This window comes from Phoenix dactylifera, chromosome 5 (genome assembly GCF_009389715.1).
Source record: "Phoenix dactylifera cultivar Barhee BC4 chromosome 5, palm_55x_up_171113_PBpolish2nd_filt_p, whole genome shotgun sequence".
Lineage (NCBI taxonomy): Eukaryota > Viridiplantae > Streptophyta > Magnoliopsida > Arecales > Arecaceae > Phoenix > Phoenix dactylifera.
In genome coordinates this window covers 7,853,951-7,924,041 of record NC_052396.1, presented here as the reverse complement: position 1 = coordinate 7,924,041, position 70,091 = coordinate 7,853,951, and the positions used below count along the sequence as shown (strand labels likewise).

The 70,091-nt window shown below is 44.4% G+C and overlaps 6 protein-coding genes and 1 long non-coding RNA gene across 11 annotated transcripts; all 7 read left to right on the top strand.

Moving 5' to 3' along the window:
* The first annotated feature begins 19,756 nt into the window (after positions 1-19,756).
* LOC103702789 lies at positions 19,757-30,658 on the top strand. Of its 2 annotated transcripts, XM_008785354.4 has the most exons (4): positions 20,804-22,774; positions 22,857-24,290; positions 27,225-27,345; positions 29,968-30,658. In XM_008785354.4, exons 1-4 carry the CDS (start codon positions 21,755-21,757, stop codon positions 30,180-30,182), a joined length of 2,790 nt encoding a protein of 929 aa, XP_008783576.2. In that variant the 5' UTR covers positions 20,804-21,754; the 3' UTR covers positions 30,183-30,658. The 2 variants fall into 2 exon arrangements, with proteins under 2 accessions (XP_038982627.1, XP_008783576.2); XM_039126699.1 differs by lacking the exon at positions 29,968-30,658 and having other exon boundaries at positions 19,757-22,774; positions 27,134-27,267.
* A 2,193-nt stretch (positions 30,659-32,851) lies between these two features.
* On the top strand, positions 32,852-34,588 carry LOC120110848. Its single transcript, XR_005511967.1, has 2 exons — positions 32,852-32,923; positions 34,013-34,588. It is a non-coding gene; the product is annotated as an uncharacterized LOC120110848 (long non-coding RNA).
* A 951-nt stretch (positions 34,589-35,539) lies between these two features.
* Positions 35,540-44,514, top strand: LOC103702788. Its single transcript, XM_008785353.4, is given in 4 exon segments — positions 35,540-36,786; positions 36,788-37,339; positions 37,416-37,605; positions 44,149-44,514. Coding segments are annotated over 4 exon segments (2,031 nt in total). The 5' UTR covers positions 35,540-35,625; the 3' UTR covers positions 44,277-44,514.
* Positions 44,515-45,269: 755 nt separating this feature from the next.
* On the top strand, positions 45,270-47,366 carry LOC103702899 (pentatricopeptide repeat-containing protein At4g25270, chloroplastic). The gene has a single exon (XM_008785537.3). It carries the CDS (start codon positions 45,285-45,287, stop codon positions 46,881-46,883), a length of 1,599 nt encoding a protein of 532 aa, XP_008783759.3. The 5' UTR covers positions 45,270-45,284; the 3' UTR covers positions 46,884-47,366.
* A 1,965-nt stretch (positions 47,367-49,331) lies between these two features.
* LOC103702787 (cytochrome P450 94A1-like) lies at positions 49,332-51,193 on the top strand. The gene is made up of 2 exons (XM_026802919.2): positions 49,332-50,916; positions 50,949-51,193. The coding sequence occupies exon 1, from the start codon at positions 49,406-49,408 to the stop codon at positions 50,903-50,905; it is 1,500 nt and encodes a 499-aa protein (XP_026658720.2). The 5' UTR covers positions 49,332-49,405; the 3' UTR covers positions 50,906-50,916; positions 50,949-51,193.
* Positions 51,194-53,931: 2,738 nt separating this feature from the next.
* LOC103702786 (protein GRAVITROPIC IN THE LIGHT 1-like) lies at positions 53,932-62,667 on the top strand. Of its 4 annotated transcripts, XM_026802874.2 has the most exons (6): positions 53,932-54,205; positions 58,712-58,776; positions 58,942-58,989; positions 59,067-59,194; positions 59,269-59,364; positions 60,993-62,667. In XM_026802874.2, the coding sequence occupies exons 5-6, from the start codon at positions 59,292-59,294 to the stop codon at positions 62,297-62,299; spliced, it is 1,380 nt and encodes a 459-aa protein (XP_026658675.2). In that variant the 5' UTR covers positions 53,932-54,205; positions 58,712-58,776; positions 58,942-58,989; positions 59,067-59,194; positions 59,269-59,291; the 3' UTR covers positions 62,300-62,667. The 4 variants fall into 4 exon arrangements, with proteins under 4 accessions (XP_026658675.2, XP_008783568.2, XP_008783571.2 ...); XM_008785346.4 differs by lacking the exon at positions 58,712-58,776; XM_008785349.4 differs by lacking the exons at positions 58,712-58,776; positions 58,942-58,989; positions 59,067-59,194; positions 59,269-59,364.
* A 4,857-nt stretch (positions 62,668-67,524) lies between these two features.
* LOC103702785 (pectinesterase inhibitor 9-like) lies at positions 67,525-68,403 on the top strand. Its single transcript, XM_008785345.3, has one exon. It carries the CDS (start codon positions 67,571-67,573, stop codon positions 68,183-68,185), a length of 615 nt encoding a protein of 204 aa, XP_008783567.1. The 5' UTR covers positions 67,525-67,570; the 3' UTR covers positions 68,186-68,403.
* Positions 68,404-70,091: the final 1,688 nt, after the last annotated feature.

The window sequence follows — 70,091 nt, the reverse complement described above, 5'->3', positions numbered from 1 at the left end:
AGATCGTGGGCAGCATCGGGTACAGCCGTTGCAGGGAGTAGTGGAGCAGGAGGCCGCGGCGTGCCTCTGGAGAATAGCCTGTCGTTATCAAAAGATCTCCGATTCGGGGTCGGAATGCTGGATCATAGGGCAGCCGACCCGGGGTCGGGCTGCGGAGCCGAGGAGGTCCGACTCGGGGTCGGAGTGCTGGATCATAGGGCAGCCGACCCGGGGTCGGGCTGCGGAGCCGAGGAGGTCCGACTCGGGGTCGGAGTGCTGGATCATAGGGCAGCTGTAGCTTTCCTGGATACGCGTGCCGATCACGTGGGGCATGGCGGCTCAATTCCCCCATAACAGTAGCCCCCCACTTCCGAGCCTGGAACCAGAAGGGGAACAGGTGAAGGGAGTGATGTTTCGAGATTGCCGCCATCCTTCGGAGAGGCGCGCGCGCTTCAAGCTTCCCGCCTTCTTTATGGCGTATGGCGGTTGCTGCTGACCTGGCAACCTGAGGATTTCGGCGGACATCCTTCCTTAATGGTGTCGATTCGCCTTTGGGGTGCGAGCGACCCTTCGGCGGCCAGGCGTCTTCTGGCGTCATCGAGGTGTCACTTGCCCTTTCGCCTATTTAATCGGGGGCCCTCCCCCGTCCGTCTTCTTCTTTACGGACATTTTCGAGTTTCTCCTTTGCGCTACCGTTGTTGCCCGCCGAAACGTTCGCTTGCTTTTCCTTTGACGCTCTCGGAGCCGTTCTTCCTCCTCTTCAAGTGAGTTTCCCACTCTTCTACTTTGAGCTCTTCATACTTTTTCTTTTTGTACTAGTGCACCCCAGTCGTTCCGGCCTTTCCCTCCTTCTTGACCCCGTCCTGACCGTAGATTGGCCATTAGGGATGGGCGAAGTGGGAGCAGATAGCATCAAATCAAAAACTGGTCGCCGAGGACTTAGACGGATTTGTGGCTCGGTACCACCTTCCCGAGGCCTGCAATGTCACGCTCCCAGGGCCTGAGGAGAGGATGTCTCATCCTCCCCGAGGGAAGATCGCCATCAATGAGGGCATCCTCCAAGCCGGGTTCCGCTTTCCCCCTTCAGACCTAGTCTTACAGGTGCTCCGGGGTTTAGGAATGGCACCGACGCAACTGGTGCCGAACTCGTGGCGTGCTCTGACGGTCTTCCAGGTTCTCTGTCGCTTGCATGCGATTCCCGCCACCTTGAACGTTTTCTGGGAGCTCTACGGCCTGAGCGGCCACCCCCAGGACAAAGGGTGGTGGTGCTTCGCAGCGCGGCGAGGGTGCGGCCTTGTCAAGGAGGGTCCTACCTCCATTCACCACTGGAAGGAGCGCTTCTTTTTCGTTGATGCAGACCCCTCCTGGGAAATCAGGGCAATCTGGGGGACGCTGGTGAAGTCCCCAATTGGCCTGTCGAAGTTGTCGAGGGAGGAATCCGAGGGCGTCGCCGCCTTGAAGGGGTTGGTCGCCGAGGGCCAGCTTCCCCCGGTGGGCCGCCTCATTTCTGAGGATACCTTGGTGAACGTCGGTTTGAGCTCGGTCCCCACCGACCGTGAGTCCGCCATCGTTTCTTTAGCTCTTTTCTTCTCTTTCGTTCCTTTTTCCTTTCGGTTTCTCAGTCCTGACCATCCCGTCCTTCTTGCAGAGGTCGACGACGTCATGCGGTCGGTGAAGTCGAAGGCTGTTGGTAGGGCGTCCCTGCTGGAAGCAGTCCGGAGGAGGAAACGAGCTCTTCCGAGCGGGGCCCCACCGGCGAAGAAGTCCCGTAAGGAGATACCTCCGATGCCGACCGACGAGTCCGGGCCCACCGGTCAGGGAGATGTCGTGGGCACCGACCGGCAGCTGACGCTGTACCAGCCCTCCGGTGGTAAGGTTGCCGCTACTCCGGAGGTGCCACCTGAGCCTGCTCAAGACGGACGGGTCGGACGTGATCGGTCCCCGACCGGCCTTCGACTCGGTCGGCTCCTGATGACTCGAGGAGGGACGCGCCGAGGCCCCGGCCGAGCGGGACCCTATCAATTCCTGGGGCGACCCCCGCCCCGAGCGCGATCAGTCGGACTCTTCCCCAGGCGATGGATAAGGGTAAGGCTGCAGAACCACCATCCGGCTCCGGGGAGAAATCGGGGTCTGCCTTCACTACCGATGGCGCCCGAAATCTCATCGAAACAGTGTTGCTGGAGAAGGACCGTCGGCGGGTCCGGGAGTTGGATGTCTCTGACGTTGGGGCCGCCAGCTGCGTCTGTCTCATGTCGGTGAGTGTTCTTCTGGCCGTCTTTCACCATTTATTGGCTCTGTTGTTCTCCGCCTGACTCCCTTATCTTTCCTATTTCTTAGCTCGCCCAGTACATGATCCGTCTGGAGGAGTGCTACAAGGAACAGGCGGGGCTTTTGGCGAAGGCCGAGGACCGGCTGAAAGCAATGGAAGAGGGAGGCCGGGCTGCGGCAGGCAGGACGACCGGGGACCTCGAGGCGAGGCTCCGGGAGGCCGAAGAGCGGGCACTCGGCTTCGCCGCCCTGGAGGAGCAACTGTCAGAGGCTCGGGAGCAACTCAAAGCCGCCTCGGGCCTCGAAAGCAGGGTCAAGAAGGCGGAGGAACGGGCTGAAAAGCAGTCCCGGAAGATCGCGGACTATCGAGAGCGGTGGGAGAAGGCCAGCGGTCCTGCCGACAACGCCTGCGACCGAATCCGCTCTTTTGAAGCCAAACTAGGCGAACTGGAGTCGGCCCTGGAGAAGTCATGCACGGACGTCCAAGAGCTCCGTTCGCGCCTGAAGGAAGCCGAGGCCGCTCGGGTTGCTACCGAGGCGAAGCATAAAGAGGCTCAGGCTGATCTGCTGAGGGTCTCCTCTGAGGCCGAAGGCCGGATTGTGGCGAAGGTCTTGGAGGCCAAGGCTCAGATTATGGAGCGAGCTGAGGCGGAGCTGGCCGAGAAGAGGGCGGAAATCGGGCGTCAGGCGGTAGAGGCTTATCGCCAGTCCGCCGAGTTCGCCCATGATATGTCGGAGGCAGTGCGGACCTATCGCCAGTCTGACGAGTTTGTCCATGACGCGTCGGACGCGGGGGCCGAAGCCTTCACCTTGGGCTTCGAGGAGGGCCTGGCAAGGGTGTCGGCTAAGTATCCCGAAGTTGACCTGAGCGAGATCTCCCTCCTGGACTCCTCTCCGGCGCCATCGCCTGCTGGTTCTCCTGCTGCTTCCCTACCTCCCGCGGACGAGCCCGGCGTTCCCGACCCGGGAGTTCCTCCAAGCTGACCTCTTGTACCTTCCATTGTCTTTTTTATTTTTGTATGTCGGCGTTTTGCCCAATTGTATGGGCCTCGGCCCTGAAAATTAATGCACGTTGAATATTTCTTCATCTCGCCCTCGTCCTCTTTTTTTTTTTTAGCTCTTGGTTGCTTCTTGCTGACTTTTGATTCCCGAAGTTCTTCCGGCGCTAGGCCAGGCATCCGAGGGTTAAACCTCAGGAAACTCTTCCGGCGTTAAGCCAGGCATCCGAGGGTTAGGCCTCAGGAAATTCTTCCGGCGCTAAGCCAGGCATCCGAGGGTTAGGCCTCAGGAAATTCTTCCGGCGCTAAGCCAGGCATCCGAGGGTTAGGCCTCAGGAAATTCTTCCGGCGCTAAGCCAGGCATCCGAGGGTTAGGCCTCAGGAAATTCTTCCGGCGCTGAGCCAGGCATCCGAGGGTTAGGCCTCAGGAAACTCTTCCGGCGCTAAGCCAGGCATCCGAGGGTTAGGCCTCAGGAAACTCTTCCGGCGCTGAGCCAGGCATCCGAGGGTTAGGCCTCAGGAAATTCTTCCGGCGCTAAGCCAGGCATCCGAGGGTTAGGCCTCAGGAAATTCTTCCGGCGCTAAGCCAGGCATCCGAGGGTTAGGCCTCAGGAAACTCTTCCGGCGCTAAGCCAGGCATCCGAGGGTTAGGCCTCAGGAAACTCTTCCGGCGCTGAGCCAGGCGTCCGAGGCCCGAGCCTCGGGAGATTCCACTCGTTGGTCGGCCTAGGCTGGCGCAAGCCGAGGCGACCGGTCGGGGCTTCCGGCTAGTCTGCTCCCGGGATGATCATCGGGTTAGCCAGGCATCTGAGGGTTGTCAAGCCTCAGGGAAATTCCGCTCGTTGGTCGGCCAAGGCTGGCGCAAGCCGAGGCGACCGGTCGGGCTTCCGGCTAGTCTGCTCCCGGGATGATCATCGGGTTAGCCAGGCATCTGAGGGTTGTCAAGCCTCAGGAAAATTCCGCTCGTTGGTCGGCCAAGGCTGGCGCAAGCCGAGGCGACCGGTCGGGGCTTCCGGCTAGTCTGCTCCCGGGATGATCATCGGGTTAGCCAGGCATCTGAGGGTTGTCAAGCCTCAGGAAAATTCCACTCGTTGGTCGGCCTAGGCTGGCGCAAGCCGAGGCGACCGGTCGGGGCTTCCGGCTAGTCTGCTCCCGGGATGATCATCGGGTTAGCCAGGCATCTGAGGGTTGTCAAGCCTCAGGGAAATTCCGCTCGTTGGTCGGCCAAGGCTGGCGCAAGCCGAGGCGACCGGTCGGGGCTTCCGGCTAGTCTGCTCCCGGGATGATCATCGGGTTAGCCAGGCATCCGAGGGCCGAGCCTCGGGAGATTCCACTCGTTGGTCGGCCTAGGCTGGCGCAAGCCGAGGCGACCGGTCGGGGCTTCCGGCTAGTCTGCTCCCGGGATGATCATCGGGTTAGCCAGGCATCTGAGGGTTGTCAAGCCTCAGGGAAATTCCACTCGTTGGTCGGCCTAGGCTGGCGCAAGCCGAGGCGACCGGTCGGGGCTTCCGGCTAGTCTGCTCCCGGGATGATCATCGGGTTAGCCAGGCATCTGAGGGTTGTCAAGCCTCAGGGAAATTCCGCTCGTTGGTCGGCCAAGGCTGGCGCAAGCCGAAGCGACCGGTCGGGGCTTCCGGCTAGTCTGCTCCCGGGATGATCATCGGGTTAGCCAGGCATCCGAGGGCCGAGCCTCGGGAGATTCCACTCGTTGGTCGGCCTAGGCTGGCGCAAGCCGAGGCGACCGGTCGGGGCTTCCGGCTAGTCTGCTCCCGGGATGATCATCGGGTTAGCCAGGCATCCGAGGGCCGAGCCTCGGGAGATTCCACTCGTTGGTCGGCCACTTGTCGCTCGCCGCCCATCGGGGTTTCTCTGTGCCCAGCCGCGACCGTGTTTCTCCTCTCCTCCAAGCGTTGCCTGGGGGGAACACGAGAAGGGTATTAAACGCTAATTAATGCGTTACCTGGAAAATCGGATCGCCAGTTGCTGCTGGTGAGGAGTGTTAGTTGAGCGGCCGCGATACGCGGGTTCTTCGAGGAGGATGCGGCCTGGGCGCGAGCGGAGACACGTGGACCTAGGGGTATACGTCACCCGGATCGTCCTGCACAAAGAATGCGATTTAAGGAGAATGACGCTTAGGAAATCGCGGGGAGATACGCCTCGGGAGCCGGAACGGCTCCGGATTCAGTGCGCCTGCATTTATTGGAACCACCCGTATCGGAACTACCAGGGGGCCGCAGCTTGGCTATAAATACAGGTGCAGGTACGATGGAATTTGCTAAGCCGGAGCTGCAGGTTGCCATGGATCGCGGACCTCCTCCTTGGCATATGACTGAGAGACTCCTGTCGAAGGAAAGGGGAGGCGCTCCCCTTACAACTTCAGCCAACTAGCCGTTTCATCTGGGATCAACAAGGAGGGTCTCCCCGGCGGAACTCCGCTCTAGGCGTTTCATCCGGGATCACATCTCCCCTCCTTGAAGTTCAGCCTCCCGGTTGAGCTCTGCGCCGGACGCTCAATCCGGGACCGCGCCTCCATATACTCTTCCCCCTCGAATCCCTTCTCTTTCCTACCACTGGGGAAGATGGGAATATCCTTTGGAGGCGGCGTTCCCCTGGGGGCAGCGGGAGCTTCTTCTGCGGCGGCTCCTCCTCTTTTTGGTGAGGTGCTGGACGGCGCCTCCGGTTAGAAGCACCCACTTCTGGTGGGACTGCAGCCGCCCTGGGTTGAGGGTTTGGGTCCCCACCTCTTCTTTACTTTCTTTACTCCCTAATTCCCCTCTGGGAATTCCTTGTAATCACACGAGCACGCCACTGTAACCAGAAATTATTGAAATGAAAAGTATTGCACCTTTTTAAATTGTCTTTCTGGCCTTGTTGTTCTACTGGTAATACATCCGCAGGTTAGCGGAATTCCAGCCCCTTGGAATTTCTCGGCCATCTAGGGCTTCCAACTGGTAGGAGCCAGGTCGGTTTACCCAACGAACTTTATACGGGCCTTCCCAATTTGGCGCTAGCTTCCCACCTTCCGTAGGTTGAGATGCCTTAGCTCGCCTCAGCACCAGATCTCCAATTCTGAAAAGCTTCGGTCGGACTTTGGAGTTGTAATATCGGGCCACCCTCTGCTGATACATTGCCATCCGTACCTGAGCCATTTCCCTTGCCTCTTCCAAGAGATCCAAGTTCCCTCGGAGTTGCTCTGAATTGGCCTCGGGTCGGTGCGCGGCCACCCGAGGCGAGGGGAGTCCGAGCTCCACGGGGGCAACGGCTTCCGTGCCATAGGTTAGGCTGAAAGGCGTCTCTCCAGTAGGAGTCCGTTGTGTGGTCCGATACGCCCAAAGGACATTCTCGAGTTCCTCGACCCAAGCTTGCCCCGTCCGGCCGATCCGCGCTTTGATACCTTGGAGGATTGTCCGATTTGTGACCTCGGCCTCGCCGTTGGTTTGGGGATGCGACACGGATGTGAACCGATGCTCGATCCCGAATTCCTCGCAGAAGTCCCGGAAGTGCTTGTTATCAAACTGTCGACCGTTATCCGAGATGAGGACCCGAGGTACTCCAAATCGGACAATGATGTTCTTCTTCACGAACTTCCGGACTTGTGCCTCCGTGATGGTGGCCAGTGGCTCTGCCTCCACCCACTTGGTGAAGTAGTCGATGGCGACAATCAAAAATTTCCGCTGGGCCGAAGCGACGGGGAATGGTCCGAGGATATCCATTCCCCATTGTGCGAAGGGCCAGGGCGCGGTGATTGGCGCCAAGGGGACAGAGGGGACTCTCTGGACGTTGGCGTGGCGCTGGCAGGCGTCGCATTTCCGCACGTGGTCCTTCGAGTCCTCCATCAAGGTCGGCCAATAGTAGCCTTGCCTCATGATCTTATGCGCCAAGGACCTAGCCCCCAAGTGCGATCCGCAGATGCCTTCGTGGACTTCGCCGAGGGCGTAGGCCGCTTCCGCGGGGCGGAGGCACCTTAAGAGGGGGGCGGTAAACGAGGTCCGATACAGCCTCCCTTCATAAAGTACGTAGTGGGCGGACTTCTTTACAAGCCGCCGGGCCTGATCTTCGTCTTCAGGGAGGATTCCTTCGGCGAGGTAGGCGACGAGCGGGTCCATCCAAGACGGCTCCGGATCAATTGCCATCACCGCTCCAGCCCCGTCAATGCTCGGGGCATCCAGGGTCTCCAGGTAGATTGCCCTCGACAAGTTGTGCGCGTCTGCGTCCACTAGGCGGGACAACCTATCGGCCCTGGCATTTTCGCTCCTCGGGACCTGCTGAATGTCAACACTGCCGAGGTCGGGAATGAGTGTTTGCACCTTCCGGACGTAGCTCTGCATGGTCGGGCTCCGCGCCTCGAACTCCCCTCGAACCTGCCCGACCACCAGCTGGGAGTCGGTGAAGACTTTCAGACGCCGGATGCCGAGCTCCTTGGCGAGTTTGAGTCCCGCGACTAGGGCCTCGTACTCCGCCTCATTGTTGGTCACTGGAAATCCGAACCTCAAGGCATACTCGGCTATCACTCCATCGGGATTGGTGAGGACCAGCCCAGCCCCTCCACCTTCAGGGTTCGACGACCCGTCAATGTGGAGCGTCCAGATCGGGAGATCGAGGCTGGGTGTCTCCGGCGGCTTAGGTTCCGCCTCCTGCACAGTGCACTCAGCGAGAAAGTCCGCGAGTACCTGGGCCTTGATGGCTGGTCGGGGCTGGTAGCGGATGTCGAACTCACCAAGTTCTACTGCCCACTTCACCAGCCGTCCCGCATTCTCTGGATTGCTGAGAATCTGCCGCAGTGGTTGATCGGTCAAAAGGGTGACAGAATGAGCCTGGAAATAGGGGCGAAGCCTCCTGGTCGCAGTCAGCAGCGCGAAGGCGATCTTCTCAGCCTTCGTGTACCGCGTCTCGGCATCCCGGAGGACTCGGCTGATGTAGTATACAGGCTTCTGAAGTCTTGCCTCTTCCCGAACCAGTACTGCGCTGACTGCGGTTGGGGAGACCGCCAGGTAAAGGTAGAGCATCTCCCCCTCTTGCGGCTTGGACAGCAGGGGAGGAGACGCCATGTACTCCTTGAGCTGGTCGAACGCCGCATGGCATTCGGCCGTCCAGAGGAAGTCTTTTGGGCGCTTCAACACCTTGAAGAATGGTTGGCAGCGTTCGGCCGACTTTGCCACAAATCGTCCGAGCGCGGCGACCCTTCCAGCGAGCTCCTGAACCTCCTTCACTTTGGTCGGAGGGGACATATCTTGGATGGCTTTGATCTTGTCCGGGTTGGCCTCGATCCCGCGCTGGTTGACAATGAAACCGAGGAACCTCCCGGCCGAAGCACCAAAAGCGCACTTCGCTGGGTTTAGCTTCATGCGAAACTTTCGCAAGGTGGTGAAAGTCTCCTCCAGATCTGCAATGTGCTGGTCTGCATGGCGGCTTTTTACCAGCATATCGTCCACGTACACCTCCATATTCCGGCCGATCTGCTCCTTGAAGATTTTATTGACGAGGCGCTGGTAAGTGGCGCCAGCGTTCTTCAGACCGAAGGGCATTACCTTGTAACAGTACAGCCCCCGGTCTGTTATGAAGGCAGTTTTCTCCTCGTCCTGTGGAGCCATCATTATTTGGTTGTAGCCGGAGAAGGCGTCCATAAAAGACAGTAGCTGATATCCGGAAGTCGCGTCGACCAGTTGGTCTATCCGTGGAAGCGGAAAGCTATCCTTGGGGCACGCCTTGTTCAGGTCGGTGTAGTCGACGCACATCCTCCACTTCCCGCTCGCCTTCCGGACAAGTACGACGTTTGCCAGCCACTCGGGGTAGCTCACCTCTCTTATGAAACCTGCCTCCAAGAGTTTGTCTACCTCCTGGTCGACCACCCGGATCCGATCCGGGGCACAGTGTCTCTTCTTTTGCTTTACCGGTCGGTGGGTCGGGTCGACGTTGAGGGCGTGAGAAACGACCTCCGGGTCGATCCCAGGTACATCGGCCGCCGACCAGGCAAACACATCTGCATTGGCTCGGAGGAATTCCACTAACCGGAGCCGAGCTTCCAAGTCGAGATTGGCACCGACCCGGACCGTGCGGTCCGGGCGGCCTTCTTCGAGGGGAACTTCGATTACGCCCTCGGCCGGCTCCCCGTGCCGCAAGGCCACTTCGTCTCTGGCGTCAAGTGACTCGACGCTTAGGGCCTCCATGGGCTTCTTCCCTTTGAGAGTTGCTAGGAAACACTGCCGTGCGGTCGGCTGGTCACCTCGGACCTCTCCAATCCCGGCCGCTGTGGGGAACCGCATGAGCAAATGGTAGGTAGAAACCACCGCGCGAAGGGCGTTCAGTCCGGGTCGTCCGAGGATAGCGTTGTAGGCCGAGGGGACACGGACGACCAAGAACCCGAGCCGCACCGTGGCTTCTGCGGGTGCAATGCCCGCAGTCACAGGCAGCTCGATGACACCTTCGGCCGAGATAGCGTCTCCAGTGAATCCTATGAGGGGGGTGGATGTTTTGTGCAACAATTGTCGGGAAAAGCCCATCTTTTGGAAGGCCTCGTAATACAAAATATCAGCTGAGCTTCCACTATCCACAAGAACACGCCTTACATCATAGTCCGCCATAGTGAGAGAGATCACCATGGCGTCATCGTGGGGAGTCTGAACCCCCTTTACATCTTCATCACAAAAAGTGATTACATTTCCGACCCGCTGCCTCTTCGCGACGGCCACTCCTGATACTTCCGCCGAGCCCCCTGCATTCCTCACGGGCCGAGAGCAGCCCCCAGTGATGGTGTGGATCACTCCCGCAACGGGTCGATTCTGCTCCCGAGGCTCCTGAGGGGCCGGGTTGGCTGGACGCGGGTCTGCGGGGGGACGTCGGTCGTTTACATATCGACCGAGACGTCCTCGGCGAATGAGAGCCTCGATCTCGTCCCGAAGCTGGAAGCAGTCTTCGGTATCGTGGCCGTGGTCTCGGTGGTACTCACAGTACGCCCGAGAAGGCTTCCTCCCAGGGATCTTCTTCATCTGCCTCGGGACCGGGAGGTCCTCCCGCCCCTTGACCTCCATGAGGATCTGGGCCCGGGGGGCCAGGAGTGGGGTGTACCGGTTGAAGCGTCGGTGCGGAGAACGAGGGCGTGTGGCGCCGTGGTTCCTTGCTGGTGACGGGCTTCTGCGCCGGCGTTGAGGCGTCGGGCTCCTCCTCTGGGGTGCCTCTTTTCGCCTTTTCTTCCCGGGCTTTAGAGGGGCTTCGGCGGCCTCCTTGTTCCGGTGGGAGGCTGCCTCCTCGGCGTCTGCATACTGGTTTGCCCGAGACAACAGCTCCGGGAAGCTCCGCGGCAGACGTTTGTCCAGGGAGAAGGTGAGTCTGCCCTTCCGGAAGCCTCGCTTCAGGGCTGAGAGAGCCACCTCCTGGCTCAAATTCCGGACCTCCAGTGTTGCCTTGTTGAAGCGGGTGAGATAATCCCGCAGGTTCTCTCCCTCGTTCTGCCGGACATCGAAGAGGGAGTCGGAGACCAGTCTTCGCCGGCTACTGACGGCGAAATGGCTAATGAAGAGACGGGTGAACTGGTGGAAGGACTGGATGGAATTAGCCTCCAGGCCGGCGAACCACGCCCTTGCCGGGCCGCGGAGGGTCGCCGGGAAGGCCTTGCAGAGGAGAGGATCCGATGCTCCATGGAGGAGCATAAGAGTCCTGAAACTCTCCACGTGGTCCCGTGGGTCCGCCGCCCCGTCGTAGGGTTCGATCGCCGGCATTTTGAACCCCGGCGGGTTTAGGGTTCGCAGGATCCTTGAGGCAAGCGCCGGCTGGGAGGAGATTTCCAAGTCGGCGAAGGGATCTTTGGAGTGGCCCTTCAGGACCTGGAGCTGTCTGTGGAGATCGTCCACCCGCCGGTCCAGGGAGCGCGACCGGTGGGTGGGAGACAAGGAGCGGCGCGAGGGGACCGACTGGAGTGCGGGCCCCTCGAGGACTGGGGTGTCTGAGAACGCGCCCGGGTCCGCCTCTCGTACCCCGCGCAGCTCCGATGAGAAGGTCCTGGCAGAATGGACCGCACTCGAGAATCCTCCCCGCGCCGGCGCTCCTCTCCATGGGAGAGGAAGGAGCGCGGGTTGTGAGGAAGAGGCGAGTGCTCGGGGAGCAGCGGCTCCTGAGCCCGCTGCGGCACCCGAGAGATCACACCCTGCAGATTCTGCACTGCCTCCGCGAGGGTGCGAACCTGCTGGGCTAGCTGGTCGAACTGAGCAGGTTCGACCGTCTGAATGGGAGGAGAAGCGGTGGAATGCTGCTGAGAGTGTGTTGGGGACGCAGCAGCCTCCCGGCCAGAGGCGCGAGAGGCTCCGCGACCGGAAGCATTGGAAGCTCCGCGACCACCTCGCCGTGCCATTACGATCGTTCTGAGATTCGTGCCCTCCTTCTAGCGCCAACTGTTGCTGGTGGTCCAAACCGAGAACGATTGACACGACGGTGTGAACGGGGTTCCGCCTGAGTTGTCTTGGTTGGTGCTGGTTGCGCTCCACCTTCCGCCAAGGAACCTGCAAACAAGCCTTGCACCACCACCAGGGTGGTGATGGCCCTCCGACGGTCAAGTCAGAGGAGATTGGAGGAGGAGAGATGATAATCACAAGTGGGAGAGAGTGCTCTGGGAGGTATTGCTTACCCCCCCTTCTCCCCCCAGCCGCATATATGCCTGGCTGGGAGGTCTCTCAGGGGGGTTTGTCGTCGTGGGGCACGATAGAATGGCCACTGACATGGCCGTTACGGGGCGTCGTGGAGCAGCGCCGGGTACGGTCATGGCAGGGCGTAGTGGAGCTCCGCTTTGTACGGTCGATACAGGAGATCGTGGGCAGCATCGGGTACAGCCGTTGCAGGGAGTAGTGGAGCAGGAGGCCGCGGCGTGCCTCTGGAGAATAGCCTGTCGTTATCAAAAGATCTCCGATTCGGGGTCGGAATGCTGGATCATAGGGCAGCCGACCCGGGGTCGGGCTGCGGAGCCGAGGAGGTCCGACTCGGGGTCGGAGTGCTGGATCATAGGGCAGCCGACCCGGGGTCGGGCTGCGGAGCCGAGGAGGTCCGACTCGGGGTCGGAGTGCTGGATCATAGGGCAGCCGACCCGGGGTCGGGCTGCGGAGCCGAGGAGGTCCGACTCGGGGTCGGAGTGCTGGATCATAGGGCAGCCGACCCGGGGTCGGGCTGCGGAGCCGAGGAGGTCCGACTCGGGGTCGGAGTGCTGGATCATAGGGCAGCTGTAGCTTTCCTGGATACGCGTGCCGATCACGTGGGGCATGGCGGCTCAATTCCCCCATAACAGTAAGATTCTGACAAATAATTGCTCGGGACTTGGAGAGTGCGTTATCTTCTGAAGATATTCACGATCATTTGAATTTCTATGTTAGCTTAGTTAGACTAGTTTAGTTTAGCTTGAACATTTTGTTCGAACTGAATCATAATAATTAGTTAGCATATTTTGACTTATGTTACTTTGAAATAATTAATTATGATAATAATTTATTTAGATCTTAATTAAACTAATTTTTTTTGGGAGATTGCAAAGTTATTATTATTGCCCTGAGATTATAATGATTTGGCTGGTAGTTTTGCATGCTCGTAAGATCTGTCTTGCAAAAATACGGCATCTATTATACCTCGAATTTAAGTCCTGGCGGATAATTTGATTATAATATAATTTTATATTATGATGTTATAGTTACTCGAGATGATCGGTGGGATCGATTTGGGAAATGTCGAAGAACCATTTGAAAAATTTTAAAATGGTTGTATATTCTGCTTACCAACCAGCCGAGCCTGCTGCGGAAGCTAAACCAATCTGTTCCCCGTCTCACCATTGACCTTCCCTCCGAACCAGTGCAGCGCTCGGTGCTCCCAGTTGAAAAGAGCAAGGGAGTTTTTAGCCAAAAAAAGAACAGGGGAGAAAGAAACCCAAACTTCCTTCCGCGGTTGGCGAAAATTTCACGCATCGGATGAGTGCGAATCCTCCTCTCTTCCACCTCCCTTTCCCGAGTTTCACCGAGCCACTGCTTCATGGTTCCGCTCGTTCTTGTTTCCAGGATTTCGGAGGAATGCTGGTCCCGCCTCGGGGGCCGCATAGCGCGGCTGGAGTTAAGCGGCGCCTCGAGGAGGACGGCGACGCCCGGGAGGAGAAGGGCGCCGCCGGGCTCTTCGCGAGGTCTTTCTCACCCATTTCCTCATCTATCTTCCCTGCACACAATCTTTCCCCTTTCTTTGACCTTTGCTAATCCACATCTTTCAACAGGCGAGGCTGGTGCCGGAGACGAACGAAGGACTGGTGGAGTATTTTCCGGACACCGAGCTCGGGAGCTTGAGTTCGAGATCGCGAGGCTGAGGCCTTGGTAAGCTGCCTAGGAATCATTCTCTCTATCACCGTTCAGAGCGTCAGGGCAATGCGATGAATTGATGCGAAATGACACTGTTAGTAGAGATTGTAGTGGAAGGAGAATAAGGAATTTACTCGGCTGGTATTGTTATGTTAATAATTTGTGTGAGATTGCTGTGACAAGACATATGATTGGCCAAAAAACCAGTAGCTCTCTTATACATAGGGCTGAGAATCAGAATATTCTGTCATGGTAATATTGTTTCGTGCTTGGTCATATACAGGTGAATGAGATAATACCAACTAGGTAAGCTATCTAATGATCTGTGGCTCATCATTACTGGTTTTCTTGTTTCAATTGAATGTTATGTGATTTTTGTTTGAATTCAATATCAGCACAAATCTCCTGATTTCCTTTTTACATGATGGCTTTCATTTAGTTATACAGTTAAACAGTGCCTTACAAGAAAATTAAGATATCTTGTAATGATTAATGTATTCTTAAAGTTCCCTGTTGTGTGGTTCAAAAGGTTGGGAAGTAAATAGGGTGGAAAAAAAAGATAAAGAATGTAAAGATGGGAAAGTGGTAAAACTAACAACTAACAAGGATGTGGTGGGGAACGAGTAGTTTAAAAATTGGGTTCATATTGCTTAGTTTTGAACCAATGATTGAAAAGATAAATATTTAAAAATTTGAAAGTTAGAAATTTTGGAAATTACTCATGATTATAAGAATTATGCATGCCTGCATAAAAATAGTAGTTTAAAAATTATGGATCCGGCATAAATTCTTGTTCTGGCATGGTTATGAAAACAGCGATTTATTTTCATAACTATAGATTTTGAAATGAGACGATATCCCTGTTTTAATATTGCATGATATTTAAAACAAATGATTACTCTTATTTTAATTCCGCATGAATTTTTGAAAGAAAATGAATTTTCTGCTTTTGGAAATAAGATATGAAATTCTAGTTGTTACTATTATGTTGTTGAAACAAGTATATTTACGTTATGTATGAGAAACCGATTGTTATGGATATTATGAAAAACTCTCTAGTTTGACTATGATTTAGGTCTAGCCAATGGCACTGATCGTTGGCCACACGTCAAAAACTAATTTCTTTCGAATCTAGTCAGTTGGGGTTGATCGCTGGCAGAGCTAGTCCTTTCGGGCCTAGCCAATCGAGACTAATCGCTGGCACACACAAATTGTTCGCGTGTTTTGTTCTTAGGACCAGTCTCTTTGCCCTATTATGGGGTGAATTGTGGCTGTGTGATTCAGAGTTAGTTCTCTTTTGAGCCTAGCCAGTTGGGGTTGATTATTGGCACACGTTGATGAATCACGTGTTCTGTATTTAGGGGCTAGTCTCTTTCGGACCTTGTCATGGGGCTGATCGTGGCTATAGTTATCAATGGTTGAGAGAGAGTTTATGATTTACCATTATGCAGGGCATATTTTAAAAAAGAAATTTATGTTGGTGAATGCATCTTAATATTGTGAAATTGTTTATATTTGAACAAATTATAAGTTATGCTTGATCCAACTAGAGATTTTGATAACTTACTAAGCTTGTAAGTTTCATTCTCTCTCTTCTATTTTTTTTTCAGATGCAGAAGAATAGACGAGACTTGGAACTGAACAGTGAGGGGTTTAGGATCTAGAAGACATCTAATTAGCTTTTCTTTGAATAAATTGAATGGATATTTGTATGAGTTTTCTTATGATCCCTTGAGATTGTAGACTTTCTTGAATAATCATGCTAAGCTACTTGTTGCTTTTCTTACCACTGTCCGAGTTTGGAATGACACAAATATGTATGAATAAAAAGGCAGGCCTTGCATATTCTGTGGGGTAAAACACTAAGGAGGTGGCTGTTTGTCACATGCTTGGCTTGTGTTAACTGGTCGGGGCGTGGCAATATTTACAGAGTGCATGAATTATGTTAAAGGATTTTAGATTGTAGGGGTGGACAAGTTTGAATTTGTTTCTTGGAAACCACTTTTCCTACATTTAAGTTGAAGTGGTTGGGTATAAAGAAAAGATAAATCTTTGTTGGTGAAATTATTGGACTTATTTTTGTAACAAAAACTAGTACGCTTGTGTAACTAGGCAATACCCTTATGAATCTTAATGTAATACTTGCATTTGTACAAGTATAGTGTTTGATGTTTTAGAAGATATCATATATTACTTAACTGCTAGATATGTCTTTCACTGCCAGTATTGTCATTTAATTTGTGCATGCTCATTTTAAGCCTCATCTTTTTGTGCATTTCATATCTTTGGTATTCAAAAAATGCTCCAGGTCAAGGTCGAGGTTTTCGTAGAGGAAGAAGAATTGTTTTAAAGACACAGGGCTATTGTGTTTCTTTATTAGACAAGTTTTCCCATTGATACAAGATTGATTATGGGTTGTCTTGTAACTAAGAATTTCAATGAATTTCTGTTGTAAGGTCTAGCCACTAATGTAGAAGTGAAAAAATGAGCCATTTCTTTTGAAAAGTCCTTGAAGTTTTGTTGTGACAGTGAAATAGATGTTCAATCTTGTCATCCGTTTAAGAAGAATTTTACTTAAGCTGAAGGATAAGTTGTTTCATCTTACATTAGGTCAAAGGATCAAGTTGCTGGTATTGTCGACCAAATTCTTCTTTTTCTTCTTCTTTTCATTAGTCTCATGTTCCACAGATAAGTTCACTATGGGCTGGATTGCCTGATCATTCTTTTGGTTCACCACATAAGTTACTTGTTATATGCTTGAGCGACATTTAGAAGGCCCTTTTCTTCCCACTGTTTGAGAAATGCTAGGTCTACGGTTGCATGTGGATCTGGAGGAGATCAACATTCTATTTATTTATGAGAGAACTCTTCAGTCCCTGAATTTACTTTGATATGTTCAAACCAAAATCTATTATGAAGTCGTGATCTGATCCTTCCTAGAATTGAATGGCGAGGAAGGATAATTTGCAGTTACTGTAGTTATCTTTATTTGTATGCACAATCATCTATTTGATTGCTTGAACTTGGATATATTCAAGAAAATGTAAATAGAAGTATGAAAAAAACTCCTTTTAATCGCTATACATAAAACACAACCTGACTTTCATATAAAAATTATAACCAGTGTTTTGCAGCTACCAGGCATGGATAATTCAACACCACATAAATGTGCAGATTAAACAAAGAGTTCTTCAATCGCCTACGACTCTGAACTTGGGCAACTTTGATTTGCAGTGACCAGAACTATGGTCTTTCATTGAAATAAGCAATTTCTGATTACTTCACTGGTAGTTGGATATAAGTATGACTGACTTTTATAATGTGTTTTGCAGGAGATGGAGGATAGATTGATTGAGCTGGAAGCAATGCAGAAAGTTTTGCTAGAGAGAACAGGCCTGTTGACACCCCAAAAGTCCCTTGCATCAGGGGTTGGTCTGCTCTCTTCTCCAAACAACACCAGTTCTGTCTTAATCCTTACTGCAGAAGCATATATGATAAGACAGAGAGTCAGAGACTGACCTTCTATTAGCAAAACAAAGGCTTATGAAAATATTGCAATCAAAAGATTGGGAGGCAACTGTATGATTAATACATTACTTCCCCACTCTTCAAAAATCATTGTTTTAGTTTCTCATTAACTAAATCTGAATCTTGTAACTGGTGAAATATTTCTCTATAAGCAGTTACTGGAGATGGTTGAACAGAATGAGCTAAACAGATCTGTATTGGCTCTTCTTGATGATAACATTTAGCAAGGCACTATGTAACGATCAGGTTGGCTGTTTCTTTCTTTCTTTTCTTCTTTTGGGTGTCTCTGTTTTTTTTGTCTTGGTTTGTAGAATAGCTCAATAGGTCAATCAACAGAGGTGTTTGGTTACTCATTGGTATGTTGTATGGCTTATTCTGCAGAAAGAAGCTGCAGCTTTTGTGGAGAATGTCCGTTCATCTATTCTGAAGTATATCACGATATGAGACATAAACAAACATTTTGTAAGCCACTTTCTTCTTTTGTTTTACCTCTTAATGCAAATTCAGCTTGAAAATTGCATATATACTGCCCAGTGTTTTTTTGTGTCTGATGTAATTATATAAGCTCATGTTGCTCTAACAAAAGTCGGAGGATTATTTTTTTTCAGATCAAGTTTTTTTTTTTTTTATTTTTATGTAAGCCTCAAACAAACTGACCTGGTAGATTGAGTTTATTATTATCTTGATTAGCTAAATGAATTTATCATTGCCTTGTGCAACCAATTCCTGATAAACAGTGCATATGGAGATGAAATAGATCTTGCACAAAAAAAGTATGGATGATATGCTAAATATGGATTTAAGAAAATAAAGGATTTAAATATGGATTAAAGAAAATAATGAAAAGTATGAATCGCTCAACTACACTGAGATAATAAAAGAAAATACCGCTGATCAGAAAGAAGCTGTTGATTTTTGCAATTCTAAATTATTTCATACCCTTAAAAAATGGAAAATCTAACCTAGTTCATCAATTGTGGATCTTTTGTATTGAAATTTATACTAGTTCTTTCTATAGGTCTATCTCCATGAAAAGGTAAACTTCGAAATTAGTGAAACTTTGTTTCCCTTTGAAATGGAGGATCTATAACATGATGGTATCAATTCAAGTCTTCTAGTAGTTTTGAGATAGTAGATCATATTAATGGCTTGGATCATCGATGTGGGACCCCTATCATCCAATTCAGAAAAGGTGTAACTCTATAAGAATTACACCAGGTATAACTTGAACTTGATCCATACACATACATACATACATACATATACATACATACATACATACATACATACATATATATAGATACGCACACACACGTACATATATTATCTTTGAACTACTTAGACATAAAAAAGATTTGGAGATCTTTAGCCTATGTATCAAGTGATAAAAAATTGAATAGTTTAAATAGCATGAAACAATACATATTTTTTAACCACTCGGTGCATAGATTAGAGGCCTCTAAATTATATGATCTTTGATATATAAGCAATTTAGAGGTAGTAGATCACATCCAATAGCTTGGATTATCGGTGTAGAACCCTCATTATCTAATTTATGACTTTATAAGAGTTATATCATGTGTAACTTGATCCATACCCACACACACACACACATACACACACACGCACACATATAATTGTGTTGTATGTCATATTTTCATCCTTCAAGGGTTTTCTATCGTTTGATAAGCTCTGGGATTTTTATTTGTAAGTAACCCTATACAACGCATGTCACGTATAACATATCACAAACAAATTGTTGTATCAAGTACAACATGTGCCATCTAGCTATGTCTCTTTCATTTATAGTAAAGGCTATGCAGAAGGTCCAGAACCAGTGGCATGGGTGTGCTCAATAATGGCTCAATATTTTACCAGAATAAGCTTTACAAAACAAACATGGCCTTTAAATATTGACAATATCTCAAGCCGGCCGGCCTTTGCCTAAGGAGGCTCTCTTGGCTTAAAGTTTTTGCCTGAAGGCTAGCAGCAACTCTGTCTATCGATCCCCAACAGATTATTATTTTCAGCATTTTAACACTACTGATGTTGGTAACAAAACAAAGAAAGTCGGCTAAATTAAGAGATTTATGTAAGTTACATACATACTCTATAGCTATTTCGATGATAGTATTTATCCTCTATAATGCTTAACTGAACTTTTCCCATGCCACTGAGGCTTCAAGACTCTGAAATCTCTTTCACTACATAGTTTATTTATGCAACATCTCCTATTAACTATAGCTTATTTAGTTCAGTTTGTAGTCCAAGGGAGAGAAAAAACTGCACCTTCCAAACTGCAAGAATATTTTATCAAATTACATAAATAAAAAAGGAAAAATCTCTAATTAGATGAAAAATCATAGCCACCCATTCATCTTGTCACATGCAATACTTGGACTCTAGTCATGTAATTAAACCTGAAAATTACTTAACATAGCCTTACGCTCCATGTGTCCCAGACTTGTCATAGTAATTTAGGTGAAGATTTTTTTGTAATTAACCTAGACTTGAGAGTAACCAATTTTAGCCCATCAAATTTTGTTAGATCTTAACAGTGGTTATGTGGTTTGATGCAGTAGATCATAGAAGTTGGAAGTTACCAAAAATTTTCTAGACCTGTATGATATATCCATGAATTAATTATTATATATGCAAGTGTGGTTATATACTTGTAGGTATGTGGATTTTACTCCTTTAAATCTTGAGGGAAGATAGAGGAGCCGTAGCAAATCAACCAATAGATCCAAACCAAACCTGAAAATGTTGTGTCAACTTGTCACACCTGCACTACACCACCCCAGTTGCATCTTGAAAACAATCACTGTATGTGTATGTGAACCTTTGATGAGACATGAAACACTCATTACTTTTTTTATTTTTCCCATCCAAGATGAAAGATTAGGTAACCCACCATATTCATATTCATGTGAAAACACTTTATTACTAATCCAGATATGAGATTCTAGTCTCTTGCTTTGCTCAGACAAAGCATATCAAAGATGCACTTTTAAGAAAGGCTCATAATGGGATGCTTATTCAATGACAATACCCACTTAAAATTTTATGTGCAAGCCTATATCTCATGCACTACTTTTCCCAAGTCCATCACCTTTTGATCATGTATTTTGTATTCAGCAAATAACAATTAGCATAAGACATGACAGCAATTGTTACACAGGCATCTAGAACAACAATTGTTAGAATTATGCAGGCATCTAAACAGAACAGTTGATAAGTTTTCTTAGAAAAATATATTCGTACTCTTGTTATAGCATAACATCAAACTGCAGTATACACTTGCAAATCGAAAAAATTACTAAAACAAAATTTAAATGAATAATGCTCCTTAGAAACCAATCCAGATGAACATGCAATGCATACGAAGTTTAAAAAGGAAAAACAACAAATTTTATAAAAGAAGTTGGGTAGGGAGAAGAGGAGTTGCATGGTGTACATTGAGAAAGAAAGAGAGAGAGAGAGCACCTGAATTCATTCTGAAATTTTGAATGAAGTTCTATCCAGCAGAGGATCCTTATTTGGATTTTGAATGGAATTATTTAAAGTACGTGTGGCTCCAATTTTATGTACTATTTAGTTCATGTTATTTCAAATTTCAGTAAACTAATTAGTTGTATGTCATGCGCAAATTTGTCAGAACAAACATCTCAATTTGTGCTTTGTTTAATAATCCAAAGCAGCTTTAAATAATTCGAGACGGTTTGGGCCTCACCGACTGTAAGGCACTTGGCCCGAGAGAGGGCTGGCCGTCCAACGTCTAAAGCTATCTGATGCCCAAAAGGACCGCTCATGGGAGGCCCACCGGGGATGGGCCCACGGCGTAACCTCTATGGCGCGATAACCCCAAATTGGCTGTCCGCTGCCCTTATCACATCGCCCGATCGATTGACTTTTTTTGTCGTGCGTCGCCGTCCTCCCGCTGTCGCCTCGGCTTCCACTACCGTTCGACCGTTCGTCAATAATCGAAATTTCTGGGAAACACTGAGAAATTCCTTGAAATTCTTAGTTTCTGCCACGTAGGAGGTATAGAAATTTCTCGACGGACATTAGATCGCAGCAGAACGCATACTTCCCCGTTAAGTTCTCGGACCGAAAAATCCCGCTACCCGTTTAAAATCCCTCGACGGGCGGAAAGGCTACCACGCATTTCTTCTCCGCGCATTTCGTTACCGTTCGATGCGTCCCTTCGCGCGGGCGTATATCCTCGGTCAGATCTCCATCGCACGGTCCGCACAAGGCGGTGAAAGGTTACCGCTTCCACTCTCTCCCCCCCTCTTTTTTTAAAAGAAAAAGGAAAAAGAAAAACAAACCCTAGATCGTTCGTGCTGCCGCCTCTATCTTTTCTCTCTCTTTATCTCTCTCTCCCATTTCTTCTCTCTCCTTCGACTCTTCGTTGCTACAACGCCGAATTCGTGAAACGCCATAACGGCCAAGAATTTGAGATAGTGCAAGAGGAGGTAACAAATAAAGAAAGGGGCAAATTTCCGGAAAGGGGCAAATTTCCGGAAAGGGGCGAAAGAGAGAAGAACATAGGGCATTTCATCGGATCGTCGGTTGGGATCCGGTCACTGTGGGCGTCGTCGAGGGGGCGGTGATGGGATCCCGCGATGGGTGGGCGCCGGAAGCCGATGAGGACGCCGACGAGTGATGAGACGGCATGCGAGATCTGAGAACCGGAAGATCGTACGGAAGCTCGGGGAGCCGGCGAGGGAGGCGGAGGGGGCAGCGGAGATTGGGTCGAGGATCTTCCCCTTCCGGGCGCCGCCGGCGTCGATGCCGTCGGTCGGGACGCGGCGGTCGACCAGGGTGTTCGTCCTCAAGGCTGCGGCCAAGGCTGGCGGCGGTGGCGACGGGGAACCCGAGGCGAGGGTTCTCCGCTCCGGGAAGCGCCTCGCGGTGTCGGAGCAGGCTCCGGGAAAGAAGGCGGACGGTGGAAACGGCGACGGGGTCGAGTGGCTGCGGGTTCTCGGAGGCGGTGGCGGCACGGCGGATCTACGGTGGTGGAAGGGGGGAGGGAAGAAGGTGGATCTGGGGGCCGAGGATGAGTGGCGCGAGCCCGTGGCGCCGGAATCCGACGCCGGTGGGGCGGATGAATCTGTCAGTCGAAGGAGCTTTGTGGATTCTCCCGATGGGGAAAAGTTTGGGATAGTTTACAGCCGGAAGCGGCGGAGGCCCCGGTCAGACGATGCGGTGTCTTCGCTTTCTGGAATAGGGGACAGGGGCTGCGAGAAGGATCGGAAGTATGGAATCGTTTTTGTGCGGAAACAGCGCAGGAAAAAGCCCAAGGTGGAACCTTTAGTTCAGGAAGTCTCAGGAGAGACAGGGAAAATAGATAGGAAGCAAGAAGATTTCTCAAGACGAACAGGTAGAGGGGAGAAGGAAATTAGGATAACAGAGTCTGCAAGGCATTTTGCTGAAAAGGTGGGCATTTTAGAGGATGATATCTGGACTGGCGTGAGTGGTTCTATGGTGCTCGCCGTGCTCATAGATTCCTCCTGTAGCAGTAGTTCACATCGGTTTTCTCGTTTCCTTATCTCTGTAATTAGCGGGATGAAGAGGGCTAGAGTGAGAATCTGGCAATTTGCTGCTTTTCTTCTATCTGAATCGATAGCCAGTGCTTTCTCTCTAAATGGCGTCCATTTCTTACCAGTTCGGCACTGCAACAATGTAAGCTTTCTGTTTTTGCTGCCCTTTCATTGTTTCTGTTTTATTTTTAGGTTTTGAATGTTTATTCATGTTTTCTGTTCAGAATGTTTTCTTCAGCACTGCTTTACCTGCTTGTGGACTTTTCAAGACGTATGGTGCCAGACAGTTTATACCTTTGTTCTCGCTTAATTTCTCTGCCATTCCATTCTTCTTCAAGAGTTTGCATGTTAGTATGGTTCTTGGTTCTCAATACTTGCCGAGAGTTCTTGCAAGATACGTAATGGGTTTGCACGCAAGTTTTCCTGTGAATGTGCGATTTGAAGAATATGATTCTCATATTACTTGGGATACAGTTTATTCAGGAACCGAAATCCCAGTTTCTGTAGTTCCTGCTGTGAAGAGGAATGAATCACATAGTGCATTGGAAGGCCCTAGACCAGTTGGACGAAGTGCTGTAATTTTGCATGGTTCAAGGCTACGTAAACATCAGAGAAAGAGGAGCTCCTCTAGGCATTCCAGAAGTCGCCATCCTGTCCTAATGAATTCACATCCTGGTTCATTGCGATCTAATCCAAACAATGTTGGAGTTTTTCCAGAATCCAGAATACTTTCCCTAAGGGACTCCTTTGTGGAGCCTGTCCATGTGAAAACAATTGAATATTGTGTAAGTGATTTTTTAAGTGCTAGAGATGATAGTGATGCTTGGACTCCTCTTGGATCTCAGGAAAAGCACAGAAAGTCATCTACAAAGAGCCCCGTCGAGCTTAAGTCGGCTTTGGTTGAGTTGAAGCAAAAAATAGACTCAGCACATTGCAGTGCAAATATCTTGGTTACTATTTCTGATAGGTGCTGGAGGGAAGAAGGGGCTGATGTTATGTTGGAATTCTCACATTCTCAAGACTGGTGCATAGCAGTGAAGGTAAGGGGCATGACAAGGTACCTGCATAAACCTCAGGAGGTGAGGCCCTGTGTCGTCAACCGTTTTACTCATGCCTATATGTGGAGTGGAGAGGATGGTTGGAAGCTTGAGTTTTGTGACAGGTGGGATTGGCTTGTGTTTAAGGAATTGCATATGGAATGTCGTGAACGTAATTCACAGAACTCACAGGATGTCTTTATAAGGGCAATACCAGTGCCAGTGGTTTGTGAAGTTGATTATGAGGACAGTGCCACAGCTTCTTTTGTGCGCCCTGATGGTTACATTAGGGTGTTGGATGATGAAGTTGGGCGAGCTTTAAGAAGCAATGTTGCCATATATGATATGGACTCGGGGGATGAGAAGTGGCTCGAGCAGCTAAACACTAGCTCTTCTGATGTGGATAATAGTGGTATTAGTCACATTTCATATGAAACTTTTGAGAAAATAATATCTGTCTTGGAAAAGGATGCTTATAACAATCCCAATGGCATTTATGATAAAGAGAGGGCATTGGATCTTTGTCAAGATTTGGGAAACAGGGATATGCTGGCTGCTGTGTATGTTTATTGGGTAGAAAAGAGGAACCAGAAACGCGCAGCTCTGGTTAGGGCCTTTCAGGTAACAATTATGCTTCAGTTCTTCTCTTGCATATCCACAATGCTTTGGTCTCCAACACTAATGATATGGAATTTGTTGTGTTGGTATCCAATCGTTTTTCACCTATTTTTACATATGCGATTCATTATTATCTCTGTCTACTGTTAGATAGTTTTGAGACATGATGCTATTGTTTACTATTAAAAAATATGCATTTATTGGTAACGAGAGCAAATTCAATAGCTTAAAAAAATCATGAATTCTGAAAGTTGATTAATTGCATCATGTTTAGTGTGGCACATGAACTTTGAAGAATCAGTCGTGTCAAAGCATACTCTCATTTGAATTTGAAAGCAAAACTCTTCTATCATCAACTAAGATTAGTTATTTAAAGTTGATTTGCTGCACCAAAGGATAGGTCATACATGCTAGTCATCAAGTCTTAAAGAAGGCTTATGCAACATCAACCTTCTACATCTGTGAAGGACTTCACTATTATATATGTTAGTTTATTCGCTCAAGCTATAGTCACATGTCCATTATCATGGTATTGCTTGGTTTCTTCCTTGAAGAAAAATATAAGCAATGACAGCTTTGACTTGTTAGATAGCAAAGAGAACAAAGCTTCTTTTTAACAGTACTGAATGGCGATCATAACCAAGGTCCTAAATCCTGTGGGATGGGGCGGTCTTGGTTTTTCCTTGAAACTGGACATGGATGTGTCATTTGGGATGCTGGGCCGATAGCGGGACGTCCCCGTTCCAACACTTGGGACAGTACTTTGCCCAGTATCTTGCAGGATGTTCCACCAGATTTGAAACAATGGTCATAACTTGTATTGCTAGCTTTATGTACATACATATTGCAAAAATAGAAGACAGTTCATTGTCCTTGTCGCTATAACATGTAGATATAGAAATGCATGTGCAACCAAAATGTTGCATGCATAAATTCCCGGATATGCGCGTATACCAGCTTCTTACCATCAAGAAAATGATTTGGATCCCGAGTTAGCTGACTACTGTGACCATGAGGTCTAGTTGCTGCTTGCCCATGCAACTGCCTTGGAAACTATTTAAGCTTGTAGTGTTGCCATGATGTTGTTTCTTGTCTTAGCACAAGTCATTATCTATGGCTTATCAAAGCCCCTAAAATATGAAAAATTAAGCAGTTAGTCTTTTTACTGAGGACTGGAAAGCGTAGCACGGCAAAGTCAATGATTCATTAATACGCCATTTTAAAGCAATTATCGAGAAAGGAAAAGGTTTATACCCCTTCAGTTGAGAGTTGGAATATTACACATCAAATGTGAAGACAGACAGAAAATAAAGCCCCGTTTAAATACACGTAGAGACTAAAGCACACATACAAACTAAAGCCTCTTTTCACTAATTATAGTGATGAGAAAATAAGATGGTCACATTTATGGAGTTGGAGTGAGGTACGAGGATATGTACCGGTGGTGCCTATCAAGGGATTTTCAGAGGGTTACATGCAAAGAAAAAGGGTTTTTTGTTTGTGTTTGTGGGGGGAGGGGACGGGTAGGCTAGGCAAAGGCTGCCTGCTTGCGATGTTGCTTGATAGTGGGCTCTTGACTTGTGTGGGTGCTGGTGTTGATAGATGCGCGGCTGTTCATTGGATGGGAAGGGGCCGACAGGGCAGATAGAGAGAAGGGGATGGGGATTGAGGGAGGGGAGGAGGAATGGAAGCGGTAAGTGGGCTTGAAGCCTCTTTGTTGTTGTTAGAGTCGTGCATTTGGGGCACATGAAAGTTTGTCAAGAAAGCGAGGAGGGTAGTTTTGATGTATTGAAAATTTTCACACAAAAGAAATATTGACATGTTATAGGAGTTTTATGGTAGTGGCAATATTTGGAATATTTTCTAAATACTATGCTCCATTGTAGTTGTTTCAATGCCACTATGTTTTTCTTTTATAGTTTAATTTATTTGCTCTTTGAATTTCTGTGGAAGGATCATGCAAGAACATCAAGAGATTATTCATCACTTTTATCATGCATTCCATCCTCATAAGGATTTTTTCTTCATACTATATTTATGCATCAATGAATAGTTGGGCTTTTTGAATGGTGGAAGATAAAAATGCTTTTAACCATTTATCAAAAAACTATGGAATACATAAATAAAACACTGATGAGTGCTTATGTGAGAATTATGAAAGTAATGGAGTTTGTTAATGAGAAAGGTGAAATTTATCTGGGTTATCTCGGTCAACTAGCAACATAAGTTAAAATTTGTCATACATCAATGCACCGGGTGCCTTAGGACATACAGCAATGCACCTAGCCTTGTGCCTCTCTACGTGCCGAAGCTATCTGTGTCAACCAGTAACATAAGTTAAAATATGTCATACATCAATGCACCTAGCCTCTTAAGACCTTTTAGTACCTGTGCTTACTGGTTGTTTTATCTTTCAAAATGACTTGTGTGGCTTATTTTGTGTTCATCTTTAGACATACTAGTACTTTGGATTGAAGTGCTTATGTAAGTTGTTTAGATGCATTGATATTTTATTTTGTTCCTAGGTGGATTGAGGGACATGACTCTTTATAGAGTATTGGGAACACTACATTGTTATAAAACTGTGCTTACCTAAATTTTATATTACAGGCCTCCATAAAATCTTGCAATTGTCAGAAAGACAGAATGTATCCATATTTGACATCTATTTAGTGTGCAATAGATTGCAATTTCTATCATATTGATTGTTCAAACTAATTATAGCTGGGTCTTCTTACTTTAGTCTCTTAAATTTTTATTAATGTAGGGGTTATTGATAGGTACTAATGAATATGACTTAGAACATATTCTTCTTATTTTCGTTCTTGATGTTCATTTTTTCACAGGTAATTTATTGGAGGTTTGTTCCTTTTGCATGTGGTAGTTTGGTACATAACTTTGTATTATCACGTAATTGTGTTCTTGATACTGTCACAGTATGACATCCCAACCCCAAGGAGAGCACAATTTATGCAGAGACCATTGTTTCGGAAAAAAAGATCTTTTAAGAGGCAACGTAGCCAGTCTGGAAGAGGGAAGCCAGAATTCTTCTTGGAAGGTATGTTTTGCGATGTCATTAGTGAGGTGTTTTCCTTGTTTGATTTAAACTTTCATTGCATTTGAGCTCTTTCCAATCTTCTTTTTCCCTCATGCTTTAATTGACCTGTTCAAGCCCGGGGACTATGTGTTGGCTAGTCTATTCTGAGAACCATTTTTTTCTCCAAATGAATGGCTTTCCTGGAGTCCATTACTACCATAAGTATGGACTAGGCACCAGGAGAGAGAAATTTAGTCATTTTTCCAATATTGGTCAGCACTAGAAATTAATAATATTTGTGCTATATATAATTTAAGACTCTTCAAGGTTTATATGTGATCTAATGTTCAAAGTTTGTTGGTTTTCTTTCTGGGGTTGTCTTGAAGGCTTATCGGAAGAGGTTTGTGATGGAATTAAGCTTGACATTGATGGTGGTCTCCTAGGTGTTGGATATTGGCCCTATATGGTATTTTCTCGAGTGTCAAAAGAAAATGAAAAGGGGGGTGGGGGTGGGGGGGATCGCAGGCTGACCTGGCTTAACTCATCCGACATATGTCACTGCTGGGAATTCCTTTTTCTTGATTTTTTAAAATGAACTAGCTATTTTTTCCAGAGTTCACTTAGAAATATATAGAATCAATGCAAATAGAAGTGCATATCTGAAAAAATCATCACTTGCAGAAAAGCTTGTATCATGAAATGCGTTGTAAATGTCCACGAATCTGTACAATATTAGCTTTAGAATAATACTTCGAACCATGCGATCTGTGCTCTAAATGTCTAGACTGCATTACTAGTGATTCTTTCTTGCAACTTTACTATGCAAAAGGAGTTATTCGTTGGCACTCGACCTATCCATATTTGAATCTCTCAACTGTTTCTTTGAACTTGTTAGGAAATTAACAGGCTCGTGAACTATATTGTTAACTTTTGCTTCCATGTTTTCGAATCTCCAACAGTATCTTTGAGCTTATTAGGATGTTAACAGGCTTGTGAACTTCGTAGTCCAGGGACAAAACCTTATGGGATGGTTAAACTTTTGTTTAATTCGTTAAGGCAGGCCTGGAGTCTTGATCTTATTTTATGGCTCTAGGCTCCGTAAATCAGTTGACTAATCCTCCTGCCCAAATCTTACTCAAAGACCTTTTACCTAAACTGATCGACCAGATAAGGAGGGTACAGCAAAATGTCGTGCTGTTAAATAGCACACATTTTTGCTTGGGTGCCAAGAAGTGTCGAACGACATTGTCATGGGTTCTGTTGTCCAACATATCCTGAGAATATGTGTTTGTAGGTTACACAAGATCTAGATGAAACCTTGGATGTCATATTTCTCTGGCTCTTGCTCGGTTTAGCAGGTGGTCGAGCAAGTTTTCATGCCAGTTATTACTCTCTACTGCACATGATGTCACTGCTGGGAATTGCTTTTTCTGGATTTTTAGAAAATAAACTAGCCATTCTTTCCATCATTCACTTAGAAATATATAGAATTGATGCAAATATAAGTGTCTCTTCAGATTTACTGCTTTTATGAGAATTTTACATTATCAGGTGAACATGGTTTTATCAAAGAAGAATTAAAATTAATGTGTGCATTTGCACATATGAAAAAATCATCACTAGCAGAAAAACTTGTGTCATGAAATGTGTTGTAAATGCCCACGTCAAATCTGTACAACATTAGCTATACAATATTACTTCAACCCATGCGATCTGTGCTCTTAATGCCTATACTGTGTTACTAGTGATTCTCTCTTGTAACTTCACTATGCAAAAGGAGTATTATTCATGGGCGCTCAACCTATCCATATTTGAATCTCTCAACAGTTTTTTTGAACTTGTTAGGAAATTAACAGGCCCATGAACCATGTTTTTAACTTTTGGTTCCATGTTTTTGAATCTTTAACAGTATCTTTGAGCTTGTTAGGATATTAAGAGGTTTGTGAACTTTGTAGTCCAGGGACAGAACCTTATGGAATACTATAACTTTTGCTTAATCCATAAAGGCAGGGATCTTCTTTTATGGCTCTGGACTCAGTAAATCAGTTGACTAATCCTCCTGCCAAAATGTCAGTTGCAAAGACCTTTTACCTAGTAACTGATTGACCAGATAAAGAGGGTTCGGCAAAATGTTGTAATGATAAATAGCAAACAATTTTTGCTTGGGTGCCAAGTAGTGTTGAACCACATTGTCATGGATTCTGTTGCCCAAGATATCCTGAGAATACATGTTTGTAGGTTACACAACAGTCATGGGTTCTGTTGTCCAAGATACCCTGAGAATACATGTTTGTAGGTTACACAACATCTAGATGAGAACTTGGATGTCATATTTTCTCCGGCTCTTGCTCGATCTTGCAGGCGGTCTAGTATTTTTCTCTGGCCCTTGCTCGATCTTTGTAGGTGGTCGAGTAAGTTTTTATTGCCAGTTATACTCTGCGTTGTGCATGGTGTTTCATGATGATAGGCAGTTCTTTTACTAGGTGAAAGATTTGGATGGTTTCCTGATCCATCTGATATTATGTGGCTTTGTTATTTGTTTCTCCTCTTCTAATGAGTTTGGGTGATCCCTAGGAAGTTGTGTAATTTGAACTACTTGAATCCTGTGGGTTTGTGTTGATTTTTCATTATTTCCATGTGTAGCTGGAGGTAAAGAGGAGGCTTCACGGAGGAGGGTCCAAGAAGCAGAGAATGCGGCTGATAGAGCTATGGAATCGGCCATCCAACTCCGTATTAGGGCTCAAATGCTGATGGCAAATGCTGAATTGGCTGCATACAAGTCTGTCATGGCTCTTAAGATTGCAGATGCCATGGTGGTATCCGAATCTCCAGATCTTGCTTCTTTAGTTCTTGATTGAATCTTGGAGCTGGATATATCGCACAGCAGTGATGCAAAAGCTGTCATTCCATTTGGCTGGAAGTGATCAATGTTTGTTGCTGCCTTTGTTGCCAGAGTGGGATTCTGGCTGATTTAAGCCGTGGGGCGGTTTTTGAAAGCCAGTTTTGGGGCGGGGTTCCAGGAACTCTGCAGACGAGAAGCTGTAATTTTGTATAAATGATAGCTGTCCCTAGATTTTGTATTTGTACCATTATCTCATTTGTAATACCGAATTCTTGTGATTCTCAAGGGATAAGAAAGGAATACGGGAAGTCAAATGACTAGAAGCATTGGTCGATCATTCTCGGCTCCTTGGCCCCTCATGAGACTCCCATATCGACGATTTGGATCACTGGATGGATTACTTGTACCGAACAGCCGTATTATTATTTTCTTGGTTTCTGCCGATGACTCGGATGTTTGCACTTAAATCTATTTCCTGAGGTTGTTCTGCTTTTTCTGTGGCACTTTCCTTGCGTAATCTGAGCAAGCCTATCTTCTCTTATATTCTGATTTAATTGCTGAATAAATATGAAACTGGACGAGTGTTTGCAGAAGGAAATGTATCAGTCATCATCGCTCTCTCTCAATCTCCCCCTCTCGCTCGCTCTTTTACTCTCCTCTTCGATGCAAGCCAGGTGGGAGGGGAAGGTGAGCTCGATCGCTACTGCCTCTGTTTCTTCATGGCCAAATCTCTTACGAGTTCTCGTCTTGACTTTTCAAAACCAGAATCGCGGTGCGCATGGGACTCGCTGAAGGTACTTCTTGGAACTCAAATTGTTTCTTGGGACTCACTTGTTTCATGCCGCCTTCTGGTCCTTTTCAATATCTTTCTTTTAGAAAGAAACTATTATTTTATTTGTTACCACGGGAGGGTTTCGGGTTGAGTCAGGTCTAAGATCAGGTGAAGTCCTCTCTAGCTTGGAGAACCAAATCCGTTTCAAAATACTAGACCGCCTGCTAGATCGAGCAAGAGCCAAGATAAAGATATAGAGAGGACTTCACTCGCTCTGAATCAGTATAAAGATACAGCTAATTCCGTTTCAAAACATAAATCCATTGAAATTTGTATCTTTCAAATAGCTGTTTATATAATCATATATCTGATTCCAAATAAATCATATTCAAGTTGAGAGTTTATAACTATGATTACACTTATACCCTGTAGCTAGGTCAGAAACAAAATTGCACTTATATTCTACGGAGTAGGCCAAAATATCATACTTATATTCTATAGTTGGGCCAAAATTGCCAATGCATAATCCCAATTGGTAGAGTCTAAAACATAGTCAAGCTAAAAGTTCCAAATATGATGCGTGTTAAAGTTCTTTTTGTAAAATAATAGATATATCATAATCTGATCAAAATATGCATATATAATGCAAGAACAGTAAATATAATAATAGTTCGAAAAATGTTACTCCAATTTATCTATCTATTTTTCATTCAAATCATCATCTCATAAAATTTATAAATTATATAAATTCATTAACAATTTATTCGATGCAACAATAATATTATATAAATAAAAAAATTTAGAAAAGGCAGATCATTACTTACCTTGCAAATGCGATCCAATTAATTCTGAAAATTCTTTTTCGAGCTTAATATTCCAAAATTATACTTTTTATCATAATTTTATCATAATTATTTTAGAAATAAAAATTCTAAATTCCGACACCCCCACGCAGGAGTGCCTGACATTTGATCAAGATGATTTTATTGAATCATGCTCGGACTAGTGTTGGCAAAGACCAGAATGGGCCTGACATGCTACCCAATGACACGCCGCCCAACAATTCGGAATCAAGATCCTTTACTATGGTCAATTCAAAATTACTGTGAAGAGTTTTTACTACATCCAACTACTTTAGAGAGAGAGTATGGTGAGAAAATCGAGTAAATAAATTTTACGGAGAGAGAAAGATTGAAAACTTCACCAAAAGCTTGATGACCTGGTGTGGCAGCGAGGCTCAATTTGTGCGAGGGGGGGAAACGGATTATAAACTATAGGGATAGGGAAGGAAGTTTTTCCGACACAACTCCGATCCCTCATCTGGTGATAGATCCTCATCTTCTTCTGGCTCAAATCTCACATCCAGGGCACTCATACCAATAGCTTCAGGTATGCTTTAGTTTGAGATTATTAAAGATATGCTCGACCTCGTTAGAATCTCAGTTTGGGTTTAATCATAGCCTCAGAGGCCACGGGTCAACATATCTGTCCATAAATCAAGAGAGAGAATAAGAGAGAAAGTATGGAAGAGAGAGAAAGTCCAACGAGAGAGAGAGAGAGAGAGAGAGAGAGAGAGGGGGGGGGACCCCTTTCTCTCTCCCCCCCCCCCCCCCTCCCCCGGCCCCAACCGCCAGGGCCGACGGCAGAAGGAGGTGGCGAGGTAGGCTCGGCCAACCTCGGCGGCCGACGGCGGCGAGCGAAAACAGGCCGAACGGGGCTCCCCTCTTTCGGGTGAAATCCCGGCGATTTTCCGGCTCAAATCCACAACGAATCACTTCTAAAATACCAGGATAGGAAGAGAAGAAGACGAGGAACACTTACCTCGGTCCGGCGAGGTTCCGGCGGCCCTTTCCGACGCTGAATTGCGGAGGAGATTCGGAGAAGAATCGTCGAGATCGGCGGCGACTCTCGGAGAAACCGGTGATGGAGTCCAAAGGAGGAGGAGAAGGCCTTAAATAGATGGAAATCCCGGGATTTTTTATAAGGTTTGCTTGCCCTCGAATTCTTGACTTCCGGCGATATCGGGGGAGGAATAAGACTCCGATTGGGAGTCTTCTCCTCCGCACGCCCGCTCAAGTGCTAGTAGGCCGGCCTGACCGGCCCACTAGCCCAAAAACGGGCAATTACATATATACAAAATTGATGTGCTTCTCGATATTCAGAATACCTAACTTTCATGAATTTGAGAATCGAAAGTGCGAGTTAGCTAATTTCAACAATGGATTGCATAGGTCCAAGTGGCTTGAATAAAGGGCTGTACATATAAATAACCAAGAAAGGGACCATGGAAGTTTGCCATTCAATGTAACAGACTTGTCAAAATCAAATGGTATCTGTTCAGCTAGGTGAACCTTAAATTCTGAGACCCATTATGTTCAACTACAGTAGTTTGCCTCTCAACAATTGTTTGGAGTTGTCAGCCATTACTTGGTACCTTTGCTATTGAATAAGGACCTGATTTTTTGTTTATAAAACATTAATTGGCTTCTTTTAGAACATTTTGAGAGAACATATAGGTCTTGTTTTTGGGGGTTGGGGAGTAATCAGAGAATGTAGACTCTTTAAGGGTTATGTTCACCTAAAAATAGATATCTAGAAACATAACCTCATTCAAGGAGATTTTAATTTTAATTATGCCTCAAGAGCAAATAGACAGCCTCCTTAATATCTGTACTTACATAATCCATTCATGTAACATCATCTCTGATCTCTGAGTGCATAACTTGGCCAAGCCTATGGCCAACCACTTGCACAGATGAGAGACCATTCGGTTTGAAGTGAGAACCCATAATGAGATACCATTCTTAATCATTTATCCATTCATAGGCCATCTACTTCTACTGAGGGAATGAGCTTGCATTTCCCTTGATTGGGCCCATTTCTAAACCCTCTTAGATCAGGAAATTGGAAAAGGAGGGATCCAACTACCTTCTACTGAGGCATCATGTCTCTTTCCTCTATACATATTGGTGCTTTGTGCTACCTTATATGGGTTTTAGACCTACAGCCGTAGAGAATAAATTTTGCTCATATTGTACCTTGAGGGAGTTTGATCATTACTAGTTTGGATGCAGTGTTATAAAAGATGATGTAATCTCAGGCATGGGCAGGGTAAATGAAGATGAACTTGTGTGCAGAATGCAGGAGATATGTTGTATCGGCACTACTGTAGAACTCGAACCTATGCCGTTGTGCTTGTCAGCCCAAGCCCTTTATCATGATATATACATATCATATTTATTATATATAAACATAAATATGGAAATGTGTGTGTAGACATTTAGCGTGTTAATACATAACTATGTATCCACATGTATATATGGATACATATGTATATTTATACATGTTGTTTTATAAAAGTGTTTTCTTGTAGTTTCCTTTTGTAAAGATACAAACAAACAAGAAAAAGGAATTCAGGTTGTATTAAAATTATCGCTGTATCTGAAATTTGTGGTTAGATCGTAAGTAGAAGCAGGGCCGGACGAGGCTAACTTCCCTCCCAATCTCAAGGGAAGGGGCAGCCTCAATATCCATTGAACTACACTCCTTCTCTCCATCTGTTGTTCTCTGGCGTTATCTGTTCATGGGAATCAGTCGGAGGGGATTTCTCGATCAATGATGAGGCTTTGGCACAGTTGTCACATAGAACAATTTGTGGCCACAAGAAGGTATTGATTCGAAACCTTCGACTAAAGCTCTGGTGCCAATCATGATTCAAAGACCGAGGAATCACAACAATCTTACCACTTCATCTTAGACAACAATGACATAAGTTATATTTATGTTTATTTATTGGTCCAGTGTAAATTTTATGAGCCTCAATATATCTCGAAAATAAATTATTATAAATTTTGTGAAATACAATATCTAGTCTTTTTCATTTTTATTTTCGAGGTATACCTTAAGGTCTGTTAATATGTCAATTTATGCAAATGGTACAAAAATCTGATAACATAGTTTTGTTGAATTGAAGAATTGATTAAGCGGCTTTTACCAAGGGTTTCATTTGGTCTATTTGGCAACTATGCTTAATATGATAAAAATAAAAAAAAAGCTACAGATTGACAAGAGCAGATTAAATCTATAAACAAGAAGAATATCCATGGAGTTTCGGGCCACCTATTGTTCGGTTTCTTTGTGCACTATCATTTACAATTTAGATTTGGTGCAGATAGTGTAAGAGAGATCTTGTTGTTGCTAAACACTTGAGCCCCCTTACTGTCCTCTACTTTTCTAAAACAAAGAAGAAGCATCTTTGATGCCCGAAAGTTTCTAATTTCTGGCGTAAAAGTGTGAGAATGCGTGCGGAACATATGTTTAGTCCCATATAGATTATTTACTGGATAGATCAGAGTATTTATATAAAATTAAGAAACCAAATAATATCTTTCGGTTAGTCTTTTTAGATGAGAGTCTGAATTGTGATAAATAGTATTAACTCATAATTTATGTGGACTAGAGGATATTGCAGCACAGATCTATTAGCGTCGACCATGAATATCGAGATGATCGTGGTGCCTGTGATTAGATTTGAATGAATTTAAATTTTGACAAAGATTAGATTAAAAACTTATTTTTTTTATATTTTTTTTTTGGATGAGATTATGAGCTGTGACAAAACGCCCGCCCAATTTTGGTGGGCTTTGGTATCGTGATTCTATTGGGCCGGACCCAACAATCCCTCCCTATGGCGTGCATCTCGGCCGCGCCGAATCGAACATTCTTCTCCCTTCCTACAATTCCTTCTCCTCCATCGCGCAACAGAGGAGAAGCAAGAAGTAGAAGAAGAGGAATAGCGAGGAGAAAGAGAGGCATGTGCCTGTGCTTCTTCCTTCCTCACTCTCCTTCCCGAATCTCCTTCTGCTTCCCCTCCCCTCCGATAATGTCAAGAAGAACGCTCCGCTCCACCGCCCCAGCCATGCACTCCAACCCCTCCCCTCCTCCTCTCCCTTCCCAATATCACCAAGAAGAGCAGCTTCAAAGCCAGCAGCAGGCCCTAAAGTACCACAACCAGACCAAGCACTCCCTCACCAATGGCTACGCCCGCGGTCCCCGCGGCCTCGACTGGGCCAACCAGCCCAACCCTTTCCTCCGCTTCCTCTCCTCCCCTCTCCATCCTCTCCTCCACTTCCCCCCTCTCCCCGGCGACTCCCCTCGCTACCACTCTCTTTTCTCTTCCTTTCCTTCACCACCTCACCCGCTTTCCCACGCCTTCCTCTCCCGCCTCCTCTACGACTCCCTCTCCCTCTCCGCCTGGAAGACCACCGGCCTCTCCACCTGGTCCCTCCGCGTCAACCCCAGCAGCGGCAACCTCCACCCCACCGAAGCCCACCTCCTCTCGCTACCTCTCCCCGACGGCAACTCCCCTCTCTCCTCTTCCCCTTTCCTCGCCCATTACTCCCCCAAGGACCACTCCCTCCAGCTCCGCGCCCGCCTCGAAACCTCTTCCCTCTTCCCCAATCATGGCGGCTCCGTGCTTCTCCTCGTTCTCTCTTCCATCTTCTGGCGCGAGGCTTGGAAGTACGGCGAGCGCGCCCTCCGCTACTGCAACCACGACGTCGGCCACGCCCTCGCCGCCGTCGCCCTCGCTGCTGCTTCCCTCGGCTGGGACGCCCGCCTCCTCGACGTCCTTGGCCACGACGACCTCGACCGCCTCCTCGGCCTTCACCGCGCCGACCGTCCGCCGCCTTCCCAGCTCCGCGACCGACCCGTCCGCGGCCGCTTCCCTTGGATCGAATCCCAGCATCCCGACTGCGCCCTCCTCCTCTTCCCCTTCGGCGCTGCGCCCTCCGTTGACTACTCCGCTCTCAGAGGCGCCCTCTCCCGGTTTCCGTCTTTGGAGTGGCTCGGGTACCCCCGATTCTCTCAGCAAGGACCATGTTTGCTGGGATATCATCTACCGGACAGCCGAGGCCGTGAAGAAGCCACCGACGCCCAGCGATCGTTTCTCCGTAAATCCCTTCCACGAGAGCGGATTGATATCAGAAAGTTTATACAAAGGTCTCACGGTTCGGGAGGTGGTCAGGAAGCGGAGGAGTGCGGTTGATATGGATGGCGTTCATGTGATGAAGAGGGAAACTTTCTATCAGATACTGTTGCATTGCCTTCCTTCGGGGGAGGTGGGACCGGGGGAGAAGCAGGGGAAGCAATTCGCACTGCCATTCAGGGTTCTGAGTTGGGATGCGGAGGTGCATGCTGCTCTGTTTGTTCACAGGGTCGCAAATTTGCCTCAGGGCTTGTATTTCTTGGTGAGGAATGAGGACCATTTCGATGGCCTGAGGCGGGCGATGAGGCCGGAGTTTGAGTGGGTGAAGCCGGAGGGTTGCCCTGCTGGCCTCCCCCTGTATAGGCTTGCGAGAGGGAACTGTCAGGAGCTAGCCAAGCAGCTGTCTTGCCATCAGGTATGGTGCTTTAATATTTCCTATGTGCTTGTTAGAGTCTTTCTTTGCTCTCATCCATCTCTGTCCTCAAATGCAGGATATTGCCTCGGATGGGTGCTTCAGCCTAGGCATGGTAGCTCGTTTTGAGCCAGTTTTGCGGGAAAGGAATGCTTGGATGTATCCTCGTCTATTCTGGGAGACTGGAGTTCTTGGTCAAGTATTATACCTTGAAGCACATGGTGTTGGGATATCTGCAACTGGAATTGGTTGCTACTTTGATGATGCCGGTATATGTTTTTTTTATAAAAAAAATTCTTTAGCCTGAGTTTTGAGTACAACATACGGATGACTCGTAACTTTTCCTAGCATGCTTTAGGAATTCTAAATGTATTGTTGCTATATAATGTGAATTTCATATTCCATGTGGTAAATATATAAGTAGCGAAGGAAAAGTGGCACAATATACTATGTTTTATGAAAAACAGACTGATCCTATCATTACCAATTCTAAGAATTTCATTTTTTTGTTAAATTTGTATTCCATTTGCAAAAACTTACTTAAATTTCAGCAACTAATGTGATATGACTTCTTCCATCTTCTTGGTGAAAAGGGCTAGTGAAATGGTGGGATGGGCAGATTGTGGAGAATTGACAAGGATCTGGGTAGTTGTCAGAGTGAAAAGAGGAGGGCTTTTGGTATGTCCTTGAGGTTAAAGATAGAAGAGGTTGGCTTCTATCTCCTTTTTCACCTTTTTCATGTTAGAATTAAGATGGTTGGCTTGGAAAGTTTAGAGGAGGGTCTGGTAGTTATGGTGTGGGAGAAAGATGGGGAAGATGCTGATATTGAAAGCTGATTCTGATAGCTTCTTAACCAGTAAAATCAAGATCAAGGCATCATGGGATGGAGGAACTACAAAATTGGAGTTGGGCTGTAAGGTAATGAAAGTTATGATTAAAAGAAAAGAGAATTTGACATCTAGGAAGTTGACAATGTTTGGATGATAAAGCAATGGATTTTTTTGTTGAAGGAAAAGCAAAGCGTAAGCTAAGTACTAATATAGGTAACTAATGAAAATTAGACCTACAGTTCGAGGGATTAGGAGGATAGTGTGATAAGAGAATAGGTGGTATACAGAATTGCAAACATGGTCAAGTTAAATGCGGCATGTATTTATTCCAAGAATAAATTGAGAAACTTAAAGTTGCAATGAGAAATCAGGTGGTCAGATTTTATGGACTTCGCTACAAAGTGGCTTTGGGAGATTAAAGGAGTGTCTGGGTTATGCAGTATTTAGCTGAAACAGATCACAATATCATTTTTCTATTTCTTTCCAGCGATGATATTATAGGGAAAAGTTGTTGCATGTTAGAAGGCTGATAATTTTGAGATTATATGAGGGTTTGTGATGATAATGGAATTTGTAGAGATGGGATGTTCTGGAGTTGGGGAAGGAAACGTTGATTTCATGTATACTTTGTGCAAGAAAGAATGACAATGATATGAATGGGGTTGTTTGTTTGTTTACATTTAGTTAGAGGTGCATTTTTTGCATATCCAGACTAGTTAGATTAATAGTTAAGAATTCCAGTGATATAAAACTTTTGACAGATTCTTGTTTTTGAAGGTTGAGAGACACAAATCCTTGTTGAATTATTGGTCATGCTCTAGTTTATTTTGATCCCTTTAACAAGGATTGGTGACTCAGATTTTCTAGTCGGAGGACCGTATGCTTCATTGCTGTGACCTGTGGTATGGTTGGATATGATCTCTTGATTTTGTACAGTTTTTGATCCTTGCCCCTCGCTATAGATATAAATGTAGAGATTAATTGAGAAGATAAACTTAAGGTGCCCCTTGATAAACTCAGCAAACCTTATTTTTCAATTTTTGACAATAAGTGACTGATTTAATCAAGAAATGATGTAAGAGACCTATGTAAAAATATCAGACTCTGAAAATCACAGATTTATGTTTTTTGTGATAAGCATCTTGAAACCAATAAACACCACATTGACAACTCCAAACCACTACTTAGCTTCTTGTTAACACTATTATGCTCAGATGATTAAAAATCAACACGTCGCCCACAAACAGGGGTTACACACATGAGATGTGGTCTGTTATTTGTTGTTTAGCCCACAGCCCTATTTATGTTAACCAGAATATTCTAGAATATGCTGTGGTAGGGAGTTATAAATCACTTTTATGCATACGAAAAGACAAACATGAAATATATTTAGACTACCTTTTCATCTGGTGGTCCCTTAGTATTTTTGTTAGCTGATGATGGAATATGTACTTTGCATGTTTTCTTTTTGCAAACGAATCCTCCTTGTGCCTTATAATCAAGCATCAATAATTCTTAAATTTGTTATGATTCTATGGTGGCTCATGCATTGTCATTGATTTCTAATTCAAGTGTTGTAGTTGGAGCAACTAGGGGTAGCAACTGGATAGGGTCATATTATCTATAAGATGCATGGGCTTGTCTGGTATTTAATTCATTGTTGCTTGATCTGTACCCACCAGCAGGTTAAATCTGCTGATCCTCATTGATCTTGCTCAAAGCTGTTTGCCCTTTTCCTTTACCGTCTTCTTCTTGTTTGGCCTCCTGTAGTAGAGTAGTAGACTCTAACCTTGACCCTTGAGCTGTCCATGGACCTGCATGGTGATATTGTACTAGGAGTATCTTTATAAGCTATTGTTACTTTGACTGTGTGGTTACTTGATGAAACTTATTGTTATTTATAAACTTATTGTTGCTCTGATCAGAACTTTGCCATGAGCTCTCAGAACTTTGCCATCAGCTCTCGCAACAATGACCTAATAGATCATGCAGGTGTAACAATGCATAATCTGTTTTAGTTTTAAGTTGTTAGTGCCAATTACTACTTGACCTGCAAATGAAATAGCCTCTCGATACACATGTTTTTGTAGGCGGAGCCTGTCGGGTTAAAAATTCCGGCCCCATTTGGCAATGTAGGTCTAATCTTTGATTTGCCTGACATAAAGAACACCTTGTAAGTGGATAACAGAAAGAGGTAAACTCAGCAATGCTAAGAAAACTTCTTTTGACACAACTATTATAAGGCAGGGTACTTCCCTTTGGACACGCTGGCATGGAACCCTTTTTTTGTGATAAAGGTAGGTGGGCTAGCCCACCGAATTGTCACGAAGCCTTTTTTTTTTTGTGATAAAGGTAGGTGGGATAGCCCACTGAACCGCCACAAATGACAATACAGATCATGGCATTTAGCAAAACTAGGGAGTGCAACTTGCTGGAGTTGCAGAACTCAAATGAGGGGATATTTTTTTTTTTAAATAGACCTTAATTTGAAATATGTGCAATCCATCCAATTTGCTGGAACATAGAAATGAAATGGCATGACCTTCCATTCTATTTGACTTCGCTGCGCATCCAAGAGTGGTTGATGGTCAAATGTTGATGCCTTTCTTAACGCTCCTGTCTGTACATCTGGGAGGCAATCATGTATCAAAAAACCTTTATTGTCATTCTACTGCTAATGGTATGTATTTCTGCTGGCATGTGCCAATTCGATAGATAATGGTTCACACTATAGCATAAGACTGCATCAAATTTTTAAGAATGATATGGTGAATAAGAAGCCTATAAAACCCACAGTAAAGATGCCAGTGTCTAAGCATCTGCAATTCTGCATTCTTGTTTGACTTTTATGAAACCAGTATTCTTCCTTTAAGGTACTCAAGCCCCTCTTTGTTTGGCTGGAATTGGATGCACTATATCTAGAAAATTTATTTAGAACTCAGAAGTAAAAGTTTGTTAAAAATGAAGATGAGGCAAAAGAAACAATGAAAACCATACATGTGGGGTGCTTATCTGGGCTGATCAGTTACTTTGAGAATACCAAGTTCCGTAGTGGGTGGAAATTGTGCAGGTCTCCATGCAGGCTGAAAAAGAATGATGTTTCTCCTTCGTGGGCCACTTTTTACATAGCATGCCCGAGTAATAGTTGTAGTTGCTAATGCCCTGCTGTGTATATGCGGTCTCTTAATGCACTAGATATTTTGATAATTTAAAAATTAGGTAGGCTGCTTACTGGATTTTTTGATCAGAAGTATAGCCCTCTGGGGATTTTTTTTTATAAAAAAAAATTATTATACTTGAAACTAGGAACTTCACTTTCATAAATGGAGAAGAAGAAGAAGAAGAAAATATTATGCTAAAAGTTTCCAATGGTTCTAATTCTATTTTCTTGCATGAGAAGCCCCATGCGGTGCCGACTTTGCAAGCTTTTTAGGTTTATACGGTGTTATGATAAGATGCATCCCTTTTTCTTCTGCTACATGTTCTTATATGTCTTTTGTTCTAGATCTAATTAATTGTTGAAACCTTAGAGTTGAGCTGTTTCTCGAGTTCATGCTAGATACTGCAATAGACCCGAAGTATTAAATATTGCAATTAACATTTCCATAGGTTCAGTTTTCTTAGCTGCGATACTTTTCTCCCTTCTATCTACAACTGCAAACATGTGAAAAATATAATGTCTTCATTGTTCTTATCTGTAGAACAGTAATGATTCATGTTTGTTTGCCACTCACAGGCCATAGATCTTTCTCTGTATGCAACCAAATGCTACAATTTGTGACACTTTCTGTGCTTAATAAACTAATTGTGCTTCATTTTCAAGATGACAGTATTATGAGAAATAAAGCAAGCTCTGAGATAAAATTTGGGCTTGTACAATATAGAGCCTTTCAGATATTCAAACTGACGTGGTTTTATTTAGCCTGTTAGAGCTATATGTTCATTGCATAAAATCTTTTGGCCAGATATTTATATGTTTCCCTTTGTAGGTTATCTTGGCATTTTATGAATTGCCATGATGAGATAAATGAGGATTGTTGCAGTAGTAGAATTGAAGTACTGGAAGTAAAGATGCACCTTTGGATTTCGATATAATAGCCTATTGCAATATGATAACCTAATCATTCTAACTGTATGGAACAATAACGAAATCCTTGTTATGCTTTATGCCTTAGAATGTTAGGTTGTGGGTTTGTGCAGATAAGATTGGCATAGCAGGAAGATGGACATTAAGTTAAATTTTAAATTTGTTACTAGTACAAATGACGGTCGTATTAATAATTTGAAAAAAGGAGAAAGGGACTTGCACTAATGGAGGGCAAACAATTAAGAATTTTTGTTTTTGAAGTTGAAAACTTGAATATCATGCTTTTGTTTTTTTTGTTTTTTTTTTTTTTTGGGGGGGGGGGGGGGGGGTGGTTAGTTGCTGCTAAATGCTTATTGTAAACTAAGTACAATCACTAAATTGCATGCTCATTATGGCAGTGAAGGGGCACTGTTTGCATGATTCTAGCTTTTCCAATAAAAGTTAATACATCTGGTATTTTCCCCTTAACTCTGAGGTGCATCAACACAAGAATTATGTTATCTTCGAACTCCCTCTTTTAAAACTCTCATATCCATAACTATTCTATGTATCTTTTTTATTTGAAACACCCCATTCTAGTTCTATGTCCACAACTTCAAGCTGTGACATTGCCAGAGATCGGTTTGCGCAAGTTATGACACCTAACTGAAGGACTTACAGTATTCAATGATACTTTCTAGGATCACCACGATGATACAAAAACTTAATTATCGCTTTCATTTGTGCTCAAGGATCAACAAGAATGTTGGCAAGCTTGAAAAAACCTTGTTTGGAGGTTGTCCTTCACATTGCACATTTAGCTCGTAATTTAATGTCTCTAAACCTCAAAGCATGGGAAACATTGGGAATATCCTATATGTAATGTCAACACATGATTGGTTACATGCCATCCAAGGTTCAAACCCTCAGTTTTAGTTTTGGTTTTCACCGGGCAAAATGAGTTTCCGTTTCGTTATTTCAGTCAAAAAAATTACAAGGAAAATGATAAAATAGTATATAAAAATAGTCAAAAATATTATAGGGAATCCAAAAATTATAAAAGTGATTAAGAAAAATAGATAGAGAAATAAATTGAATCAAGTAAATAAAAGACAATTCATCTTAAAATATATTTAGTTGTTTATGTGCTTTGGGTGTTTCAGTTCAATGACAATTATGATTTTTTTTTTTAAAGAAAAAGGTTACTTTTACATTATTCTTCTATAGGGTAATGTAGCATTTTACAGTTTGATGACAATGTACATCATTGTGATGTTAGCAGTAGGATAACCAAATCCTTGGTCCAAAAAAAAAGGAAAAGAAAAGAAAAATAAATTTCTTTGAATTTCTCTGACCCAACATCACGTTCTCATTTTAATCTCAACAAAATGCTTATTGAAATTTAGACTAAATAAAGAAATGACAAAAATAAACTTAAGTCACCCATATATACAATACATTTGGTGCATGAGCTAGTTTTCGCCAAAATTCTCTGCTTCCAGATTGGCTCAGACTGAAACTAAAAAGTTTTGGTTTTGGTTTTGGAATCTTTGCATAACTTGTCTATTCCTGAACCTCTATGTTGTCTTATCAAGTAGTTCTTTGCCTATATATATCTGACACTTTTATGGTAGGCATGAATTAATATAAAATAAGGTTAGTAAAGTCGAGGGCAAGAAAAAACATGAATTCAGCAAACCATCTCTTGCCTTGCCTCCATATGCCAGCAATCTATCTTGTGAGCTTGATTACTATAAATGCAAATTTTAGGGTGCCTCTAATTAGGGTGTAGTCTTGTTGGAAATGTCAGTGATTGATTTTCCATTTCATTCTCAATATTGCAGTTAAATGTTTCATAAGATCAAATTGCAAGATTGTTTAAATAATTGTTTAAACTTTTATCTTGTATCATGCAGTTCATGAGGTTCTTGGCCTGAAAGATTTGGAGTTCCAGAGTCTCTATCATTTCACTGTTGGAAGTCCTGTGTTAGACAAGCGAATTATGAGTCTTCCTGCATATCCAGGCCCTGGAATAGATGCATAACTTTCTTTTATGGCACATAGCCGAAGAAAAGCAATTGACAGGTACTTGGGGACCAATCCTGCTCCCAAATATGCTCGTTTGTATAAGCATCAGTTAACTGGCAGTTTTCCCAAAACCTTGTTTTAGACTAGGTGGATGTGCTGAGAAACGAAAAATGCAAATAAAAAATGTATCTATATGTATTACTGTACAGTGGCATTAGTGTTACCAAGATACAACTTTATTCTTGTGCTGCAAATCATGAAGCTACCTCAGGGTTCCGTATGACATTCTGCTACATGTTTCACAGAATTCCCTGTGGGCATTGTTGATTGTCATTTCCTGTGCCACTGCCAGTGTATTGTGCTGCCTTTGCTTCACGCAGCCTGAACCTGATGGTCTCAAGCAGGAAAAGAAATTGGCATCTTAAGGGTAAAGAATTAATAACAGTTTGGACAAAAACAAATTTCACGCAGTCTCTATTTAGTTGGCAACATAAAACCCGGTGAATATACAACTGCTATGTTGGAGATGCAGCAGGCGTTGCGGAACATGGAAAAAAGAAGATGCATGCATGTTTTCACTTACAATAGAGGCTCAGGACATGCAGGTTTTCAAGCGAAAGCTAATTATTTATCTATTTTTTTTACTCTCTCAAAGAAATATACCATCATTTGCAGGCCCAGTAGAGATGACGGTCATATTAACGGTTATGAACGAAGTGAAAAAGGACTGTTAAGTTGGTCTCTTCTTTATCGCCTTTCTTATCTCTTACTTTTTCAATAACAACTAAATCAATTATAGAAGTTAGAAAAATATCTAAGAGCATTTGACTCCAATAAAATTTATTTTTATTTTCTAAAACAACGATATATATTATTTCAAATCAAGGGTAATAAATTTTTTTCAAAATTTCAGAAAAAATTAAAAGGGGAAAACACTGAGACCAATCTTTTGATTTTTTTTTTTTTTTTTAAATGAGCTGAGTAGTTACTGGTATAAAGGCTCGCACACAATTACCGTTGGAGCATGGAGCTCCACGCGGGTGCTTTACCCGCTTCATTTGCTCCCTCCTTCCTCGTTCGCAGCAGCTCCCGCATAAGCAAGCGGAAAAAGGGCGAACCTCCCCCTAAACTCGTTCCCAAACGCGTCAACACCCTCGCCTACCCCAAATCCTCGCCCACTCCTCTCCTCTCCCTCTCCCACCGCGCCCCCCTCACCCGCGACCAAGCGCTCGATCGCGTCCTCGCCGACCTCGACTCCGCCCTTGCCCGCGGCGTCCATGTCGACGCCTCCATCTTCGCCTCCCTCCTCGAGACATGCTCCCGGATGCGCTCCCTCCGCCACGGCGCCCGCCTCCGCCGCCTCATCCCCCCCGCCCTCCTCCGCCGGAACCCCGAACTCGCCGCCAGGCTCCTCCGCCTGTATGCCTCATGCGGCCGCGTCGAAAAAGCACACCAGCTGTTCGACCAAATGCCGCACCGGTTTAAGAACAGCGCCTTCCCTTGGAACTCCCTCATCTCCGGCTACACCGAGCTGGGCCTCTACGAAGACGCCATGGCCCTATATTACCAGATGGAGGAGGAGGGCGTCGAGCCCGACCGGTTCACCTTCCCGCGAGTTCTCAAGGCCTGTGCTGGAATCGGGTCGGTGAGCCACGGAGAGGCCCTCCACCGCCACATTGTCCGCTCGGGCTTCGGCACCGACATCTTCGTGCTCAATGCGCTCGTCGACATGTACGCGAAGTGCGGCGACATCCAGAAAGCCCGCCAGATTTTCGACAAAATCCCCGACAGAGATCCTGTCTCATGGAATTCGATGATAACAGGTTATATACGTCATGAACTTCCTCTCGAGGCCATGGGCATCTGCAGAAGCATGCTTGGAGCTGGGATCGATCCAGACTCTGTAACCATCTCATCAATGCTCTCCGGGTCCTCCTCGTCTTCTAGCAACAAGCTCGGGCTTCAAATTCATGGTTGGGTTCTCCGACACGGGCTCCAGTGGGATTTATCAGTCGCAAATTCTTTGGTCGGGATGTACTCCGAGCACAGCCAATTGGATCGAGCTCGGTCGATATTTGAATCGATGCCGGAAAAGGATTTGGTGTCCTGGAATGCTATAATCTCTGCTCACCGTAGGGATCATCGGGTACTCACTTTGTTTCAGAGCATGGAGGATTCAGGGGTGCTTCCAGACCGAGTCACTTTCGTATCGTTGCTCTCGGCGTGTGCGAATTTGGGCTTAGTGGAGGACGGCCGGAGGTTGTTCTCGGAGATGGAGGAGAGACGCAAGATAACACCGGGGATGGAGCACTATGGGTGCATGGTGAACATGTTGGGAAGAGCAGGGCTGGTGGGCGAGGCTTACGAGCTCATCTCGAAGCAGATGCCATTCGACGGCGGACCGACGGTGTGGGGGGCGTTGCTGTTTGCTTGCTCGGTGCATGGGGACGATGAAATTGGAGAGGTTGCGGCAGGGAGATTGTTTGAGTTGGAACCTGACAATGAGCTTAATTTTGAGCTGTTGATGAAGATTTATAGGAATGCAGGAAGATTGGAAGAGGTGGAGAGGGTGAGGATGTTGATGAGGGAGAGAGGATTGGAATCAGAGTACTTGAGGGTGTGAAAAATGCGGATTCCCCACCATTTCCTTTCTCCTTGTAATTAATATCTTCTTCTAAGTCGTTGCATGCAAATATTATAATTTGCAAGAACAGTATCTGATTTTTTTCCTGGAAGCATTTTTTTTTATCAGCTGCTCATAATGCTATCGTATGAGCACAGTCTGCTGCATCACTATCTAGAAAGTTACACAAAGCAGAGAAAACTGAAGACTGCTGGATCCTTAAAAATTTTTCAGAATGATGAGCAACAAATGAGGTGATTCAGTCAGCAGCTTGGTTCATTTTTCGAAGAACGTGCCTAATCTGAATAGTCCGATCCTTCCAGAAGCAGGTGCTTCATTTCCTTCCGCTCCTCCACCGAAGGTGCTCAACCAACGAGGCTGACTTACCTCCTTCAAGGCTCAGTAGAGGCCTGCGGTTTCACTGTTTAGGATGTAATTATAGCAAAATTTTATTTTAATGAATGACAAAAATGAAATCTATCACTTGATCCAGAGTTCCTTCACCGGTAAATGAAGATATAAGATGAAGCAATAATGAACAAGCTTCACTACGAGAAAACTCAGTAATTAGCTGTATGGTAAGTGGGCTCTAACATGCAAGGTGTTACACGAGATCTGGTGCTCGAGCCATTTTCTTCAGGACTTTGCCGGAATTGTTACTGACTTTTATAATAGTTATAGCAATTATTATTTGCACAAAAAATAACTTTTCAAATTTTTAATAATAAAATAACTATTGAAATAAAAGCTGTTATGATGTAAAATAATGAATAGTAATAAAATTAATGGTATTATCTTTTCCTTTATTCTCTGTTAGATATAATAACACTCTTTGAGGGAATTCTAAGGAAAAGATATAAAATGTAAAAGTACTTTTGTTTAAAAGAAGGAATAATATGAAATAACGACTACTATTGTTATCTTACATGATTCATTGTAATCACTAGATTTTTATATTATATGTCTCAATAATTATTATAAAATTATTATTTAAAATCATGATGGATTGTAGCCGGCAAACAGCTGTTATAATTACGTCAAGTGCGCCATCCTTGACGTAGCTCATGTGCCCGGCAACCATGTTCGGCGAGACCGATGAAAAAGCCAACCAGAGAAGCAACTTGAAAAAGCCAACCAGAGAAGCAACTTGAAAAAGCAACTTGAGCCCGCATTTTCTCCTGACATTTTGGCTGTGCTCCCACCCCAAGAAAACAAAAAAAAAAAAAAAAAATCACTTTACCGGTGCTTGTACTCTCAGGACGTGGTTAACCTCCCGTGCACCGGCTTCCGCGAGAAAGCGGATCGCCAATGCGAGACGGACGTGTCCTAAACGAATAAACCGGACCGTGGTTCGGTTGGACCTTCTGGTTCCGGCTCTCCCCCACCCCAAACCACCGTCCTCCCCCTTCCCCTCCACCCATCGTGTCCGCCCCTTTCATCGTCACCGACGCGACGCAGAACGGCGATCTGGCGGTGGCCCAGCACCGCACCCTCCCTGGAGGCGGCCGCCGCCGCCGCCATCGGCCCCGGCGTTGCCATTCACGGCCGCGAGCGGCTCTTCCTGTCGGACCCCGGGCCAACCCCACCGGTTACCTCTCCGTCCTCGAGCGCCTCAATGACCACTCCCACGCTCGAATCCCTCCTCGCCACCCTCAAGACCTTCTCCTCCCTCCTCGACCAGTAAATTAACGGCAGATCCCCAGCCTAATCTAAGCCCCCAGTCGAGATAAAAGACTCCAAATTCCCATCGCCTATTAGCCTTGTAGCCCCTCCCCCGCCCCCCTCGATCCGATCCGGTCTACCCCCAGTGGCCCAGCTTCAGCTTCGCTAGGGGGTGTTTCCAGATAGCGGCGATGTTGCCGGAGGCGGTGGATGAAGAGAGTTCCAGAGAAGCTTTTCTTTTTGTTTTCTAATTATATTTTTTTAATTCACTTATGGACACGACGTTCCAGTGCCATCACGGCACTGCCTCTCCGCGTCGGCATCGTCAACTGTTGTGCGACGCGGTAATGAAGGCAAAGCAACTTGCAATTCCCTTTGCTTTCCGAGCTAGTCATCTAGTTTATTAAAGCGGAGCAGGCTCCACCATTGAAAAGCTGTCTCCAATCTACACCTTTGTTTTCACACATAGAACTCATTTGGTTCGAAATATATATATATATATACACACACACAATTAATAAAAAAATAGAAAACAATAAAAATATTTTTAATTTAATTAAAAAAAAAATTTACCAAGAAAAAATTATTTTTTAAAAAAAATATATTTTTAACTCGTTAAAAACTAGGTATTTTTTTATTAAAAATATAATAGGTATTTCATATAATTTTTTTAAAATAGTAGATGTTTAACTATTTTTTTATGATTAATTAAATATATTTAAATTATTTTTTAGATAATATAATTTTAAAAATTATTTTTTAAAAAAAAATTACGAACCAAACGAGTCCATTATATATCCTCTGCTGCGGCTCCTCAGACACCATTCTACCACCTCCGAGAATTAAGAAGAGAGAAAGAAATGGACTTATCTCCTCTTCTACCTCCCATCCTCTTCCTCTCTTTCCTCTCCCTATACTTACTCCATAGAATGAACAAATCACATATTGGCTCAGCGACCAAGATCAGCTTCTCGGAAATGGTCAGAAATGGCCACCGGTTCTTAGAGTGGACGGCGGAGCTGGTGCTCGCCAGCCCCACCAACACCATCATCCTCCCCTCCGGCATAATCACAGGCAACCCCAAAAACATCGAGCATGTTCTCAAGACCAAGTTCGACAACTACCCGAAGGGCGACGCCGTCACCGTCTTGGAGGACTTCCTCGGCCGCGGCATCTTCAACACCGACGGAGACCACTGGAAGCTCCAGCGCAAGATCGCCAGCCTCCAGTTCAACACCAAGACCATCCGAAACTTCGTCCTCGACAACGTCCACCGCGAAGCCGTCGATCGCCTCCTCCCCCTTCTCTCCGAGGCCGCTGCTGCCGGCGAGACCCTCGACCTCCAGGACCTCCTCGACCGCCTTGCCTTCGATAACGTGTGCAAGGTCGCCTCCGACGTTGATCCCGCCCGTCTAAAGGGTGAGACCGAGGACACCGGCAGATTCGCCCACGCCTTCGAGGTGGCCATGGATATTAGCGCCAAGAGATTCCGGCAGCCAGGGCTCCTCTGGAAGCTCCGCCGGGCGCTTAACATCGGAGATGAGCGACGACTGGGCGAGGAGCTGGCGACGGTGAACGAATTTGCCATGGGGGTCGTCAAGGAACGTAAGCAGAGGAAGACAGAGGAGATGGAGAGCAGCAGCGACCTCCTCTCGAGGTTCATCTCCGAAGGAGCCTTCTCCGACGAGTTCCTCCGCGATGTCATCATAAGCTTCGTGCTGGCCGGGCGCGACACCACGTCGAGCGCCATGGCGTGGTTCCTCTGGCTGGTCTCCACCCGACCAGGGGTCGAACAGAAAATCTTGGACGAGATCAGCTGGGTCCGGTCGAGACATCACAACCCCCCCGGCGGCACGTTGACGCTGGACGAGCTTAGGGAGATGAACTACCTCCACGCGGTGGTGTCGGAGGGCTTGAGGCTTTATCCACCGGTGCCGCTCCAGCCACGGCAGTGTGCGGCGGACGACGTGCTGCCGGACGGGACGGCGGTGAAGAAAGGGATGTCGGTGACGTATAACACGTACGCAATGGGGAGGATGGAGGGGATATGGGGGGAAGACTGCAAGGAATTTAAGCCGGAGAGATGGCTGGATGGCGATGGATTGTTCCAGCCCAAGAGGCCGTTCCTGTTTCCGGTGTTCCACGCCGGGCCGAGGACGTGTTTGGGAAAGGAGATGGCGTACACCCAAATGAAGGCGGTGGTAGCGAGCGTCATTGAAAGGTTCGAGATCGAGGTGGTGGGAGAGAAGGAGAGGGAGATTGAATTCACCACCATCTTGAGGATGAAGGGTGGGCTGCCGGTGAAAGTGAAAGAGAGAGAGGGTGGAAACGCCGGTACGGCAAGAGCTTTTGATCATTAACAAAAAGAAAAATCTCTCTTTTTGACCCAAAAAAAAAAGAAAAATCTTGGGTCACGACGGTGTATCGTACCTGTGGTCGTTATCGTTGTGGACTTGTGGTGCAGATGGTCCAAGCGAGCCTGTGGATGATATTTTCTTGGGGAACTTGTAATTTCCCCTATTTTCTTTTGGTAATGAGCAGGTAAATAACCATTTGCAGGGTTTCTGTACGATGTTCCTACCGTATTCATGTGGTCTTTGTACTTTTGGCACTATAGACTCGTTTGGTTTATGATTTTTTTTTTCTTCCATATTTCATTGCTTGAGATGCCTAGGGAAAAGCGGAAACCATATTGGTAAGAAGCCATGCATTTGCTGATTTATCGGATGTATTTGATGGAATTAGCATAATTCTTTAGCAATGTAGATAACCATAATAGCTTAAAGCTTATTGAAATATAGGATAAGGCTTTTAAGACCACACCAAACATAAATATTTTGGAAATCTGTCACTTTTCCATGATCAACCAAACATACTAAAAGTACTTTCCTAGTTCTACGAATCTATTTCCAGAAATCATAGTCCTAAAAGAAAAAATGCTTCTCGCGAACCAAACGAGCCCTTAGTGATGAGGCACCCCGAACACATGTGCAATAACATTGGGCTTTTCTCCTAGAGATGGGAGATTCCCTTCCATTCATACCCAGGGACCTGTAGGGGGGAAGAGGTTGTGGCGGTTGGGGTGTAAAAGTCGAATTTACCATCGGTGACATCAAATTGCCTTTTCAGGATGTTTCAAATGGCGAACTAGCTACACACTTGCTGCCAGTGCGGACTAGCTCTACAGTTGCCCCCATTTTTTTTTCAAGAGTAACGAGACGGGAAGGGGGAAGTTCACTCGAGCGCGTGCTTGCATCAATAGTCGTGCATGATCAAGTTTCTAGGTATTTGTGGTAATGGCCGAGAGAGTGGGCAAGGCGGTGGGCGGCTCAGCCGTCGAGGACCGCCGGCACTGGGCGAAGTCGGGGGGATGGGCGACGCACCGGATTTTCAGAGGAGAATGTGGAGAATCTCCAGCGGCACTTCACGTAGGTTCTCGAACTATCGGAGGATCGGATTGAAACCTTGAGGAAAGCTTGGGAGAACCTGGCGGTGGACATCTGGAGCCTTGGCCGCCGGGTTCTAACGGAGTGGGTGGCCCAGGGCGTGGCACTACGGGAGAAGACTCAATAAGAGATGGAGGCCATTTCACTCGTCGAGAATCACTTGGCCCTCTGATTAAAGATGGAGGCGGACTGGGACAACACCCTCACCGACGGCCCCTGGGTGGTGGCGGGGCAGCTGCTAGCTATGGAGTCATAGGTTTCCGACTTTGTTTTAGGGCCGGACACAGTGAAAATGATAGTGGTTTGGATCCGGATGTCAAAGCTTCTGGTGGAGTACTGGGAGAGAAAAATCATCCTGCAGATCGCTGCCGATGCCAACAGGCCAATGGTATCACGGAGCAACAGAGGATGATGAGATTTGCAAGGGTTAAGGTGGTTATTGACACCATTGCACCACTGTTGCCTAGAATCCAGATCAAGGGTAGATTCAATGTCTTTGTGGTAGCCATTTGTGTACGAAAATGTTTCCGACTTTTGCTACGAATATGGGTGAATTAGGCATGTCGAAGCTGCTTGCAAGTTTTTGACGCCGAGCTGAAGGAGGATGTGCAGGATCGGACGCGGTCCCCGGCTCCCATGGTGGTAGAGACGGGTGGAGATTTGGGGCCCGAGGGGAGAGGGGGCGACGGCGAGCTGAATTCCAATTTCGATGAAATGGCTCGGAGACCGATATTTGGCACTTGGTTGGCGGCTACGAAGATTCGACCGTCATAAGCTGTGAAGGGACCACTGCGGCCGGGGAAGACAACTGAGTCAACCTCGGAATCGTTGTTTTTACGGCCATGCTCCTCCCTAATCGTCTGAGCTCCCCTGGTTCGTCGTTGAACTCGGATGGGTGCGTGGTAATGATCACCCTCAAAGGACCAGCAGACTGACAAGGGAGCCGACTCGAGCACTGGATCTGGGGTGACTCAGGGAAGCTGTCGAGCCCGGTCGAGCTTTGACCCACTGAATGAGTTGGTTGACTCGGCTGACAACTCAGGCAGAGTTGGGCCGGGCACTGTGTAGGCCGACCCAAAGATAGCGATGGTGGAATTAAGCCTGGGTCATTCAAATAAGAGGGCCAGGAGCCCAGCAATAGGGTTAGTGGGAGTGGGCCTATGCTCGGCGGACTCGAGCTGGCTCAGTGGCATGGATCGAAATACCTAGGTGGATGGGCCTTACACATCCAAGGTGCCTGAGCCGAAGGTTAGGAATGGATGGGACCCTGGTGAGCGGGAGCCGTCTGCCACCCCCTCTCCGCCTAAGCGTTGGTGTCTTTCCCAGCAATTGTACCTCTGGCTTCGGTGACCCCTGGTTCTTCTCTGACACCGCTGGAGATTCGCCCGCTCTCCAAAATTGATTGTATAATTTAAAAATAATAATATCTTTTACTCAATATAAAGTGAAGGGATAGATAATAATATTTTTTTTATTATTTCCTATTAATCTTTATTTAATATCAGTATATAATATTTATAATAATTATTGTTTGAATATTGAAAGTTCAAAATGCTATTTTCCATTGAAAAGATAACTAAAAACCTTTATAATTATTTTAATGATTAATAATAGTTCTAGTGGGAGCTACTATAACCATAGAATGCATGACTTAAAACCTTGCAATGCAAAATAGAAGAAGAAAAACAAAGGCTGCCCTAACCTCCCTTCTTTTTTTGTTTTTTTTGATAAAGTGCACCAACTCGTAGTTGGGGTGCACCCATCAATCACGTATACAATTCCGAAATTCCTGTAAAGTCAAATCGGATCTCATCCGTCTCTCAGCGATCAAAAAAAAAAAAAAAAAAAAAGAAAAACAGCCAGCTCTCACTCACGTGCATCCCACGTGCCCAACACCGCTTTCGTTATGAGAAACCGGAGACCCACGGTCCAGTCCCGGCCACTAACCTTTACCGTGAGTCGGTGACAAGACTCTCTTTCTTGTCCGCATTCCTCGTTGTTAGAGCTAAACCCTAGACGCGATCTCCGCCGGAGCCTTCGCCGCCCACGGCCGTCACCGCCGCCGTCCGGCGTAGCGCCGCCCTTCTCCCTTCTCACCTTCTTCTGGCTAAGAGAATCCCGCTTTGGCCGGCGTAGCGCGGTGGAGACCCCTCCTCCTTCTCAGCCGAAGAATCTCCTAAAAATCGTATTTTGAAGCCCATCAACAGCCTATCCGTAAGATTTCTCTAAATAATTTTCTTTGTCTCTCTCTTTTCATCAGTTTCATCAATTTTGCTCAGTGTTTCATCACATTGTTTACTTACAATATTTCTTTTTTCCGTAGTTTCTGTTCAAATTTTTGGTGGGTTGTTTTGAATTGGAAAACCCAATGAGTGCTTTTGCATCCCGTTTTAATAGATGCTTGCCGTTGATTCCTAGGCAAGGTTAAACCTAAAGTTTTTGTTAGCAGTACTATCTTATATTCTGTCTAGAACTGTAACTAGAGAATGAGGTCTAGATCAAGATAACTCTTGGTCAGCGTCCGAGCCTTCAGCATAAATCCTTAGTTCCAATCCAAAATGTGCTTTAAAATAAGCATCAATTGTGCCGGTTCATTGCTAAATTCCAGTCTTGATTGTATGTCAAATCTTCCTCTCGCTGCGGAATGTGCAACTATGGGACATGTTTGATTGGTGAGGCAGATAATAGTTAAAGAATGAAGGTTCCATTGTTGATTACTATAGGTTTGGATGCTGGAATAGAAAAATGGTAATGTGGGATACATCAAGATGAAGCAAAGCTGTAGCAAAGCACAGAGAAAGAATGAAAAAGTTTTAGTATGTGCTTTTCTTGGTCGGTATTATTCATTTTATACTGCAGAGGTGGATACTCTTGTATGGTTGAGAGTAATAGTGGTGTGATTCTTGGAAGGTTGGTGAGACTAAGTGGGTAGAGTCTATGGTCCTTTTGATCCCTCGGTGAAGGGAGTATTGATTAAGATGATTAGACCTCTGTTAGTCTCTGTGTGCTTGAGATGGAAAGTGGCTTTGATAAAATGCTTTAGTTATGATTATGCCAAGAGATAATGGATTTTTGTAATTTCCCAGTAGGATGACAAGTGCATGGTTGAGCTCAAAACTGTATTTTAAATCCAGTTTGGGATCATGAACTTGTTTGGTGCTTTTATCCTTTTGGTTCTGCATTTGTTTGAGACTTAAGGAACTAGCAGGTCCACTGCTAGCTGCTACAGGATTTGAAAAAAAATAATCTATCTGAGGAAAATTATAACGGTGGAGTAAGGACTGGGAACATGTTTTGGAGGGGAATGGTTCATGCTGTTTTTCAAATAATGATAGAGTAAGATCCAAGGACATGTTTTGGGGGGATGGGTTATACAGATTTTTCAAACATTTGTTGAAAAGAAATCTAACTTCCCAATGATGATACGAGGATGGCTAGTATTGACTTCGGCAATCTTTGGTTTTCATTTAAAGGTATACTAAAGACTAAGATTACATGCATCGGGAAAAAGAGGGATTAGAAATAGAAAATGTTCAGTCGGCTATCCATGTAAGAAGAATGTAGAACCATGGAAATGAAGGTAGGTGAAAGAAAGTTGATCTTGAAAACATCACCAGACATTCTGATGGTTGTTCAAACTGCCTCTGCTATCATTTGAGTTGGAAGTTGTGGCTCGAGTAGTATCAATGAACAAATACAACTGAAAGTAAAGTTTTTAATATCATGGGGCCGGGCTGTCCCATTTTTTCCATGTAATGGGATGCCCTGCTTACCAATAGTTGGGAAGTTGGATGTTTTGCCCCATCTATTTCTCAACTAGTCATACATGGTCGCCTAGATCCGGATACTTAGGATGTTAAGATGCCTTGCCATCCCACTGGTATTTAAAATCTTGGTCGGAAGTGCAATTGCTTGTTGGAAGTTTCTTCACTTTCCTTTCATTTAGGGACACTAGATCATAAAGAAATTAAAGGATGTCTGCTTAAGTCTATGCAGCAAGTGGTTGAATTATTACTCTAATTGATTTTAGTGTTTGTAATCAAGGAATCTTTTCATGGCAGTCCACAAATAGGGAGTGGTGCAGGGAAGTCAAGATCATTTTCAATTATATTATTTACCCTTTCTAAGTTAAATGTGTGCAAAATGTATGGATACATACATGCACACATATATGTATATATTGTGCTCGACAAATTCAAGATAAATTTTCTGTGATAAGTTGGTGATTGGCATGTCTATGATCTTATTATCTGATGCAAAAGTTAATGGTTGTGTGCAAAACACATGATTAATTCGAGAGAAAGGAATGCTTTATCATTATGATTCTATCTCTTATCAAGCAAATTTGTTTGGAAGTAGATTTTTTGCCCATGAGATCTTTTTTGTGTGAACTCATAAATACACTCCTTGTTGCACTGAGATGATAGAATCAAAAGGGGTTTTTTTATAAGAAGGATTGTATTCATATATAATACACACACACACACAGAGAGAGAGAGAGAGAGATTCACTGTAATTGTATTTCTTTTATTCAAAAAAGGAAATACATAAAATTTAGGACATGTCTTTTGCCAATGCCCTCATAAAGACTTTCATTCTTTATAGTAGAATGCATGCATGATTGGATAGATTGGTAGGTCTCTGTGGCTAGACTTTCCATCTTGTATCGACATTTAGATTTAAATTTGTGCTTTTAATTGAGCTTCTTTAGTTTCTCTTTTTGTTAATTTGGTATCTCATCATTCATATTTGCTGGCTATTAATCATAGTATGTTATCTAATATGAAACATTAATATGCCAAATTTTGAAATTTTCTATACATACTCTGACTGATTTCTAGTTCTTGTGGAAGGTTAGTGTTTTTGTATGAGCTCAAACATATAGTTTGCTGAAATAAAGGATATTCTTTCAACATGAAAGATGGAGATATATTTGTTTTGTTGTCTTGTGGGTAGTCAATGCTATTGGATATGTATGTATAACTTATGGTTTAAGCTATCCCTAGTGAAGGTTATCATTGTCATACTTTGTCATAGGCGATGCAGGTAAGCTCATGCCATCTCAAATAGTTGTTAGTATATTTTGTCTCGTGCTAATAAATGGTTGGGCTTCATCAGTTTGTTCTCGACAAGAACTTTCAAGCTATGTTATCTTGACTAGCTGGTGAAGATATGCATGTTGACATAACATCATCTAGGTGCTAGTGCAAGCTTTGAGGGCTGGACAGTCTATCCTAACTTTTCTACACAAGCCTGACCTAAGTTGACTTGCTTTTCACCTTAACAGAGAGATGAAAGAGGTGGGCGTGGGATGGAGTAGAAGTTGCTTGACTCAATGTCACTATTACCATTTTTTCTGCAACATATGCTACCTATTCTTTATTGATGTTCCTGCTATTTTGCATGGGAGAGAGGGATTTACCATCTCTACTAGGGGAGGGAAAGGAAGAACAAGAAGAGAGTAGGAGATGGGTTTTCTTTGTCATGAAACCACAGTTATCCCTGAGTGAACCACATGAAGGATGAAGGCATCGTGTGCTTTCCATCGGCAGTATGGAAAATAATGGTGGTGAATGTTCTAATTAGGTGTTTTTCTCAGCATTGCCCTTTGAAGAATGGGGTTTTGATACATGCTTATTGTCACATCAACAGTTACAGTATTTTCAATTATATTTGTTTGTCACTTGTTTTTTTGGGTAATTCAGGAATTGATAGATACCTCTTTTTGAACAATATTCAGAATTTGGAGAGAGCTGATGTGTATATGTACTGAAGAATGACTGTATCTATCAGAGGAAGCCTTGTGACTTCGAGCACTCTCTGAGTTTTGTTTATTTAAATATGGTCTACGATCATCAAGAATGCATTGTGGCAAACGGAGGGTTATGCTATTATCTTGCAATACAAAAGTAGTTTTTTCAGTTGACTACCCTTAGTGCTAACAACTAAACAAGTGCAGAATTATGGAGTTGCACTTGGAAGTCCCCTTAATTTAATTTTTGAATTCTTTTTTGTTGATGCAAGTTTTCCTAAGATCTGGGTTCTGATGGATTCAACTTCTAGACATACTTGTGCCTGACACATCTAGTCAGACCCATGTAACGTGACTTGTAAATAGATAACTACTGACAGTATTTCGTGCCTAACAATTGTCTATAAGGGGAAAACAAAAGAAGCTAGTAGGAGTTCCCTAACTTCAGAAGTTGTGTGTAAGCAGTATGTTATGAGAAAGTGAGTGAAAAATCATGGAGTATATTTAGAAGTGGAGTTAATGTTCAACAAAATCAATATACGAGTAGTATTCTGATAGATGGAAATTTATCAAAATTTCCGAGGCGTGATAAATCTTCTTCCTATTCTTGCTTGAGAAAAGATCCACCAGTCAGTGTGTGCTGAAGTACAAATTGCTGGCAAATTTATGTAGCTAGTAGATGTTATATATTCTATGAATATGCCAAATGCTGGAAGAATTATAGTTTTTGTGATATAATTGTTAATTGTCATGGAAGTTGCCCCTTTAGTAGGCTAGTTCCGATGCAGTATCGTGGCTCCACCATATAACATTGTAACCAGCTCTCTCTTAGCTAAAACTTAAGCTGCGACGGTAATCTTAAGGATCTTTGCAGACCATTCTCATTGCTTCCTATTCTGGGTGCGTCATGAGTGGGCTCGAAGAGGTATTGCGACCATAACTGATGCCCAGTCTTGCTCCAATGGCAGGTCAGTCCGATATGGATTAACATGTGCTAGCTGAGGAAGAGAAGTTGGCTGGAACAGAGGACAAGGTTGAACATTGTGCAAACTATAGAAGCTGATGAAATAGAGGATGTGGAACTTGAGTGTTAAAAAAATAGAACTTTGACACCATGACGAATGTCATGTTTATTCATTTTTGTTGTAGATTTCAAGGGTTTATTCAATTCACCAATGTGTTTCGTTTTCCACCACAGGAAACTCATAAACCTGCTTCTCAAAAATAGCAACTGCAGAACAAAAAGGTAAGCTCTAGAAAAGGTGCCTATTAAGTTTTCGAGAGGAGAATGGTTAGTAAAGGGTTCTTGCATGGAACTTGCAGATGTGAACTCAGTGCCTGTGGAGACCAAAGTTTTAGCAAGCTAATTTAGATGCTGGGACAACAGAGGTTGGGATTGCTAAATGATAGTTTGAAACCCCTTATTGAGCGTGCCCTGCCCCCATTACCTAGTCAGTTGAAACTATAAGCAATCTATGGCATAGTTTTCCATTAAAATTATTTCAGCCTCATTTTTACCTTATAGATTAGCGGTGGGGTGATTAGTTAATGACGCCGGGTGATCATAGTGGGGAGGAGCTGGTTGTGCAAGCATCTTTGTCACTATTGTTTCTTTCTGCAGGTTGACACTTATCCTCACTCTGAATAGGGATATGTGTGTTAGTGCATGTTGTATTCATGACAAAGATGTATATCATCATGTTTGGTATTAATATATTACTCTCGTTACATCTGAAGTATATATCAACAGTGACAGGCATTCATGCATTGGCTGTCCCACATTGGACATTCGTGCTAATTTTTTGCGCATTCAAAGCCACACGGCTTGTAAAATTAACTACCATCTTTTACAACTGTTAGCTCTAAAGATAACTAAACCGAGTAACAATTACATATTAAAAAAAAAGTGAATAGTTTGGGGAATTGATTATATAAATTTGAGAAAAGGACTAACTCTTGACCTCTTGGATTTTTTGGGACTGCATGCAAGATGAACTTTTATGATCGAGTTGATACCAACTAAAGTATAATCTTGGTATTTTATAAAAAAAACTATACAAACTCTAAAATGGATCTTTATATAATGCATAAAATATTAATTATAGCTGGAAATGAATCCAATTGTGTGGGATTTAAGGATATGTATTGTAAAATTAACTGGAATTTTCATGTGACAGATGAGATTTTGCATTTTCCATTAGCTGTCCACTTGTCATTTGCCAAAATTTCTCTACCAGTTGTTGGAGTGGTAGGATATAACCCTGATTTAGCCCTTTTGTTACAGACAAAGGTGCGGCATCATGTATCGGTGTTTGCTAATTTTCCCCGGAGAATAAGTCCCCTTCGTGTTTGCATTTCAAAAACCAAAGTGATCATTTTCTGTGTTAGTGGACTTAGGAATCTGCATATGTTGTTTCTGGGATTGCGCTTCCATCAATTTTGGTTTAGACTTCATGCCTTAGAGATGGATGTAGTTTTGAATTTCAAAACTTGTGTTCTTCTCATTTAAAGTCTTTACAAATTTAGGGAAAACCATAAGTTATGCCACCCTTCACACCAACTAGCGTCCTAAGAGTTATGGTTGGGCATCGGAATAATGTCATCAAAAATTTTTTTAGGACTGGTCTATGCTTGACCTATTATAATGGTTGGCCTTATAAATGGGAAAAGACTTCATTCATGGCTTTGTACTTCGAATTTTGGTGAAGTAGGGATCCCTTTCCCTGGGCCATGTTCAATGGACAATAAAGTTTATAGAGCCTCGTTGAACCTGTTGTATCTTTGAGCCAAATGAATTTTGGTGAGCACATGATAATTTATCAATCAAATTTACCATCTTATGTTTTTTGATATCTATTTTGTCCATTCTCGATCTTACTATCTTGGAAGTCTTTTATTCTATATCTCACCCATGATTTTATCCACGCTGTCCGGTACCTTATAACTGACATTTGCACAGGATATACAATTTAAGCAATGTTAAGTTTTCATAGATTTATTCTGCTGACATTTGGTGTTGGAAAGGTTTTCAAGGACACGTTATTGTTGTCCTCAAGTTTTGGCATGATAGATCAGTTGATAATACAATATGATCATAAGTTTCTGTTACAGGTGTCTTATTACTTGAGCTGTTAATAGAAAAATGCTATATATATGATTGTGCTAAAATTAGTGACAAAGATCCTTTTCTAAATTATTAAATTACGTACAAGGAATTATACAGCTTAAACCTGGTTGGTCATCTGGCAGAAATTCCCTGGAACAGCTGCTCCTACAGGGAAGTTATGCTAAGAACAGGACCCAAGGAAATGCAGAACCACGATAACAACAATCAGAAGGTTTATCCTCAACCAATGGATGAGAGTGTGAATCAGAATAAGGACTCCATGGAGGCCCTCGTATCAAAGATTTTTAATAACATTTCCTCCCTGAAAGCAGCATATATTCAACTCCAGGAAGCTCATACTCCCTATGATCCAGACAAGATTCAAGCTGCTGATAAGCTTGTTATAGAGGAGCTCATGAAGCTGTCTGAACTCAAGCATTCCTATAGGGATAAAAACCACCACAAGCTCACATCAGCAACACCACAAGATTCACGTCTAGTTGCGGAAATACAAGAGCAGCAAAGCCTGTTAAAAACTTATGAGGTCATGGTAAAAAAATTTCAGTCACAGATTCAGACGAGAGACTCCGAGGTTGTTCAATTGCAGCAACAAATTCAGGAGTCAACTCAGAGAAAGATGAAACTTGAGAAGAAACTCAAGCAGAGGGGTTTGCTTTCCAAGGAACCTGAGGACTCTGAAGAAGAAAATAACTACTTCTCTGTTGAATTGACCCCAAACTTGTTCTCTTCTGCTGTAGATACTGCATACAAATCCATTCATGATTTCTCAAAGCCTTTAATTAACATGATGAAAGCAGCAGGGTGGGACCTTGATGCAGCAGCCAATGCAATTGAACCAGCAGTTGTCTATGCAAGAAGGTCACACAAAAAGTACGCATTTGAGTCTCATATTTGCCAGAGAATGTTCAGTGGATTCCATGAAGAGAGTTTCTCTGTTGAGGCAGGCAATCTTGCAATTTCTAATGAGGGTTTCTTCCATCAATTTCTTGCTGTAAGAGCCATGGATCCATTGGATATATTGAGCCAAAACCCAGATTCAGTTTTTGGAAAATTTTGCAGGATGAAGTACTTGATGGTTGTGCACCCGAAGATGGAGGGATCTTTCTTTGGTAATCTGGATCAGAGGAACTATGTGATGAGTGGTGGGCATCCTAGGACACCTTTCTACCAGGCATTTCTGAAGTTAGCAAAGTCAATTTGGACATTGCACAGATTGGCATATTCCTTTGATCCCAAAGTTAGGGTTTTTCAGGTGAGAAATGGGAGTGAGTTCTCGGAGGTTCATATGGAAAGTGTGGTGAAAAACATTATTTTGGGCGAGGGAGATCAAAGACCTAAAGTTGGGCTTATGGTGATGCCAGGTTTTATGATTGGGGGGAGTGTTATACAGTCCCAGGTGTACCTTTCAGGTGTTGAGTGTGCTGAATGAAGATTGATACATTTTGGGAGGTTCTTGCTGAAGTGGGAATCATCATCTATCTCTGTTGTTCGATAGCTAAAGTCAATGGTTTGTTTTGTTGTTCGTCTGTAACTGTAAATTTAAGGGTTATGAGAAAATTAAAAGGATCTGGGACCTGTAGCATGCCTGTGACAGTAAATTGAAAATATTGAAGGATTTATTGCTGTATGCTAGTTACAATTGGTATTGTACTCGGTGCAAGATAGTAATTGTAGATATAAGTTGAGCACCGTTTGTTAAATATCTGTATTGTATGCTAAATCAGTGGACTTATTTGATACTTGCTTTCCAAACGCTGCGATGAGGATTACCATATAAACTTGTTCATGTTTATAGTATCGGTCTGGATATTGTGCAAGCCCTGAACATCTAACTTGAGTAGTCTTATTTCTTTCCTTCCTCTTTGGTTGTTTTCTAGCATTTGATTTTCATTATGCTATTCAGGTTGATGATAATTATAGCATTTGATTTAATAGGTTTCATTGCTCGGTGGTTGTTGATTCTCACTTCTGTCCCTGCCTTGCTTATGTGAATATTATGGAGTGGGTTGTGTAACCTGTAATTTTTTGAAATGCGCATTTATAAAAGTGGATGCACATACATGGCTGGCTCTGGGAGTACCTACCACTGGACAGGTTTGCTACTTGTTTTAGTTAGAGGAACTATGGGTTGAGAACTCCAAATATTTTTAATTTGGTATTCTACTTCATGCAGCTTGGTGTGACAGGCATTTTAGAACCATGAGTGCTCCTCATTTTAGAACCAAGCATTTGAAGATCATCATGATTCTTATCTTTATTGAGGTCACGTAGAATCTCGTAAAGATAAAGTAAGTAATCCCAGACCTTAGTGGGAATATCTTCATGGTTGTTTCCTCGAGAATATGTGAATAAATTACTGCTAGCTTTAAGTTGAATGTTTCTAGTAGTTTAAGCACCACGGAAGAAGGTGCACGGCAATCCAGGTGGCCACATATAAAAAATAAAATGGAGCAAATATAAGTTCTAATGGCTCATGGGATGGTGGGATTATATATACCAAGAATTGTTGGTCAACATTTAGCTGTATTACTCATTACGTTAATTTAACAGTAATGGTCGGCAATTGTATTGTATTATGTCATAAATGGCTTCCGAACTATTGATTCTAAAGAAACAAGTTGAGGGTGCCATTGTGGAGCTACTCTTACTACCTGGCCAGGAGTTATTCCACAACACCCATGTAATGGCTATGGAGAGGAAAGTTAGGGGATTGGTTCGAACTTGTTTCCAAACTAATGACTCATGAGCTTGAAACTGTCATTAGTTGCATTGGATTAATCACCCCACATGTGCGCACAAAGCTTCTCCATCAGTCCATCTAAAAGGTTATCATTCTGTCTGATATAGTGGTCAAAAGTAAAATGAGATTAGGGGATAGAGAGAGTGAAAGCTAAGAAGTTCTGCACTTTGTGACTCAAAATAAAATTAGATTAGATGGTCTGTAGACTTTGATAAAGTTGATAGGATAGGATAAAGTTTATGGGGGAAAGAGTTGGGAGGCATCTTTGTGTCAATCATGAACTCCACATTCTGAGAGGGGTCTTCAAATACAGTCACTTTAGGACCCCAAGGGAAGTTTATCATATGGATCTAATTGCCAAAGGTTGGAAAATTCTGCCCCTCCTCAGTGGTTACGTATGTAGATTCGTGAAGAATAAAACTTTTTGAACCATGCAATATGCTTGAGAGGGACACAAAGATGTTCTACCCAATAAACAATGTTAAGGTTTAGCTTCTTCTCTTAAAAGAAGAGCATTAAAATTAAAGTAAGGGATATGGTTGGGAAGCTTTTAATTTTTCTGAGCCGTCTATCCATGTCAATAATTAGATGGTCGAGATTTTAAATTTCCCCATCCTCGCCATCATTCCCCAAGCAATCATCTTTCATTTCTTTGAAAGAAGTTTTGGCATAATTGTGGTTTCAAAGAGTCTGAATCTCCCCTGATCCTCGATGGAGAAGTATTAGTTGGTAGGCTTGTCATATAGCTTTGCTGCTTTATTTTCCTACGTTTAGATGCGAGGAATATGGTTGAAAGCTCTTCTTGCGTGCCTGTGTGTGTGGGTGAGAGAGAGAGAGAGAAGAGAATCTTTATTCAATCATATTTAAAGAGATCTTGTAATTAACATAATTTGTCCACAGATTCTATTAATGAAAGAATCCTGCCATATATGAAAAGATTTTATCATCGATCAATAAAAATTTGAATGATAAAACCCATCCACATAAATTTTCAATTAGCTTTTATCATTGACATCTTACAGAAGGAAAGACATCGAGAGATAAAAAAACAATTCATATAAAGCCAGATTTCTTTTCCTGTTATGTTGGATTGCTCATGGGAAAACTTCTAAAAGTAGCTAATTGTTCAGTTTCCAAAGAAGCCCTGGACTCGACTTCGTTAGCTTTAAAGAAGCTTGGAGCTTGGACCAGTCCAGTGTTTGTCACTTCTGTAAAAATATCCTCAAGTTTGTCAAAAGATGTGACGTATAGAATGTAATGGTAATCCACTTCATTGCGTTTGGTGCCCGCATGGTATATTTGATTGGAGACGAATGATACTGCGGTGAGACTGTCACCAAAATACAGGAGAAGTTCTTAGAAAGACATTTGGATCCTTCAGAAGAATACATAGCCAAGCCAATTCAGTTGTAGGATATAAGCCAAGGATCTATACTCAATAATGGAGAAAGCTACAGCTATATGGTAGAAAGATTTTGAAAACTTTTTTTATAAAAAAAAACAAAGAAAACATGTCTATATCTTATAAACTAGACTTTTTTTAATGGGAAAATGGTGCCTTATAAGATAGACTTACAAGGTAGAGGAAATATGAGGAGAAAGGACTAGATCTAGATGGTCTTCTTCTTCTTTTTTTTTTTTTTTTTTTTTTTTTTTTTTTTTGCTTAAAAAAAAGGGGTAGGGGGGAGAGGACAAGTCCACCCCCGCGTAGCAGCCCCAACCGGGCCCCGCCCCCACCAGGACTATGTTCGATTCGGGCAGAATGACCATTTGGTATAGGCCCAGCTCACCAGACCCCAGCCATATATTACTCATACCCTCCCCACCCGTGGCCCCGGCTCAGTTACCCCACAGGGCTCTGGCTCGAGTACCACGTGTGAGTACGTCACACCTGGCACCACCAAGGCTACCAGCCGACCAGTAGCACTTCTAGACCCCGCGTCCAGGCTAGGAGCATCCGGTCTCCACATTTAATCGACGCCCGCGCGTTTCGAACCTGGAACCGCTTGGTTAGAAGCAGAGCTCCGTTCCAACTGAGCTACCGCCTTGGCGGCGATCTAGATGGTCTTTTGCCCCTCAAGGGGGCAAAGATATGCCCTTCCAAACTCGGCAAAGGTGAAACCATGCCCCTAAAGCAAAGCAAACCACCGTGTACTCGTCCATTCCCTGCCAGGAAAAGCCAAGGCCGGGAGCCAGACATCGAGAATAAAGAACACCAGTCCTCGTGATACTGCTCAGCGTAAAGTAAAAGCCTGTCTCCAAAACTCCACCTTTTCTTGTTTAATAAAATGTTCTATTATTATAACATATAATTTAATAACAATAATCACAAAATTTGCATGTGAATACGCTATCGTTGTAGAATATTCTATTGGCGAATCAATTCTCAGGGATTTAGTTGCCGGGGGTGTCGGTGGTAGCTGTGAAATCTATACAAAGATATGATGTTTTTTTATATTGAACTCAACAAAGTCGTATCCCATTTCAAGCTCCCCACGTCCATTTTCCAAAGGAGAGTAGATATCTATGAACGAGAAGGTTGGGCAATTTATATTGCTTGTTTGCAGTTCCTTCAAGCTGGGTCGCATGTTATCTGCTCCCCATTTTCTCATCAGCATCAGATGCTTTGACCACCAAGATGAGGTTTAACTTCTTTTAGGCTTGGAGATAGAGATAGATTGTCCATTTAGTGGACCATCATGGTTTCCATGACATTTAATTATGACTTTCCGCACCAAGATCCATTCTTTTTGTATTCAAATGTTAACTAGCTAAATCAAAACATGGTGCATCATGACCTTATGAATCAAAAATGAGTTATCCGCACCTCATCCTCCAAGAGATATGTATATTTAAGCATGCATTGGCATATCTGGGTAGCGGTGGAGTGCCTACTTGTTTTTTTATACATCAAAAATAATAAAAAACTTTCTACTCCGGGTCATTTTTTTTGCATTTTTTATACGTTGTATTTCCGTAGTTGATAAGTGTCATCATGCAGTTGAAAGCAACTTAAAATGCAAAAATACTATACCATTTTTTTCCCCCATCGAGTCACATAAAGCTAGATAAAAATTGAAAAATAAGGCAAGTAAACTAAACTTATGCTTTTATATATTCTTTACTCTTCTTTTTCCATACCGAGTCAAGCCATTTTACCGAATAAGATCTCTTATAACAAGATTAACCATGGACTTCCTCAACCATGAATTTAACTATCTAGATGTAAGCTGAAAGGTCAAAAACATTTGTCAATTTGACCAATCAGGCTAGATTCAAGTAAGCTAAACATGTGTTTTTATATATTCTTTTCTTTTCTTTTTCAATACCAAGTCAAGACATTTTACCGAATAAGATCTTTTATAGCAAGTTTAACCAAGGACTTCCTCGACCATGAATTTGACTAGCTAAATGTAAGTCGAAAGGTCAAAAATGCCGATCAAATCGTTTGTCAATTTGACCAATCACACTGGATTCAAGCTTAATGGTCCAAATGGCTAAGATAATTGGTGCGAGGGAGACCATTTGTCAACTTGATGGGCAACCTCAACCAATCACGTGACGCTTAACGTAGACTACGACCTAGCTATGAAGCAATCGGTTGACCAGGGTGACCACAGACCATTTGATTCACAAGTCCATGTACAACCAAGCACATTACCACATGGCATCTATTGTTTATGACTTTAAAATTACTAAACAAAGTCATTATTCTCATGCACTACTAATTAATCATCCACCATCCAGAGGAATAGCAAGATACACCCTCGCACAATCCATGCAAGCTTTTTTTTAAAAGAAGACTCGATCGGTAGTCTCTCATTACACTATGGATCCCCTCATACGGGCAGAGTCACGTGACCGACACCCTTGGCCTATATAAAGACCACCCTCCCTCCTTCCAACCCAAAGAGAGAGAAGAAAAAGAAAGGAAAGGAGAGATCAAGAGAAGCTGCAGCAATGGAAGCCGCAATCGCCAGCCGAGCTCTCTCATCACTTCCTCTCTTCTTCTTCTTGGTGCTCTGCTTCTCCGCAGGCACGCTTACCTCCGCCCACTCCACCTCCTCCGCCCCGGCCGACTTCATCCGCGCCTCGTGCGGCGCCACACGGTACCCGGCCCTCTGCGTCGAGTGCCTCGAGTCCTACGCGCCGGCGGTCCGACGGAGCCCCCGCCAGCTCGCCCTGGCCGCCCTTTCCGTCACCGCAGACCGGGCCCGGTCCGCCTCCACCTTCGTCTCCCGGCTCACCGCCGGCACCAAGCCCGCCAAGTCCAGGGAGGCCGGCGCGGTCCAGGACTGCCTCGAGACCATGCGGGACGGCGTGGACCGCCTCCGCCAGTCGGTCCAGGAGATGCACCGCATGGGTCAGGCCCGGAGCAGCCGGTTCAGGTGGCACCTCGATAACGTCCAGACCTGGGTCAGCGCCGCCCTCACGGACCAGACCACCTGCCTCGATAGCCTCGCCGAGAACGCCAGCGGCCGGGTCCGGGCCGCCATCCGGAAGAAGGTGGTCGAGGTCTCCCAGCTCACCAGCAACGCCCTCGCGCTCGTGAACCGCCTCGATCCGAGAAACTGAACCGGTTCGGCACCTCTATCTTCTCGCGGTCTCTACTCTATAGTTTGTATTTGCTACTCGTTGTTGGCGCCCTTGGTTTCCATGTGTGTAAGAATGGAATGAATGCTTTGTATGTGCTGAAATGTAAAAAGAAGAGAGAAAGAAATGTGATGTTGTACAGTATGATCAGATTATTAATTAAAGTTTTGATCTGATGATGTGTCCCATCTCAGTGCTAATTACTTTTGCTTTGGTAGAGTAATGGGCGGGTTTTGGTGAATGGTTGGTGCAAGTAAATGATGAGCCCATGCTCTGAAGTACAAACTTTGAGGCTGCGTATAGTGTTTATGGAGCTGGGTCTTTGTTATTATTGGTAGAAAAAGATCGAGATACATCCCTTTACATGCATGGAGTCTATGTGGAAAAGCTTGGTGGACCGTGTCTGCCGTTTGGTTTCTTAGTTATCATGCTGGGGAACAAGCGTAGGCAATGGATTTTACGAAGGAGCAGATTGTATTGTAGTCGCTCGTACAGTTAAATTAATGGATGTTAAACTTTTAACGTCTACTACCTATTAAGTTCTGCATAGGTTGATCATGCATGGTGTCTTAAAAGAACCCGCCAATATATTAATGCAATTTATGTGCCCAACTAGATCTAATAGTAACTTATACATGGTATTTGTCTTGTAGACTGGTAAATTTTTGGGGGGTTTTATCTCAATGCAAATGATCAGATCCAACCTCTTTCAGCATTATAAGTTGGATAACATTGGCTAGAGTATCTTCTAGTCTATGCAAGTCTGATCTTTCCTTTTTGGCTAGTAAAATTAAGCTAATCCACATCTCACTTGTTTATGGAGATGGCACAATCATATATACTACAATCCCTTAAGACGGATTTAATGCCATATATTTCGATGTCATCATCAATGCATGAGAGGTGTGTCTGAATGCATGATGATATCGTTTAATTCTATTTTGTGGTTTCTTTTCTGGCTGCAGTTAATCAACTGCTATTTAATCATTGATATCATGGTTTTACACCTTGCATGCATGAAAGAGATCGATACTTCTTCAACCTTTCTTCTTGCTTATTTCAAGGAGTTGAGTATGGGAAAGGAGGTTAAGCAACACTATGATCAACTTGAGAAGGTAATGGTAGTTATACGGAGGGATGCTTCGGAGTCTCCTCCTCCCACTGAAATTAGCCTTTCACCTTTGGTTACACCTCACACTTGGCATCATTCTTTGCGAGATTTAGGGGTCCAGTGGTCGACAAGGTCACCGTGATTCACGGCTTTGTTTATGCTGGAATAGAAACCATGGTTTTTTTTAAACTGGAGGGCGATTTGCTGGGCCATGTTTGAGCTCACTCTTGTCCTTTCATGTTGCCCTGTGGAGGACATCGCTAGCATTCTATAACGACTCAGGACCTCACCCAAAATAGCTAGCCAAAAGATATTATTTGGATTCCTTAATCCTATATAAGTACCCAAGATCTATCCAGTGAATAACCAATATGGGACTAAACACACGTCCACACGGGTCCCTACATATTCCTCCTATTCAAGCTCTGATGTCCTCGTCAGGCTAAGAGTTCAAATCTATTCAAATCTAATCACAAACACTATGATTGGCTCGTGGTCAGCCCCAATGGATCCGTGCTGCAGTGTTTTCTAGTCCACATAGGTAATGGTTCGGGTCCACTCTGATACCATTTGTAACAATGCAGGACCTTACCTAAAATAACTAGTAAGAATGTATTATTTTGATTCTTTGATCTTGTATAAGTACTCAAAATCTATCCAGCGAATAATCGATATGGGACTAAACACACGCCCGCACAGATCCTCACAATCTCAATGCCTGGAGTTTGCTCTTCCATGCTGCTATAAAATATCATGGGCTGCCATTGTGGATGGTTG

Excerpts from the sequence above, each read along its gene's own strand:
- LOC103702789 (XM_008785354.4), top strand. The coding sequence starts at position 21,755 with ATGAGACGGCATGCGAGATCTGAGAACCGGAAGATCGTACGGAAGCTC. Across the intron at positions 22,775-22,856 it reads CAGTTCGGCACTGCAACAAT|AATGTTTTCTTCAGCACTGC; the intron begins GTAAGCTTTCTG and ends TTTTCTGTTCAG. Across the intron at positions 27,346-29,967 it reads GCCAGAATTCTTCTTGGAAG|CTGGAGGTAAAGAGGAGGCT; the intron begins GTATGTTTTGCG and ends TTCCATGTGTAG.
- LOC103702899 (XM_008785537.3), top strand. The coding sequence starts at position 45,285 with ATGGAGCTCCACGCGGGTGCTTTACCCGCTTCATTTGCTCCCTCCTTC.
- LOC103702787 (XM_026802919.2), top strand. The coding sequence starts at position 49,406 with ATGGACTTATCTCCTCTTCTACCTCCCATCCTCTTCCTCTCTTTCCTC.
- LOC103702786 (XM_008785346.4), top strand. The coding sequence starts at position 59,292 with ATGACGCCGGGTGATCATAGTGGGGAGGAGCTGGTTGTGCAAGCATCT. Across the intron at positions 59,365-60,992 it reads ACTATTGTTTCTTTCTGCAG|AAATTCCCTGGAACAGCTGC; the intron begins GTTGACACTTAT and ends GTCATCTGGCAG.
- LOC103702785 (XM_008785345.3), top strand. The coding sequence starts at position 67,571 with ATGGAAGCCGCAATCGCCAGCCGAGCTCTCTCATCACTTCCTCTCTTC.